The 72,089-nt window shown below is 31.1% G+C and overlaps 2 protein-coding genes across 8 annotated transcripts in view; one reads left to right on the top strand and one right to left on the bottom strand.

Annotated features, from left to right (window-relative positions):
* The first annotated feature begins 24,366 nt into the window (after positions 1-24,366).
* On the top strand, positions 24,367-62,027 carry LOC143042713 (uncharacterized). Of its 7 annotated transcripts, XM_076215143.1 has the most exons (9): positions 24,367-25,559; positions 26,353-26,396; positions 28,338-28,406; positions 49,019-49,801; positions 53,661-54,974; positions 57,268-57,409; positions 58,789-58,890; positions 59,427-59,600; positions 60,248-62,027. In XM_076215143.1, the coding sequence occupies exons 1-9, from the start codon at positions 24,429-24,431 to the stop codon at positions 60,503-60,505; spliced, it is 4,017 nt and encodes a 1,338-aa protein (XP_076071258.1). In that variant the 5' UTR covers positions 24,367-24,428; the 3' UTR covers positions 60,506-62,027. The 7 variants fall into 7 exon arrangements, with proteins under 7 accessions (XP_076071258.1, XP_076071259.1, XP_076071260.1 ...); XM_076215144.1 differs by lacking the exon at positions 28,338-28,406; XM_076215145.1 differs by lacking the exons at positions 24,367-25,559; positions 26,353-26,396; positions 28,338-28,406 and adding an exon at positions 32,943-33,222.
* A 2,165-nt stretch (positions 62,028-64,192) lies between these two features.
* LOC143043614 (acid-sensing ion channel 2-like) overlaps positions 64,193-72,089 on the bottom strand; it is a 23,831-nt gene continuing 15,934 nt past the window's right edge. Inside the window, exons 4-8 of the mRNA XM_076215841.1 lie at positions 71,134-71,314; positions 70,235-70,291; positions 69,065-69,215; positions 68,074-68,165; positions 64,193-65,009 (exon numbers count right to left, since the gene is read on the bottom strand). Of these exons, the coding sequence (XP_076071956.1) occupies positions 64,840-65,009; positions 68,074-68,165; positions 69,065-69,215; positions 70,235-70,291; positions 71,134-71,314 (651 nt within the window). The 3' untranslated portion in view covers positions 64,193-64,839. The remainder of the gene's footprint in view (positions 65,010-68,073; positions 68,166-69,064; positions 69,216-70,234; positions 70,292-71,133; positions 71,315-72,089) is intronic.

The raw sequence follows: 72,089 nt of genomic DNA, 5'->3' as shown, positions 1-72,089 counted from the left end.
ACTTCATAAAATATTTATTCTAACAAAGTAAATACAATTGATACAATTTTTTATTACTTTGATATTATACTGTTTTATCCAATTAAAAGCGTAACCCTCTCCAAATATATAATTAAAAGATGTTTTGTCCTTGTTTGGTAAAATTTCAACTTTCTATTTTGTATGAATAGAACCTTGATCTAATGTGTCAACACAGTTAAAAAAAATACAAATCTTGAGTTTGATTTCTGAGGTCTACTTTTGATAATAATGTTTACCGAACTTTTAATTGATGTACGATTGCTTTCTACCGGGTAGTACTGGGACATTCTAGTAAATAGAGTATGCCTATGTTAAAACTAAAATAACAGAAAGAGATTGAAAGGCTCAAGAAGACTTTGTTAACCTAATCTGAATGTAAAATATTGTACGGACAGTCTGGAGACAGGGTTTGTTTGATGAGTTTATCATTTAATGTTGAAAAAGGCTTAGGCCTTTCAGAATCGGGAACTTTTCATTATGTGTGCATATGAAGTTCATTTGAGGATACATTTTGTTACTAGAATGTCTATTTACAATCAGCTCAGTACATTTACTATCTTTTGATGGGATAACTTATCTTCTATTTACAAGGGTTATTTCCCCTTAAAAGGTTCTGAGTAGATGGATTTAAAAAGGCTTTTCATGCTTAATTTATAAACGAACTATGAATAAATAGTTTTCATTTGTTGGCATGTAATTGATTGATAAAGATAATTTTATAATGGCACATAATTTTAGAAGTATTTTTGCATTTCTTGGTTTGTATTGTAAATTAGGTCACAGCTACTAAAAAAAATCACATTCATTTCAATATGAGAGTTATCTGAAAAGATTGTTTAAACAACAATTTGTAATGTTACCATGATCAAATGCAATGATTTCTTGAAACAGCAATTAGCATTGAGTTTCTGTCATTGAAATAAACCAAGATTAGAGAGCACAATGTTAATTCTTTTACCACTTTTGGATAAGTTTTTCAACTTAAATGCAACGATTACTTGAAACAGCAATTAGCATTGGGTTTCTGTCATTGAAATAAACCAAGATTAGAGAGCACAATGTTAATTCTTTTACCACTTTTGGACTATGATACGGGAATAGGAGAGAAAAAGACTCTTCACTTCATTCATTATATTCGACCTAGAGATAATAATCTTTGTAATTTCTAGTAGATAATTACAGGGTAATTAAGTAATAAGTTCTTCCTGTTTTATTGACTTTCACCTGATTTGTACCTATCTAACCTTAAACCACAATCATGATGTAACAAGCTAGGTAATTACTTTCTGTCTTTTAAAGTGACCAATCAGATTTGTTGTTACAACAGGTATCTTCAAGACATTTTTACCTGTATTAAGTCATTTGTGTAAGATGTATTGTAGAAATTCTTATGTCAACTGTTTGAATGTGTGTTGTATGGATTGGAATTAAATATTGATGACGATTTCGTACTTTTATTATCAAGGATTTAACAGGTTGAAATAAACACAGAAATATAAATAGGTAGGAAATAAAATTTTATATTATTTATTATTTAAGATAAATATTTTGACAGGTGGAGAAGGATTTTATTTATTTAAATTTTTTCAGGTCAAATGTACAAAAATGTGCATATTTCTACCTCCATAAGGTGGTTTCTTTAAGTTATATAAGCTTATCCTAATTTCATTGCAATACACTGAATTATATTGGCACATCCATATTTCTTATACCTACAACCACCAAGCAATATTTTAAGAAAATTGGTTCATTAAATTACATTTACAACAAGTGTTTCTGTTGTTTGTTTTTGGTTCAAAAAAAGTATGTTTACGTCCGTAAGCATAATTACAAAATTCTAAATTGTACATACATTAGTAAATTTTGACTTTTTTTCTTTATAAAATATAGATTTTATGTCTTTAGTACAAGAAAAATATTAAAAAATGTATATCATTTTTAATGTCATACTGACCTGAAATGGAATTAAAAAAAAAATAACAAAAAATAACAAAATTTTATTGTGGTGAAAATACCAGATCAATAATCCTTAGATAATAAATCAGGTTCATTTCAAAGTTAGACCTAAGAAAATATTGACTCAAGGTCATGTCTATACTATGTATACCTTCATTTCAATGTTACAAGGTCTAAATCTGTCATAATACTAATGGACAACATTGACTTTTAGAGGATTTTATAATCCAATTCTGTTAATCTATTCTGCTATGGAGGAATTTATTTAATTGTTAAACAGAGAGGTGTTAAATTTGACATACTGATTACTCAAGTTGAGCTTATAAATGTTGACTGTCCCTCTGGTATCTTTCGCCCCCTCTTTCATACCATGCTGTGTGTTACTCAGTATAAACATGCATACTATGACAAAAGGCTGTTAACTGAAATATAGGATCTTTGTGGTAGTCCGTAGATATTCTAAACTTAGAAATTTCTAAATCGTTGAATTTTGTATGTTGTTTGACTTTTGACCTTTTCTTTTTTTTGTCGTGGTGTTGTCAGGTTATTTTTCGACTAATGAATACAAAGATAGTAAATAATCGTAATAAGCTGTATTAAGTGTTAAGACCTTTTCAACTGGTTGACATTGCACTACTTAGTTTTATGGACATGTTTCTATAAATGTATTACAATGGAGACTAAACAGAAGTACATGTATATCTTCCCCTTTAAGTGTTTAGACCTTTTCAACTGATCGACATTGTCCTACTTCATTTTATGGACCTATTTCAGAGAATGTATTGAAACAGAGACTATATTATAAACAGCTAAAGTATATCTTCCCGTTATAAATTAAACTCAATCGAGCTTATCTTTGAAAATACATTAGTTTATAGAATCTTTATAATACAGGCTGCATTCCCAGACATATGAGTGATCTAAAAACTCAAACTACAAATATCATGACAAAAACCACAAATACCCGGTTTATTTTCTTCCTACGTGTGATTGAAAGTTCAACAAAACCTGTTTACATAATACGACTAAAGTTTATCGTTAGGCTAATTTAAATGAAACTTTAAAATTCTTAACAAATGACATTTATTTCCAACTGATAAAATAGTAAATGTGTTCCTTTGAGTTTTTATATGTTGTAAAAATTACCTTTAAGTTTTTAATTTCTAATTTTCCGGCTTTAAACTTTTAGAAAAGTTGAAATTATATTATTTTAGATTTATTTCAAATACTTTTATTACCCAGAAAAATTAAACATAAAAAGTAGACAAATGGACACTAATGTATTTAATATTTTGATGGACGAATAAATGTTAATTTTTCAGATTTTAAACCTCGATAACCTGTCGTTTTTCTACATTTCTTTTCATGTCACTAAAAAAATTATAGCTTATTTTTTAAATATTATTAATTGATTGAATAACTTTCGTTAATCAAGATTTTTCATCAGATGTAATGGTCGATAAACTGAAATTTAGCGATTTTAAAAAAGATGAGTTTTGAATAATGATCAAAAGATCATTTTCTATAATGGACCATTAAATCTTTAGGATTGACCAATTAAAAAAAATTGGTGCCCAAATACTATGCAGATACTAGAAACCAGAAAAAGATATTATTTGCCTACGTCCAATGTATACATGTAGTATGCATTCTTTAAAAAAGAGAAAGGCAGTAAAACAAATTAACAAGTTTGAAGATTTTTTTTACTTTTTTTTCAACTGAATAATTTGCATGTTTAAGAAATGGTTTCTGTATTTAAAAAAAGAAAGATGGGTAGTTGCTGAAAAATTGTCTTTTTTTCAATGCAAAAAAACAATCAAATTTCAGATCTGTGATGGGGCATCCTACATGTATATCAATGTCATTAATGTTTGTGTTTTTTTGTACAATAGTTGAAATAATGTCCAAAGTAATGTACAGTATGAGTTACACTTGCTTAGCAGTTTTACATGACTTATCTTTATGATTTTACACCTTGTAATTAACCTGAAGAAATAACGTCTTCCAGTCCCCCTATCATTAATTTGAATTCCATCTTTTCATAATTGATAACTATCAGAAAAAATATTGTCAGATTAAAGTGAAAAATTGGTGTAGTGAATATCAACAAGTGCTCTAGGCCAATCAGATACAGGGCCAAGGTGACAAAAAGATCTGTGTGTCAGGACCTGGTCCCTTTGTTTTGTCACATGTTGTTGTAAGGGGCACAAATTACCTCTGGTTAGACATAAATTATCTTATCAAAATTAAATACTTTATATTTGTACTGGTTCTGACAGTGAAAAATTCACATTGATAACAAAGGGGACACAAACATAAGGGCAGATACTAACTTATGGACTGTCTTTGTGGAATGGACTGACACATGGTGTCTTGTAGTAAAACCTACATGTATATTCTTAGCAGTGTGGATGATTTTTAAACAAATAAAACTTCAATGTTAAACCAGCCTGAGGAATTTCATTGGCAAGCTGTCTTTGTCATTTCTCAGTTTGTAGAACATGTACATGTTTTGATATAAATTTATATGAGTATTAGCATGTTTAGGGCTGTGTTTATTTATGTAACACATTGCCTATTTTTCAGTGGTAATTAGTTTCTAAAAACGTAGTATCTATTGATATGATAAAATATGTATTCTGATACAGTATCTGTCCAACAAATTCAAATCTAGTGTTAAAGCCCATTTTGCACATTATCATTCCATATTTTAGTATTTGCCTTAACAATCTATATGAAATATGTTAAATATGATATCCAGTAAATAACACAAGATAATCCCTTTCTAATGTTACCCTATATGTATCAAAGTTATTAGTACCTATCTCACACCTTGCCAGCCAATATCTCATATATTTATACTTATACCTTTATTATTTGACAAACAAATGTGTGACCTTAGTGCATCACCAGTGTTATTTATTCAACAACAAACCAAAAATGGTTTGTGTGTCAAAAAGTTTCATTAATTTTAATGCAGCATGAAAGGTATTTAATAAACTATCAAAATTTCACACCTTATGAAAAATGACCTCACAATTATTTTGTCAAGCGAGATGATAATGGGTATCATCCTTATTGAATGAAAAATGGGAGAGTTATTCTCAACATGTTATTAACCAAATATATCGTGTCAGCTGCTAACCTAGTATTTGTCAATAGATTCTTAAATAAGGATAGAATGTACTGATAATTGTGTGAGCTTTCAAATTCTTAAGATATTTCATTTTTGCACCTTTATATTAGATTTGAAAAAAAAGTCAGAATGCAATTTTTATGCTTCAGCAGCTTAAAGTGGCTCATGTGTAACATTGTCTGACTTTGTGATTTTGGCTTCTTAAAAGTTGCCCAGACTTATTTAAGCATGGTCTGTAAGTATTGATTTGATTTCTGGTCAAAAGCAGTGCAAAATTGGGATTTGTGTTTTTGAACTGGATGAGTTGTTGCTCTTGGATGGTTGTTTTTCAAATGTATTGATGGTTTTGCCAATGCTGTAACAATTCTGGAAATTTTTGTTACATATTTAATGTAAGAGACACACATACATGTAAGAGGAGTCAAATAAAGGCTCCATGATTTTTTTCAAACTTGTAAAAATAACACATAAAAAGAGATTGATGTAAATGCAAAGTAAGGAAACATAAAGATAAGAATGTGGTATGAAGACAACTCTTAACCTCATAGACCATATGACGTAGAAGTAAGCAACTTCAAGTCACCATTAGGCATTCAACAATGAGCTTTAACCCATACCTCATACATATTATAACTAACCAGAGTCTGATCTCATGTAGACTAATCATTGAGTTTGTGGTTCGAGGGCCCTCATGGGGTTTTTGATTATGTGATTACTTGGCCGTTTTTTTAATGATTATTTGATTATTAAGCCAAATATTTCATGATTATTTGATTACCTAGGACTGTATTTTTAGTTTATGATTATTTGATTACTAAAGATAAGCAAATATTTAATGATTATGTGATTATATTGGCAAAAAAATGGTGATTATGTGATTACTAGGACCTCCCCATGAGGGGCCTCTGGTTCATAAAAACCATTAATATGGATTGTCTACCTCAGAGACTAGAAATTTTTTAACAACAACAAAAAAGATTTTTTCAGGTCAGAAAATATCAAATATTCCATGGAACAAATAGAACATAAAATCAAATCTATGTAAACAAATAGATACCAAATAAAGTTCAACAAGGATTAAGACGTTTCGAGACAAAACAATTTCTTAATAGATCAATGGAATTTCGTTAAATATTTTATTTGGGTTTTACTTCAAATTTATTTTGAAGTTTGGACGTTTAAATTGCAGGATTAACCTGGCTGATTATAAATGTGACAAACTTATTTTTGAATGATTAAATGATAAGTATTTAATAGTGACATTTCCTACACACAGGAATGTAACGAGTGGCATCTCTTTGTAGACTACCTCTGTTGACATCAATGGCGGATGTTCACGTTATTTACAGGAAAAACATGAAATCATTAACTGATTACCATAAACGTCCAAATTGTACATCCTGTCATGTTTATAAACCACAAGAATTACCACTTGGTTCCGATTGTAGAAGTTTTTTGTTCCTTGGCAGTCGCTTCCCTTTGTTTGACCAATTGAAAAAGATGTGTCCTGTAGAATTGTTTGTTCCTTGACAGTAATGTCTCTTTGTTTGACTAAGTTTAAAGGATGTCTTGTTATAATTAATATTTATATGACCTTGCATGTCTCTCTGTTACAAAAATACTTACAAGGGAAAAACATCAACGTAGCTTATGGACCTGAGACATTTTATATATAACTATAAAGAGATCATTGTCTGAGATATGACTGCAGATGAGACAACTAACCACCAGAGACCAAAGAATATGGGTGTTCTAAGGAACTATAGGTTACCATACAGCCATCAATAATGAGCAAGACCTATACTGTATTGGAAGCTTAAGAAACGGCCCTTATATTAAGCATAAAAACCAATGAAACACTAATGAAGGAATGTATCTCCCCATTGCAAAGCTCTGATTCCTTTCACCTATTTGGCTATACTTTTTGGACCTTTTGGATTATAGCTCTTCATCTTTTATATATAAGCTTTGGATTTTAAATATTTTGGCCACGAGCATCACTGAAGAGACATGTATTGTCGAAATGGGCATCTGGTGCAAGAAAACTGGTACCGTTAATTTTATTAAACCATTAAAACCACATATTCTTTGCTATAACAAGAACCAAAAGAACAAAATATGACTATAGCCAGTGACAAACGATTGAATTATATGTTTTATTTGGTAAACTAAGATTAAATGTTCATCATATTTTCAAGTGTTTATTGATAAATTAAGGCCAGGCCTATAGCCAGGAATTTTATAGGGGCTAGTACTGTTACATGGACTCGAGAAGCGAATCATATTCAACTTAAACATTAACAATACAAACAGAATGTTTACTTTAACAGTTATTATTTGTTTTCAAGGGGGTTGGGGGTTGGGGGTGGGGGGTCGTAAGAACCTCTTAAAACCCCTGGCTTCCTGTGTGAAGGCTGACATATTCTTGGAGGGCTTATGTACTCAATAGACCACTGGTTATAAGCAACCACTGACCAAACATCTGGATGATTGGAAAACTATATCATATATATAGAGATGACATGTCTATGATCACTATCCCAATTAGTCCAATCAGGCTCAATGAATAACCAATGAATAGCAAACCAGCCAGTTATAAAATTTAATTAGTTATAAATTCATTTAAATAAATTCATGGTTGGTGTAAATAATTATATGTTTGACAAATTTTGACAGCAGTTTAAATTTACCACATGGTTTATTAAGGGCTTATTAAAATGGGTAAACACAAATTGTTGTTAAAATTAAAATGATTGGCAATTTGAGTGTGAAAATTAAAAACAATGATGGTTTATATTGGTGACTTATACCACAAAATCGGTAACAGAAGTTCTTGCATGTCTGTAAATGATCAATGTATAGAATCTGATTATCGGCTCAGATAACTACTCTAATATCAAATGTTAAAAGTTCACCCACAAATTTGTTTATTTGATATTTCTGCGGTAGGGAATCAGAAAATGAAAATGTTAGTTATCTTTTGAAATTTATTTTCAAATGTTTTGTTTTTAAAGAATTTTAAAAGTAACCAAGTTTAAGAGATTATTGATTGTTTCTTATAGGTTTTACTGTATTTTATTTCATATTTCATAATTCAAAATGTAATATATTCATTATTTCTGCAATATGCAAACTGAATATGAAAAATAGTTATCATTTTAATGGTTTTAAAAAAAAAAATAAGTAGCAGAGTTTCAAAGATTGCATAATCGATTGTTTTTTGGGGCTTTTATTTCTTAGGTTTTACAGTATATTTGTTTCATATTTCATAATTCATAATGTATTATATTATATAGTTATGTTTCGAAAATTTTTTAAATGACTAGATAATAGATTTGCATTACAATTATTAAAATTGCTGTTTATGAATGCAATAGTTTTGAGTTAAGACATAAATCTTTATATAATCTAAGTTCCAGATCACTTGTGTGTTTTTATGAATCATATTCAGTCTATGTAAGTTAAGAATCATGTGAACAAGAAAATCATGTCATAATTGTCTCCCCTTAATGACCTTAAAACCAAAGAAGACATGCAAATATGTATGAATAATGACAAAAAATTGGTCTATATGTACATGCGAAATTGTGCATCCATCATTTTATACTAGACAATGAAATATTTGAAACATCTTACACAAAATTTGATGGTTATATTTTCTTGTATAATCATGAAATTTTCTTCAAAAAAATTAACCACTATGACTTTGCTTAATTTTTACAATGTAATTAGTATGCCTTTTAGTTTAAGAACAAATGCCTCTCTTAAAAAAAATAATGTCTTTTTGAATTTAGGGACTTTTATTTGATGTCCCTTCTGGAAGTTAATGACAAAAACATTGTTGAACAAACTATATATAACCGCACCCGCAACCGCACCCGCTCCTACTACGATAACCATCCAAGAGAAAAACTTAGCCCACTTTAGAACCTTACGGAAATTGAACATTAAATTCATCCGCAGCATACCTAAGTACACAAAGTCAAAGTAATTCGGAATACCAGGCATTTTACTTAAAGAAAAAGGGAAGGAACCAGAACCAGGATGAACCACATAAACCACAAACCTAATTTACAAAGAAAAGCCTGATCCACGGACATTTTATTATCAAAGTTAATTTTTATGAACATATCTACCAAGATTTACAATTCCCAAAATTGCGGCAATCATACACTTCACCCTTTACTACTTCAATGGAAGCAGTACCTCCCTCGGAGCGAAGCCAGTTGAATTGGTACGGGATGGCCAATGGGGTGTTGTCCTATTTGGAAATGAACTGACATTTTATAAACCACTATGAGGACCTCTACACAGACGTGCAAGAATAGCAGCTAACCACATCGTTAATAACTTTATTGACTAACTTTCACTTTTAACTATACTAGATTCTTATTTTAATTTCACTTTCACTTTCTATTTATATATGAACCTCAATCACAATGACTACGGAACATACCAGTCAAGATAAACATTTGTTTTTATTTCTATTTTTAACTTCTATTCTTGCTACATTATGAACACTATTTTACATTTTCACTTTCACTTTTATTCTTTTACGTCATAATTAATACAACCGCATTATATACACTTTATGAACATGTAAACTCTGTAATATTGTCCTGATGATGCCGCATTAGCGGCGAAACATGTCGACTCAATAAAACTATCACCTTGCGGTAACCCAGATGTTGTTGTCTCTACATATTATATTTCCATGAGGTTTTAAGACAACCGCAGCATACTTCGGTATCCATCTTGGTTACTCTACCAGCTTTTCCGTTAGAAGGTGTTGGTTCACTCGTCACAAACTATATATAAGTTTTATTGTTTTTTGGTATTTTATAGGGGAAACAAAATGGTAGATTTTTGCAAGGTGAGCCAATCAGATTCTTTGTAGCCTCAGCCTTGATCTTGTCTTTTCTAGTCCATCAATACATGTACATGTACCTTACCCAGTGTTACCTATGTCTTTTCTTTTCTGGTCCATCAATACATGTACATATAAATCTGTGTCTAGGTTTTTTTCTGGTCCATAAATACATGTATTTCAATTACTATAGAAACTGTTAACGCTACTTCAACTTACTGTTCTGTAGTCGGGTGGTGACCCTTGAATATGAATTGAGTTTGCCTAGTAAAGTAATAACTTTGCTTAGAGGGGAAGCGATGTCTGGGACTGTCCACACCAGACACCTGGACTATATGTTTTAGATTTATCTACTGAATTGGTCTATTTTCTCTTATGTTATATCAACAAATTTTGAGTAGGGAATGTTTTTGTATGTAGTAATAAAACTACTTCTTATAAAGACAACAAACAAATCACAAAACAGACAGCTGTTTGGCCTACAGGTAAATACGACAGGTTAAAACCAGGTAGATTAGTAACTGTATACCTGTCTTAATTAGACTGCAGGTTCAGTAGAATATTTGTGGAATTTAGTTGATGTGTTGGATGTCATTTAGATCCATTAGTGATCAGGATTTTAGACTGATTTATTAGGTTACCAGTTATTGTTAAACAAACCTTGCTGCCTAGTAAACCAAGAATAGTCAAACTTGGACGAGTTTTATAAAATTTTGTAAAAGAAAAGCGAAGTGGATTTAAATGCTGATAGCTAACTGTTACTTTTGTTATATACTAGAATATGTTTTTCAAGAGCCTTGAAGTATTTTCTGGACTTTAGTTTTGAGAGATTTTAACATACAATATCAAGTATTCGGTAAGTTGTAGAAAGTAAAAGAATTAAACAAGTACATTGAAGTAACTTAAATTTCTTGTAATAGAAGTCCATTTTAATTTTGGCAATTTTTAGGTAAACATGTCAGTAAATTAGAATTTTTAAAAGGTTGAAAATAAGAATTCAAATATTTATGTAAAGTTTTCCGATTTAATCTAACGAACCTTGATGAAATCTACGGCCATTATTTCTTTTCTTCTTCAATCTACACAGTACATTCCTTGTATTAGTTGTAAGCCAGTTAGATTTATTTACTTAACATATATTTATTAAGTTAATTTATTTATTTAATAAATTACCAAAGCATACAAAAAATTTAATTTTGACTCCATGGATAACCTGATCTTTTGTTAGGTCAAATTGATATATGTAAGTTTATATGTATATCAAATTGTGGTTTGTGGTCATTTAAGTTTCATATGTGATTTTATCTACAGATATTTTATGTCACAATACTCTTGGTAACAGGTCAGTTAACTCATAAGATTTATTTTGTACACAGTTTTCTCAATGTGACTTTTATCATCATTTTTTTGTAGCCCTGGACAAAAAGGTTATTGTTCTAAATGTTTTCTTTTCTTAATTGCGCTTTCAATTAATTGATTCAGACTTTAAAATCTCATCTGACTGCAATTTCTTTGAAAACATTATTTATAAATTGAATTGTCAAAATTGTGAAATTTAAGGTCATAAAAATCGATTGGAATCTTAAGAATGCAAAATGGACACAGTTGGGCTCTATGTTTTATTTTCTTGTACCCTTTGAATAGGTCATACTTCTGACATAAAAATGCCCTTCAAAGAGAATTATAAATTGGATGTCGAATAAATGCATTTTATTAACAAGCACATTTAAGGATTAGGTCATTTAATATGTGCCAATAGCCATGACTTATTTCATGTTCTTTGTACTAATAGCCAGTGCTGCTGGTTATCAGAGACAAGTTATAAGAGGTGTAATAAAAGAATTAACCTTAAGAAGTTATGGAGAGTTAACTGTTAATCTGGTCTGACCACAAAGTGTACAATATACTCAGCCAATACACAAAATTTTCTTTATGGCTTAGACTTAAAGATTAGCACTCTATCCTTTCTTAAATATTGAAATATACAAAATTTATTTCTGGTTTAAGATGGATTAACTTTTACAATGACCATTTTTGTTGTATTTTGTTTTGTGTGATGGAGGTATAAAAGTATAAGATATTGATAGGATAGAGATGGCCAATGCAGGGGTTGGGAAATTCAAAATTTTGTGAGTCCCAGTGTAACGCTCTCCGATTATTAAATGTTGTATTGGTTGAGAAAAAGAAACTCTTATTTCATGTATTTGGGACTTGTACAATTTTACGTTCTTAATTCACTGGTCTCAGAAAAATCACTTTTCATTATTTATTTTGTGCAACTTTTCAACAGTTAAAAAACTGAAACTGCAAATCTGTGTGTTAATAATTACGTGCTATCTGAAAAATCAGATCTTGTATGATATTTTGGGAATATTTGGAAAAAGAAACTTCTGTGTGTCTCTTTGCACTCTCTGGAAATTTTTTTTTTAAATAAGTTGAGGTAAAGAACCTTTTTGGTCCCTTAATTGATATTAAAAAAAAATCTCATTTAATATTTTATACAAATTTGAAGAAAAAAAAAGGAGTAAAAATTTGTTCTGCATAAAACTACAAGCTGTATATATTATTTTGTTTTTCTTTGTCAAGTTTGATCATTTTAATTGTTGCCCATGGTGTTCTGTTAATGGCCAGATAACTCTTGTAAAAAGTCATTTGGAAATAACTTAGAGAAAATGCAAGTTTTTTTAAATGAATTTTTACACAGGTTAAAATTCAGTTAGCTAAATGATTAGGCATCAAGTATTATGTATCAAAACAATCCTATAAAACCAATTAAAGTGACCGTCTGCTGTGAATCACTTACTTACTGAGCCTAAAAGATCTCATGTTAAATACTCCGCTTCTATACTCATTCATATATGAAAATTTGAGACATTATGAATTTACAAATGCACAAATGTTGCAACACATTGCAATGACTAGAATGCATTAATTGGAAATTAAATTCAGGTGCAGCTAGCAATAAAACGCTTATCACCTCTTGATGCAAGATAGTATTTCGAACTATAAAGGACCGTTTAACTTTGAGAAGACAATTGCTAAACAGATTAACATTTTTGAAGATTGTTAATAGTACAGTTTATTGCATGTGACATATTGTTACTCTGATATTGAATGATTTTTTACGCTGCATCGTTTTCTAAATGGGACCATTAATGTATGTTGGTCATGCATACAAACAAAAAAAGTTTGAAAATGTATGTTCCTAATCGGTTTATACAGGTGCTTTTTATAGAGATTATGTTTATTGTGAGATCAAAGGTTTGTGTCTTTTTTTTAACCTTTTAAAGTGCTTGTATATTGAGAATCAAAGGACTGCGTCTTTTTTCTAACCTTTTAAGATCTTTTTGAAAAAATCCTTGTATTTTGCGAATACACTGCATTTAAAACTTGTAAAGAGTTTAGCTTGAGTTGTTCCTGGCATTTGGATATGTTATCTGAGTTTGAGACCAGCATTTTAACATAATTGCTGAGTTAGCAGCTTGCATATATATGATATAAGAATGTTGAGGTCACAGTTTGGTTATATTCATGACTCTTATTGTTCAAAAGGTCAATCATCTTTTATTCAATAATAACATTCACTTAATTATGTAAATTTTATTTAGACATCATAATTAGTTATTCATTACTATTTTCATGAATTGTTTACCTGTCTGATCGCTGAATCGCACCTTTACAATGATTGGTCAACAAATCGTCCACTGTTGAAGGTCACACATTGATGTAACTCTACCCCCTTTAATATGTACTTTATAAAATGATGAAAGGTCAGAGGTTAGACACATTCTTCTGTTGTGTGATAGGTGACAATTGGGTAAAAATTCCTTGAATGGAAGAGTGGTATTTTGGCAGGTGCTCGACTAATTGACCTCTTGATTTTAAACACTGATGGACTATGGCTTAATTATAGTGTCCTGCCACTGTTAGAACAGTTTGTTTTTTTAAATGATCCAATATATTATTTTTGATTTTGAAGCAAATTGTTTAATGATTTTGAAGCGTAGAGTTTTAATGATTTCAAACTGTTATTCATTGATTGGTGGACCGATATATTTGATATAGAAAAATGTGACATTTTAACAAAACCGACATGAAAGACATGTTTTGGTGTTACTTGGTTGCAGAGCCTATTGGGTAAGTTATGATTTTTGTAAAAAGCAAAAAAAAAACCGCTGCTTAATTTATTTCTCACTGTGAAACACAATTCATGCATTATTGTTTTTTTGGGGTTCATTTTAACATTTTTGAAATCAGAATAAAAACTTAATTTGGGGAAAAAAAAGCAAATACAGGGTTACAATTGGCTTAACTCTGTCGGTGTTCTCAGATGGAGATCAAAATACATGCATGCCAGTATGATCGATCTGTTACCCAGATAGGCTGGATCCCATCAATGTTTGTAAAGTTTGACACATACATGGTTACAGTGGCCTTAACTCTGTCGGTGTTCTCAGATGGAGAATACAATACATGCATGCCAGTATGATCTGTTACCCAGATAGACTGGATCCTTAGATAACCAATCACGGCAGGTGTACAGTTTAAAATCTTAGGTTGCAGAGCTGGTTACAACCAAAATCAAACACACCATCAAAACACAAGATAAATGTTTTCAAAACAAGCCTAGTCATTGTTTGTGAATTGTTTAAAATTTTATCTTCAGATTATTTGTGTAATTTAATTTAAGATTATTGGAAGACATTTTGAAAAGATCAATTAGCCAAAATTTTGATTTTACTAAGATACACACCTCCGAACAAAAGCCGTGCAGTTTGTTTCTTATAGAAGATTAAACTTGACGATATTATGGTGCAACAAATATTTAATCTGTAAAACTTTTTGTTTTTTTGACACCCGCTAGTTGCATAATCTAAAACTTATGTTTCAGGCCTATATAAGAGGTTGTATTATTTAGTATTGTAATTATTTCAAAGGAATTGGAGCAATTTTATCTAGTGTTTATAAATATGTTATCACTTTACCGAAATCAATATATTAAAAATTCTATAATTCTTTGTTTGTTTAGAATGTATCTGAATATTAATCTTTATTTTGCTCAGACCATTGAGCTTGCCCCAGAAATTTAGTGTTTAAATCTATTATACTTGGCTACTCCATATTTATACTTTTTGATCTTATAACATTTTATAACATGCTTTTAAATCGTAAAAATTGTTCAAGAGGTCAAAAGAGTTATTTATTTAATTTTCTATTCAACGATTGGTTTAGATGGTTTAGAAGGTCGGAATCGGCATAAAAAGTTAAGCTGCCAATTTCACCGAACATAAAATAATGAACATTTAATAGCATTCACCTTTATGATGCGAGAGTGTTCAGTCAAAAATGATATTAATTTGGATTATTGCCTTTGTTGGCGAGTGATAATTTGTTCAGATTGAAGGCTGATATGGAATATTTGGCGGAGATTTGACTATAGGTGACATCTCTATAAATATTTATTCAGCATATGGACGGTTAATTGACTAGCCTATGTTGTATGTATTATTGACGATAAATCTATGTATTGATGGTGTCAAATCTGCAAGCTGTTGTTCTCAGGTAAAACTCGTTACATGCGAGACCAAAGAAATACACAGGTCAGCAAAATATTATTACTTTTTTTTCTTATACATCAGTAACTTAATTATTGGAAAAATTAATTTTATATCGCTCAGGAATTTGTCATTCATTTTCTGCTTAGATTAGGGTACAGCAAGATCAGCATAAATAAGGTCATGGCGTATATTGCAAAACTTTTAGTTTCATAAAAAAACTGATCAAAACTTTTTTTACCATTAATACATAGCAGTACTAATATATATTATTGTTTCCTAAATTGTATTTAAATTTTGATGATATCTTGTCCAATTCTAATTTTATTGACCGACATACTTAATTCAAAATTGATCTGTTTAATAAATGTATGGGTCCTGTTGATTGTCTTTTACGTCTTTTTTGCCTTCGTCATTGTCATTTTAATTTTGACTTACAGAACTAGAAAATATCTTTGATTCTTTCACCGATCTCTTTTTTTTACCAAAAAAGGGGTAATTTTAATAACTAGTTGCTTCAAAGAATTCCTGGATGATTGTGATCTATTTCTTTGTTAAATGTTTTCTGACTTTATTTCGTATATGTTTATATATAAATACTGTCTAATACGTCTACTTCAACAATCCATTAAGAGACTTTAACATTCCTTAAATTTAGTTTTATTTCATTATAACAAATAATAATCTAAAAATTATTTGTTTGTTGATATTTCATAGAATTTTTAATTGCCACTGACAAAACTGAGAATGTTAAACATACTGTTATTAAATTTGGCATGTAGCTGAAAATTAGATATTTCTCTACAAACCTTCTGTTGGTTATTTTTAGCAAGCATTTTTATAATTGCCAAGTTTTAAGAAGTATAAAAGCAAGACAAATACCTTTTAATAAATGCCCTTAACAATAAGCTTGAAGGAACATACAGAGTTATCTTGGTGCAACAGGATTATAGCCTTAAGACTCAACAATTAATTAAAAACTAATAAACTCTTCTTATAATATGGTTTATTCTTTATGCCATTTAGAAATTGGGGGAGGGGAGTTCATTGAGTACAAGGAAAAATCATGAGGCTGTATTCACTTAACGGGAAATGACAGTTATTATCGGAAAATGTTATATTTTAATAATTCATAACAACAGAAATGACATTATGTACTTTTTAATTTGAGTTCAAAGTTGATTCATATTAAAATTTAATCAATGTAGCAAATCATTTTGAAGTTAAAATTCAATATGTAGTAATACTCCTACAAAAATTTCCGCAAGTACATTAAAATCAAGGTCTTTTGTCATCTATTTGGTGGTTGTTTGGTAATTAATTCTTTATTTCTGGAGTGATATGCATAAATAATAGAATTAGGGTGTTTTCTACATTAGCGAATGCATTTACCTTTTATTCATTGCATTCATTTTGATGTTCATATATATATATGCAATTCTTTTTCAAAGAGGACATGGGAGTTTTTGCTTTGCGTTTACATCATTTAGTCTATGGTGAATTAGTCTCTTTGGCAGTCATCTGATGATGGAAGTTTCTTAAGGCTTTGACTGGCTATACAGCCCTAAATTTGCATGGTCGGTTTGGAATAATACCACAGCTTTTTATATTTACTAAACTATATTGAAATTCTCTTGTACTGGTAAAAATTACTCAAAAGATACCAGATTTTGTTATACAATGTACTGAAGTATGCAGACATGCATTTAATCGACATAAAGGTGACATGCCTATTTTCTCTTTGTTGTTATAGTTAAACAACAAAAAGGATGAATATATCCATGTTAAGATTTTGTAAGCTTAACAAAAAAAAATCTGTTTATAAATATAAAACAAGACATCATGGTTACCATTGAGGTTTATAACATTTTAGCTTCTTTGAGGCCTGTTTTGGGATAAATTTGAAAACACAGAAAAGGTCATCATATCTCAGTGAACCAACCATCTAAAAACAGCATTTAATAGCTGGCTATGTTGTATGGGCTTTGCTCATTGTTGAAAGCCATACAGTGATCTACAGATGTTAATTTCTGTGTCATTTGAATTGGTCTCTTTTGAAGATTGGTCTCATTGAAAATCATACCACATCTTCTTTTTTATATGTAGGAGATTTATTGACCCTTGTAATGTTCAGGCAACTCACGGTACCATAATCACAGCTCTTTATTGACATGTTTTTTTGTATAACATCACACTCATAATATAAAGACTAGAAAATGTAATATGGGACCAAAGAAGAGCGTTGTTTAAACATAGAAATCTCGAGAGGATATACATTAAGTCGTAATAGTCCATTATACAAATGGATGTTTTTACTTGGGTTTACCATTGTATGCCTAAGAATGTCCACAAAAAATGCAAACACTGTGTCAAGATTTAGAAAATATTTCAAATTGAGTAATATCAAGTAGAAATGTGATTATCTAGTGTCATTATATATAGGTCTTTGATTTAATCAGGTTTAAGTTGATTTCAAAATATTTAGTTGTATATATTTTAAAAGGTACTTTGACATAATTGTGACTTTGAAATGGATAAGACTTAAGGGTGTTACTTCACACAGGTGTTCTTGAGACGATATACTGTATAACCTTGTATAAAGTTGATTCTTCAAGTGTATGTAAAGTTGTCTTATACTCTGAGCAACGATCTAATACACTAAATCTGTTGGATGGAGTTAGATGGATAGTTAATGTGTCATTGGTAATTATACTACATGCATTTCCTTATTTACTGTGGAATCATTATTTTTCGTTGGATACCAATTTTTGAGGATTTCGTGGGTACATGGGAACCATGAATTTAAATGTTCAACAATTACAAATTTTCCATCGACTTGTATACTGATCGACTTTAGCAAAACCACGAAATTAAATATCTATGAAAGTGTAAGTTTTCTTTATCCACAGAAATTGGAAACCATGAATATAAATGAATCCACAGTACACTAAATCAGGATGGAGTTAGGTGGATTATAGTTAATGTCTCATTGGTAATCATACGTAACATTCATCTCCTTTGACATTTTGACATTTTCTTAGATATAATTGTGTTTGAATATAATGATGTAGAATAAAATGTCATAATCTGGTTTTTGACAGGTTTCAGTTCAATTTGTTGAAACAATATCTGGTGAGGCATGTGAACTGATGCTCAATTATCAAGTTGCTGCATCTATTTTACAGGTGGGATTGTTTTCATGTATGTTCTATGTAAACACCTGAGGGTATCCGAAAGTATAAGACATAAATTAGGTGTTAATAAGTTCAGTCAGTCAGACATTTGTTTGTTTGAATTATTTGTGACACCTGAATTAATTGGGTAACAGATGGATAGAAATATTTCTTACAAATTATGACATTATTGGATGAATTTTGGTTGATTTATTGAATTTTTGGACCAGAGAGAGCAAAATTTTGATTCCAACAAATACTTGTTAATCTTTGGGGGATCTGTTCTTTTGTATAACGGTTGACTTTTGATATCGGGAACCTAGATATTAAGTCTTTTCATATTTGATATAACAAGATTACTGTTTGACTCCTGTAAGGAACAATAAATTAGCAAACATTGAAACACCTGTATAAGTTATATATAAAAGAAATGTGCATAGCTATAAAATCTCCTTTGTCAGGGTTTTATATGGACCAGAATAAACAAATTTCTGAAAGATAACACTTGTGCTGCTATGTGTTTGGTACAGAAATTTTTCTTGAATATATATATTAAAACACCTCAATATATTAACTTCTGCCAGCATCCATGAATAAAGATGAAATAAAACTTTCGCGGCCAGTTAAAAAAAGATTAGTTATTGAAATTTTTAATCTTTTAAATTTTACATCACAGTAATATAAATAGAATAAATGTTCTCATTAAAGTATGTACGCGTCCCTGGCATAAAGTATACTGTTTGCATGCAAGGACATTTTACAGCTAGCAATTAATGTTCCTTGATAAAAATTTCAAATCATATATGGATTTTATTGTTTGTCATTCTTTTTAAAAGTGTTTGCAACGTTTTTGACAAAGTACATACAAAAATACCAGGGACATTTGGTCTCCTTGTCTAATACCTTTATTAATAAATTTGTATATATCTGTCACAACCTACGTAGATATTATACATGTCTACCATGTAACATTATGTAATACTTGTTTTGGTGTTTTTTTCACTGTCACTTTATCTTTGATATGGATCTAATGATCAGGAGCGTAAGAATTTCTGAATTAAACACGTTTGAAGTGAGCAATTGAAAGGTTAGTTTGAATAGTCTTTTCAAGGTTTTTATAAGTTTTATGTTGTTTTGGATGCATAAAATGATTTTGAGATAAAACCTGACACTCCTAAATAAATTTAGATTGGTGTGGTTCGATCATAATTGTTTCTCTTCTCTTGTTTTTATCTAGATAATACTGTTGGTTTTCTTGTTTGAATTGTTTAACAATAGTCATTTTAAGGTTCTTTTCAGCTTGCTGTTTGGTCTGTGAGCCATCAGGGTCTGTGTTGAAGGCCATACTTTGACCTATAATTGACAACTTTTTTTCATTTAGTGACCAACTGGATGGAGAGTTTTCTTATTCAGGCACTCAATTTTTCTATCACATCTTTTATCCAATCTATAATGTCAATAAATTTGTAGTTGCAGTTAACAGTGTATCATTTGCTTACTGTTAAGATAATTCAAGCTTCAGTTTCCATCTTAGCTAAGAGATTAGAGATTAGAGATTGCAATGTTAAATTCTGATTTGCATACATTTTGCCATAGGAAATGTTTGATAAAGGTTTTTTTTTGTTAAGAATGTAGTATTTTTTGTGTAAATTGTAGTTGGTGCCTAAAGCTTGTTGTAAAATGCATGTCATGTGAGTGCAGAATGATGTATTCTGTACAATTGTTAGTACAAAATTCAGATATTATTTACATATTTATATTAAATTAAATGTTATTATCCATTTTTCATATATTATTCATCAAAGGGAGTTATACTAGTATTTTATTCAAATGTCAACAAGTTATGAAATTGTAATTTTCTATCCATATCTTGATCATATTTGTAGATATAATTATTTATTTGGCTGCTGTATTATACAGTGTTTACCTGAGGCATCCTAAGGATTATAATGATGATTTAAATTATTACCCCTGTGCAATTCTGGTGATATCAACTGACAGAAATATGATAAAAAGTTTATTCGTAAAAATGTTATAGTACATTTGAATTGTTAACCTTGAAGTTGAAATGACCTAAGTTCTCTCAATTTTTTCATTTATAAAGATTCAAATATTAAAATATGTGTGTATACCCTAATTATTAAAATCCTGCATTTGGAAAAGTTCATAGTTGTAATTTAAAAGTACTTTTACTTTAAGCCGTTTATGGCAGTAATAACGTCTCGTTCCTTGTTATATCTGTGGTTTTGTCGTTAGATAAACATGAAAAATACAAAGGAAGACTTTTCATGAAACATGCACCTGTAATATTTTACTTATAAAAGACGTATTACATCAGATTCTTTTAATAATTTTTGTTTAATATTTACACTTTATTAAATGACAAATTACAATTTTTTCGGTCTGGTAATTTCTACATGGTTATTAGAATTAAATGCATGTCAGATCAAGTATGCGAGCCATAATTAAGTGATCCATAATTATTAATTAGACAATTAATGACAAAATGACATGCATATGCATCTGATTAGATGCGATTCAAACAAATTAAAACTTTACATGGGTTCTTTTCAAGGACATGGTGTAACAGTTCTGTTGTAACGAGATTACGTAATATGAAAATGACAGCATACCTTTGATTCTATAGAAAATATGTACATTGTTATGAGTTTCCTAGGAAACACGCAGAAAACATCCGTGAAAGGCTGCATCTTAACATACAAATAAGTTGTTGTTTAAAGATTTTTAAGTGCCGACGAGTGTTTTATATGCATGTGTAGGAGAAGGACACTTCTTAAGTTGTTAAAACTAGTGAACTTGACTCAATAGCTATTGAAAAATTGATCAAAGCTTTCATATTATGAAAATAACCCCAACTGATATAAATGTCCATTGCAACATAATAATTTTATAGTGCACATAAAAAATAGGTAATAGGCGTTTCATTTCATGGACGTATGTACTTGATTTTGTCAATTTTACAAGTTATTTGTTATATTAAGATATTTAAAGAAAACATTTTGACATTTTGAAATTTATTAGATAGTAATGCAATTTAAATTAAATTTTGTCTTTTCTTTTTCAGTGGTTCAAGACCTAGGCGTTATGATAAACCTCCTTCAGTAAGTTCATCAACAGAAGGTAGTATACAGCCATATCACACCCCAGAAAGTAGAGAATTGAGAGAGGGCGCCACTGTACAGTCATACCAAACCCAGGAAAGTAGAGAATTGAGAGAGGGTGCCACTGTACAGTCATATAAAACCCAAGAAAGTAGAGAATTGAGAGAGGGCGCCACTGTACAGAATGAAAATAGGGATAATCAGCTACCAATGGAGCAAGCAACAACCCCCACAACAAAGCAGGTGAAAGAATGGCCAACGATGGCGGATTTGTCTCAAAAACAAATATTACCTAACAAATATGATGGTAACCAAGGTTACTTCAACCCTCATCTGTCTCCATCTAAATCTTCTCCGAGTCTCGACAAGGAGGAACCACATCATCCGAAAACTGGAAATTACACGTCACCTTTAATAAATAAATCTAGTCCGAATATCCATGACGACGTTAAAAAATCAACACCATCATCAACATCATCATCATCTTCATCGTATTCAGCAAATCAAAAATGGTTTTCACCAAATGCCTACCAAAAACAGTCGCCTAGACAATATCATAGTAGTAGTAACTTTTATCAATCGTCACCGCAATTCACCAAACATAATCCAAATGACTATCAAAACTTACAAGATATACAGCAAAGCATTAACCAACCTAATGTGATGTCATATACACTTCCCCCGCCAGTAGAAAAGGAGGAAAGTGACCCAGAACTTCAAGGGCTGACGAAAGGGGATTATCGTCCCTTGTGTTCTCCACCTGCTCCACCAACCAGAGATATATCAAGTTTAAAATATGTGCCATTAAGTAACCAAAGTCATGCTAAATATCCATCGTGGCCAGTAACGCAACCGAGTGCTGATATAGAAAGTGGCGAGCCTATAAATGCTCCACTTAGTTTGTTAAATGAACACAATGCAAATCAAAATAATGTTAGAGCATTAAAGGACAGGAATAGTCCAAATTCTGAACGAAAAGCTAGTGACAGAAATGCAAGTGACCCTGGGTTCAAAAAACCTATTCCTTTTGCTGTCTTTCTGAAAAGACCAGATGAAAGACACCAGCAATATGGAAGTCATGTTAAAAGTGATAAAAAAGACACTGATTCTAAAATGAACGACTTTTTTGAGAGTCTACCAGGATATCAGCAACCAATCTTTGACCAAGATGGTCATCGATTTGGGGATGAAAAATATAATGTGTCCCCCCCAGAACGTGAGAGTGACGGGAGATATCCATCACAAAGGGTGTCAAATAAAACAGCAGATAACAGATACACCCCTCAATACAGAGGCTACCAGGAGTCTCCCAATTCTTCTAGGATAGCAAGAGACTCGGGATCAAATCCATTACTTAGTCCAGATAAGGACTCTAAACAACCATCATTCAGTGACTTGAGGTACTCAGATAAATCTTTGTTACATGTAACACCAGACAACAAATTTACAGACAGTAGTACAAGTCCTATGCAAAGTCCTAAGGATTCCAAACTTCCGCATGGATCTAAGGATAATTATCCGGACAATGTTCAAACTAGCATATATGATCCGAAAAACAATAGTTATCTTGTGAAGAAAACTATGGTGTGTTATACAACAGGAACACAGACAGAATTCAATTCACCGAAAAAGAAGTCGCCTTCATCCCCAGGATATAATATGCATTTTCCATTTGATAAATCAAACCAAGCAATTCAGACTTCTCCGGAAAACACGAACAAGGATGACGATTTTGTTCATATGCGTAAACGTTCTCGTGATAAACATGAGGAAAGTTACGAATCTCGACCTAGACCAAAGAGCACTAGTGAAAAGGATAAAATTTTACTAAAAAGTATAAATTCAGAACTTGATTCAACAGATCAGCATTCTGCACCGTTCATGAGAAAACTTGCACGTGATTTATTGGCTAATCAGACCCAGGAACATAAAAGACGATCAACAAGTTCAAGTGGTGGTAGTGGATTACGTAGTCCAAGCTCTGACTATTCTCATTATTTTGGTGAACTTAGAGAATCAGGATCTTATAGTAGTGTTATAATTCATGATGATTTGTCTGAAGCTGAAAGTGCCACATCTCCTAAACCTGATGGGACCTACGATATTGAAAAACAACATTTACATCAGTTTGAAAAGTTGAAAAGTCCAAGACGTAGTCTTGATCCGTCAATGTTTTCACAGAAATTTAGTAGTACCCGTGGATTACAAAACTCTCGGTACGGATCGGAAGCACAATTGGTGAATCAGAGTCACAAAGATCATACCTCAAGTATGATCAATTTACCCAGATCAGCAAGAGAAGATTCACGACCTAAATTTTCTAGACCGAGTACCGATTCATCCACGCCATCACATAAGACAGGAAGTTCTACTGATACCTTTTCATCAACTAGTACCCATTATAGTTATGATGCTTCTCCTGGCCCTTATGTTCCAGGAATACCGGGACCAGCACATCATACAGCTAGAAGGGAATCAAATGATTCAGTTTTCGTTGATGAAAAGTCTCCATTTGAGAAAAAGGGAGATAATTTCAAATCTGAAAATAACAATGATAAAAAATCAAAAACTACTGCTTGGGTAGGTAGGACACAGTCTATGAAAAAGGCTTATGGGGTATATGATGAAACACATAGCTTGATTCATAAGAGACAAGAAAGTGAAGTCTCGTCAAGTTCTAGTGAAAATCATCAATTTATTCATAGTCGGTCACAGTCTGATTCAAACTATTTGCCGATGAATGAAATAAGAGCAAAACAAAATAGTGATAAAATGCTTGGTGCAATTAACGAAGAAACATCTGAAGCAAGATGGCAAGATGCTCTTAGGAAATCAAAGTCACGAGAAATTTCATATGAACAAAATTATAGTGAACTTGATGTTAAAAGGCATGTGAACGAAAAATTACGTGAGTATCAAAATAAAACTGAATTGGAAAGAACAAACTTAAAAAGAACTTCATCAGAACAGTTTAGGCCAATGAAAGAAAGAATGGCAAATAATAAGACACATTCAGAATCTAAACTTGATGAACCTAAACAACAATTATTACCCAACAAAGATCTGGACATGCGTCAATCTAAAGTAACAAACCCTAGAGAGAAACTTTCGCAATCACCATCTCATTCTCAGACTGATTTACGCAGTCCTTCAAGTTCTGATTCGTCTAGAAGAAGCAGTGATCGACTGCCTTCTCCTTCTAGTTCTCGTTTAGATTTACGATCTGACTCCAACAGTGGTAGCGATAAGAAATCGCCTTCTCCGTCATCATCACGTGCCGATTTAGTTGGTTCCAGAGATGATCTGAAACGTGCTCAGAAAAATGCTCTACAAAATTTTATGCTTACAAAAACGGGTAGATTACCGTCAGATGAAGAAGAAAATCTCCAACAACTTCAAAATAATGGAAATGTACAATCCCAACCTGATCGTCCAACTAGGTTGTCTGTCACTGAATCTTTTCGTAAGAAATATGCAGAGGGTGATAAGTTAAGAAGGTCGAGGTCAATATCGTCAACCGACAGTGGGAATTACACCGAGATGAGACCACCTATGCGTCCACAGCCAACTGAATGGTCGAGAGTGAGGTCCCAAACAGCGAGACGACCACAGTCTATTGGTTCTGATTCTGGTTCTAGTTTGGTTGATCCCTATGCTGTAACACCAGTGATTTCGTCTTCTTTTGACCACCAAAGAAGTGATTCATTAGAATCGCCTAGGGTAGAACAGGTACGGTTTATTTCAAAGGAAAATAGTCATTCTACATTAATTTTATATAATGAGAAGTTTCTTAGTTAAAAGAACCCTATAACAAGCATACTTCTTTGGGTATGAATATAGATGTAAGAAGATGTGTTATGAGTACCAATGAGACAACTGCCAAAAGTCACAATTTGTAAAAGTAAATCATCATAGGTCAAAGTACGATCTTCAACACAAAGCCTTGGCTGAAAAATAGGTACAAAAGTAAGAACAAAACAAATGAAAAAAATTAAAATGTTTTGAAGCACTTATCTGAACAGAACATAAACAACAACGAATTGCAAGATTAATATTAATGGAGAGAAGTGTGCAGTTGTAAATAAAACATAAGACTTTAATATTCTGGTTAAGCCTTATAGGAATATGGATACTAAAATTTTATTTTGATTCAATATTTTTAAAGAATATAACATAACATAAACACAAAAATACAACACACAACATGCAGACAACAGCACAGGCATATTTAAATACATGCAAAGCATTACTAAAATACATATATAAACATGTCAAAACTAAAGCACAACTAAAACTAAGCACAAATAAAAATAGAGCACACATGCAAGTCTTGATTTATAAGCTACTCTTATTAATGTTCTGTCTTCTGAGTGAAACATTTACCATGATTAGAGACTGTATGAAATTTTACCACATAGGAATATATATTTTTATCAACGTGAAATTTCAATTAATTGTGTTTACTTTTGAAATTGCTGACCAAAGGGAGATAACTGTATATTTGTATGTGGTATATTTACAGATGACTAAAGATTTACAGTCAAGTGGAGATACAACACCACAGAGGTAGGTCAAACAGAATTAGATTATTTTATTTTCAGTCTCGAGTTAGAAAGTGAGAATGCAAGAAAATTATTTGCAGAAGATTTTTGAAGTTTTTCCTGGTTTCTTAATCTTTTTTAATATTTTGTTTTGGAACTAGTTGGACACACCTACATAAGTGTGATTTTTCTGAATTTCTTCCCTTAAATCAATTTGGAAAATTGATTTTCATATATTGCATTACATGGAGGTTCTACAAAGAGGAAATTCTCTCAAGGCTGTCCTGAGGGGGGATAGGACCTTTATCGGGACTCCGGGATCAGGTGTTTTTAAGCTCGGGATTTCGGGATTGACCCTTTCGGGATCCGGGAATTCTTTCTTTGAATTTCGGGAGCTCGGGATGTCGTGTTTTTAAGCCCGAGATTTCGGGATCAGGACCCCTCCTACCCTCCCTCTGTCCTGGCTTCCAGTGTCAGGCATTGCATTGCACTTCTGAGTGAGTTCCAAATAGATTTGCTGACCTCTAATTTTTAAAGTGATAAATTTTTGGACATTGCTTTGATTGATAAACATATAACTGCTTCAGTTCTACTGCTACAAAAGTTATATTTGTATGCTGCTCAGACTTTTATTTTCTCCAGAAATTGAAAATAATTAGTTTAAAGTAGTATATTTTAGATTAATTTCTATTCTTTTACATCGATCTTCATTAGATTGACATCTTTGGAAGTTTTGTTACATTGTAAATATTTCATTACCAAACAACATTTAGATTTTTTAGAGATTACTAGAGTAAAAATAAAATCTGTGTAAAATGTGATACTTTTTTGTGTATAATTCACTGGAAGAAAGTAGTTAAGCCAGCAGATATGGTTTAAAGTTAATTCAGTCAAATCGGTGAATGTCCTTCCAAATGCTAACAGAAAACATAGAAAATATATGGTGCTTCAAAAATATTTTTTTGTTTACCGGGTAAGGTCAAAACTTGACTTTATAGATGTGCACAAACTGGTTTAAAGTTAATTCTATCAAATCAGTGAATGTCCTTTCAAACACTAACAGAAAACATAGAAAATATATAATACCTCAAATAAATTTGTTGTTTTAGGTCAAAACTTGACTTTATAGATGTGCACACACAATCCCGTAAAGGTTATTATCAAGTTTTAATCTCTTCCATAAATTTGATGAACACTTGAACTGACCATAAGTGACACACATCCTTCTAATAAACACTCCAAAAATTTGTAACTTTTACGTGTCATTTTGTGAAATTTATTAAAAGCGTGCATTTATGCAAGTTGATTAAGTATTTAAAGTAATCATGTTTAAAGAAGGTCCTCTTGTTTCTTGATGTAAGTATTTTCATGATAGGATAGGAAAAAAATTCACATGAATATGTTGTTTGTTTTATACAAGTGTATAAGTACTTGAGTTGAGATGGGCGATAAGTTGTCCTGTCGTCACCTTTGTTAAAAGGTTAAGTTGTTTTTAAGCATTTAGATGGCGTTGACATGCAGATATCACTTATAGAAAGACCTTAAAATTCTTTGTGTTTACTGTGGCTTTTTCTTAGAATAAATAACGATACATGCTAAAATTTGTTGTCATGGGTAAAATTTTAAATGTAAAATGTTGTTTACTGTTAATTCTCATATTTTTATTGGTTCCAATTTTTTAGGGTTTAGTAAAACTTGCATTTTCTTGGATATTACAATTGTAGGTTTTCACCGTTTTCTGTATATAAGACTACAGAATTTTTTTAATTTGTAAAACATTTTTATTCATGATTTACCTGTACTCCCACGAATATTCGTAATTATTATATATATAATATATACATATATATATTTCAACCAAGAAACTTTACTTTATTGGGTGTTTATATTGTATAATTATATATTTTCTAAAATGCTTACCTTAGATAAATTTGCTGCAATTTTATGATTAAATTGTCTAATTTAGACATTCTAGACATTCTATAAGACCAAGGAAACATGTCCCGATAATAATTCAGTCACCACGTTACTCCGGGTATGTACACGAAAATGTTTGTAACATTTTTCCTTAACATAAGACCTGTGGTGGACTAACTGTATTTTGTTACATTAATGAATAGTAATCAGTTGTTTATTTTGCTTTCTTAACTTCTAGTAGGTGGTTGCTAATTTATAAAAAAATATATATAATCAAGGGGAGATAACTTAAAATTTAATCCTGGTTGGTTTGGTTTTGTGGCATGTGTAACATAATGATATGATATTAGGATTTCTGTTTTTGTTACATTAATGAATAGTAATCAGTTGTTTTATTTTGCTTTCAAAACTTCTAGTAGGTGGTTGCTAATTTTAAGAAAAATATATACTTAAGGGGAGATAACTCAAATTTTAATCTTGGTTTGTTTGGTTTTTGCTGCATGTATAATATTCAGATTTCTATTTAGAAATAAAGAATTATTTTATAATATTCAGATTCCTATTTAGACTGGATTTATTGTGCGCCTGTTTTAGTAAATTGGTAGATATAATTGATTGTGGTGGAAATGAAATTATACATGTTATAGAAAAAGAAAGTGCCAGCATGTAAAAATGTGTTCAGCATTGAGAAACATCTTATTCTGTGACAATAAAGCTTTGCATTGATATAAGCCTTTTGTAAGGGCTTTTTAAAGTATACACTTTGTGGATCTTTTAATAACTGTACTTTTACAACTCATAAATAGGGCTTTGATCTATATTGTAGTTTCACAAGTATTTGTAAATTATATAATATTTTTTTTACTTCATCAGTTCATCCTAAAATTAAATTTTTATTACCATAAATTTAACTATCCTTTGTTTGAAATGATGAGATTTGTATTTAAATTGTTTTTTTAAGATTTAATGAGTCACATCCTCATAAAAAAATACATTTCGACTTTGACTTTTGGTCTTTAGGTCACTGAACTGACCATTTTAAGGATGTTGACCACAAACTTTATACATTTGTCTTGATTTTAATGATATTATCATAAAATCAGAAATGTGAAATTTTAAATTGAATTTCAGTGTTATTATTTATTCTCTGTCTGGCATTCCATTAACTAATTAAGATAAATGTCATTAAAAGATGATATTGGTATCAGTAGTGAAACATTCTTAGACTTTAAGCCATGCTCATGTTCAGGTAAGATGTTTGTCTGGAATATTGTTTCAATGATAAAATCTGTGTTTTATTGTTGTGATTTTGGATAGTTTAATTACAAAAAAACTTTTATCAGAGAAACTTGCCTTCTCAAACCAGTAAACCTGTGTAAACTGAAGCTATTTATTAAATCTGTATGTTGGAGCCAAATATAAAAAAGAAGATGTGGTATGATTGCCAATGAGACAACTATTCACAAAAGACCCCAAAATGACACAGACATTAACAAATATAGATCACCGTACGGCCTTCAACAATGAGCAACAAACAACAAACACTTGTTTTATGTTCAAATGTTTACAATGATGCTATATGGCTACTGTAAATCAGTTGCAGAACCTAAATTAAACTTTGAAAAACCTTCCCACTAATAATCTTATCAGTTTGTTTAAAACTGTATGCTTTATGTTTTCTTGGCATATGAAAATAATGTTTTGGTTCTTTGGGTCTCTGACAGAATTCATTCATGTCTTGTAATGCAAATAAGAAACTATATTTTAATGGAATTAATATCACAAGATTAACCTTGGCATAATAGATTAAAACTCACATTATAATTTGCATTTTTTTAAATACATGTATTATGTTTTACTATAACATGTACTGGAATCATATTTGCACAATTTTCGGTCACCAAGATTCACAATTCATGAATTATAAATGCACATATTAAATTCGGATCAGCAATATTTAACATGTTTAAAGCATAAACATTATGTAAAACATTAATAATTAATTCAAATTGAAATAACACTTAACATGTTGATATTGTAATGAAAGCACGTAAAATAATACCAAAAGTAATAGCAGTTGCATAAACCAAATTTTCTTTTTTTAATCAAAAATAAAAAAAGGTGAACAATTTTTGCCTAGCTTGCCTTCTGTGGATACACCAGACTTTTTTTTTACAAAAAATAAAAAAAGACGAATAATTTATGTTCTGATGCTAAAAGAATGTGTATTTAGTGTAGTATGGAAAGTCTAATGTGCATAAATCAGATTTTTTTTGTGCAAAAACTAAAAACAGGTGAATAGTTTCTGCTCGTATGTTAAAAGAATGTGTATTTAGTGTAGTGATCCTGTTGTATATAAATATATATGGTATAAATATGACATAGTATATAGATGGAATGTAGATACCAGGTGTACATCTTCACCTGGTAATTAATTCAGGTGTAAAATGTGAGGTCTTGTAAAGGGCTGGAACAATGGAATGTGTAAAACAATAGGTAAAACAAATAAGTCATTAATAAAACCTGAATTTCTCTCTTCTTAACGGAACATTTGCAATCCTTAACAAATCTGTCCTTTTTGATCTTCTTAACCTTAATTGGGAATTTACCATTTGTATGCAATTGTTTCTGTAAGGTATATTTCATTGAAGAAGAATATTTTTCATGAACTCTTTAATTCAGTAGGGGTTCTAGAACTCTGCACACAATCTTAAAGGAATATTAGTATTTTGTTGTACTTGGTTTAATTGTCACCCACAACACTACCAAAAGTCCACAGTTTTACACCTTATCACTGGCTTATTTCAGGTATTTCAGATGCAATAGATATACCCTATAATTCACAGATCAAAATCTCACAGATCAAAATCTGTGTTGCAAAAGCAATTAAATATATAACTTGAGACTGAAAGATAGCAAAAACAACTGTGTCAATGGTAATCAGGAGCACAAATCATATTGAATATGCCATAGTGGTAACAAGTTGATTAAAACATCCATCTTTGACACTGTGCAGCATATGGTAATTTTTAATGCAAAATTTCTGACCAAATTCCCTTCATGACAAATCCCATTGCAATTCGTACTTCATTCTTAATCTATTTTAATTAGTAGCATATTTAGATGGATATCATTATTTAAGTATAGATATTAAAAGATTGTTGATGGCTGATTTTATCATTGTAAGGTTTATCTATTGTTCTTAACTGAGTATGTTCAAAACATGTCAAAATAAAGCTGTCATTATATATACAGTAGTTAACCTATATATATATTTATGGCCTGTGAAATCTATAAAGGGACTGAATACAATCAAATTGTTTAAATTCTTCATTATGGGCCTTAAGAATGTCTTATAGATTTAACTATTTAAATTTCTAACAGTATGTTTTAAAGGTACATTGCAGCTTATAATTTACATGTTTAAAAAATAATTTTGATATTAGCTTGGTTTCAGAAGTCAGTTAAAAAACTGAACCCTTACATTAAGGATTTATTATGGAGAATGAATGTCAGATAGGATTGTTGTCATCTATCATTTCACTCTTAAAATGGTGGAAAACAGTAATTTAACTTTCTGGATGTGCCTCAATTTCCCAATTAAGTCAGGAGCCTGTGATTCAGTGAATGTGGTTTGGTTTGTCAAACTGTCAATCATATTTGTTTTTCATTTATTGTTTAGTAAACAAATCAGGTTTTTGAGTGCTCTCATTTGAATTGTTTTATATTTGTCAATGTGGGCCCTTTTATTAGCTTGCTATGTGGCATGGGCTTTGCTCATTGTTGAAGGCAGAATGGTGACCTATAGTTGTTAATTTCGATGACATTTGGTCTATGGTGTACATGTAGAGTTGTAACTTTGGCAATTATACCACATCTTCTTTTTCATCTTTATATGCATATGATAATTGGTGTTTTTTGGTGAATGAAAAATGTGCAGTTGACATCATAGTATAGCTTATATGTATTGATTGATCAAACTAGCAAATAGTTTTGGCCTCGTAATACCATATAACGCTATGAATTATTATAAAATTTGTATTATTTTCTGCAACATATGGTTAGATCCCATTTAAGGTTATAATTTATACATGATATTACAGAAAATGAAAATCAGCCCATGAAAATCAATAGATTATTTCTGTAATATCAACTAACTAAATATGTTGTATCACTTTCCCTATAAATACCACAATGGATTGTGAGGGGCTTAAAGAAAAAGAGATTTTTACTTATCCATTAAATAAACTTTGATCTATTTGTATATACTATTGTTACATATACAATCATAACTTCTATGTAACATTCTTTTATGATACCTGGGGACATTATATTTTGGGTCCATAATACGATATTGGTTTGCACATTTTAAAAGATCCTCGATCAAACCTCGACCTTTTCGTTATCGGATTATTTTCAAATTTATCAAAAGTGGGTGTTGCACATTAAAATAAATGGAATGCAAGAAAAAAAAATTACTTTTGATCCTGGTAGCATTATTGTGAATTGATATTATCCATAAATATATACGTGCCCTTAGGGAGCCTCTTAACTTGTCATTAACTATGTGAGGTAAGGTGCCATGTTCAGCCAGGTATGATGTTGATGTTTGGTCAAAGTTAGTATTCATTCATCAATCTAGTAGTAGTCCTCTTAATTAAGACTGTTAGTCTCCGTTACAACGTTTACTTTCGTCATCATGAAGTCCATCCTTGTCCGGGGAAGAGATTTTACGAGTAAACAGTAAACAATGATTGATTAAAATGCACTTATGGTGAATTGTTGTGGATTTTGTGTTTTCGTTGGAAGTATGTCCCGGATAGGGAGGGATTAACAATGGAATTTCCTGTTTATATAGTGGATGGGGATAATTATTTGGATCGGAGGAATTTACCGTTGAATACAGTCGTTCCTAAAGGTCACGATGGATGGAGGTCAGTATATCAGATGATATCAGATAAACATGAATTGTTGTATCAATATTATTTGTCCCACATATGGTAATACAAACAAAATTGATAATTTACATATGTTTGCTAAATATATTTTGTTTTTATATAACAAACTTTCTTTTGTTGGTAAATGAATAACAATTTTACGTTCTATGAATCAGCTGTTGTTTGACAAAATATTTAGCTTTGATTTGCCAAATATTGTTCTATATTTGTAAAGTATATGTGAAAATTTTGAATTAAATAACAATATTTTGATCAGACTTTTGCTTTGCATGTTAAGGCGATTTTTTTCCAAATTGACCAACATTCCAAACAATTTTTTTAGAACCCGATGGCAGGTTTTTGGGGGGAGGATGCTATAAGTTTTATTATTCAGTTGTATTCAACATCCGATACAACTTCAGTATACGGTCTTCCATCTTAACACTCTGGATGTACCTCCTATTGAAAGCTGTCATAAGTCCATTATTAATATGCCTAACCAAGAATACTATTCGTCACCACATTCTGTTGATGTCTGTCTGTCTGTCTGTCTATAATTGTGTTCCTTTATATTTGTCAGAATTCTATAAATCAGATAGTAAATCGAGGAGATTTCACCAATATTATACAACACAGGTTATTTTTAATCTTCAACTTATTTATAAAGATTTTGGGATTGAATGTTATACATGGGTTACCACTGGTCACTCACATGTCCAATACTTATTTCAGGAACTAGTGTAAGAACTTCCCAGAAAGGTGATAAAGTTCAAAGTTGACACATTTATGTGTTGTACATCTTGTCAGAGTTTATACTTTTTGTGTATTACTTTCCCCAGAAGCTAGATATGTTAAATAAAATTATATAAAAAGTGCTGTAAAACTTGACATGAGTGACAGTCTAAAAACCAGGTTAAATTTACTAATTTTGTGTAGTTGCTAAAAGTTTCCCAAACACTTACTAAAAATGAACTAAGGATTTTGATTTAACTTTGAGGATGCTATGTGGTTGCCCCTGTCAGTGTGCAGTTTGAACCATGGTTAGAACCATGGTTAACCATGGTCAACCATGGTTGTATGACCATGGTTGACCATGGTTTGACAAAATTGTTAATTGGCCGACCATGGTTAACCATGGTTTTAATGACCATGGTTGACCATTGTTAGAACCATGGTCAACCATGGTAGGAACCATGGTCAACCGTGGTTACAACCATGGTCAACCGTGGTTCGAACCATGGTCAACCGTGGTCCCAACCATGGTCAACCGTGGTTCCAACCATGGTCAACCATGGTTATTTATGAGTCAACCATGGTCAACCATCTCCATTAAACCATGGTTGGCCATTTTACATTCTTGTCAAATCAATCTTCAATTATCTTGAAACAGTTAGTCTACTTGTTATGGAGCCTGTATACTTCTCTTCCTTTTTGTGTCAGGACTACCAACAAATGCTAAATTGCATAAAACTCTTTAAAGCTACCCTTGCAGAAATGTTCATCCATAAAATGCAAAGCAGTTTCCACCTGCAAGAACATAAAATTTTCCACAAAGAATCAATTGTTCTTGATAAATTTGTATACAATAACAGATTTTAAGGATCAAAAATGTTTTTATCTTCTTTTGCAAATTTTCAATAATAAAAACACCCAACAAAATAAACATTATGAACATGTTTTTGTTTAAACAAATAATTGTAACCCCCTCCCCCTTTTTTTTTGGTTTACCTTTCAAACAAAAGAATGATTGTGTAAATTATTTTACCATTGACAAAATTTTCATATTGTACAGTTTTATCAGTTACACCTGGAATTAAAAACAATTAAATATAAAATTTATGTTGATACGGATAACTGACACTGACAAAAAAATTTAAAGACCCATTTCAGGTGGCATGTGTTCAATTAATGAAAGCCAAATCAAATACTGTAACAATTTTTACATCTTTTAAACAAAAAATCAAACAGATTTCCTGTGAATGTACTTATCTGATAACAAATCTTCTTTACGTGACAACACTGGACATCAAATCCTTCACTTGATTTTTAAAGCGCGAAATAACTTTACTGAGATCACGTGACGTTTGTTCCAAGTCATTTAAATGTTTCGCACTGAGTGAATCATTGTTAACGGTTGGTGATAATAATTGATCATGACGTCGCATGTGGTTCCGGTTGGGGAATAAACATAAACAATAAAGACTAAAGATATCACTCTGAAATGTTTTCAAGTTCTTAAAATATGCCGTATAATGATAAAGAAAGGCAGATTTATGAACTTGGAGAGAAAGTCAGAAATTACGTCTTTGGAAGAAAGAAATACATCGTTAAATGACAGCGTACAACTGTTAAAAAACAAGGAATACTGATCGAAAGTAAGTTCCAACTTCCAGTTTGTAAGTCCCAAATTTGACCCGACTGTAACTAGCATTCTCTGCCACTATAGCTTTACTGCTCAGTTTATGTGTGTTTTAAAATGTATAGAGAATATATTGTTATTGAAATAATCATGAAAGGTCACAATTTACCTCTTGGGAAGAAAGAAATTAAAAATTGTCAATAACATTGTACCACTGAAAAAACGAGCACGATTTTTTAATATTGAAAGTCTCAAAGTAATTTACAATTTGTTATAAATTCCCATGGGTATAATCCAGATCAATATTTATTCACCATGGTCCAGGTTGTCAAGTTGACCATGGTCAGGTGCAAGACCATGGTTGTCAAATTGACCATGGTTGATTAGACCATGGTCAACCATGGTCAGATGTTTACCATGGTCACAAACGTGGAAAACCATGGTTAACCATGGTTAAATAGAGCATGGTCAACCATGGTCAGATGTTGACCATGGTTACAATCATGGTTAACCATGGTTAACCATGGTTTTCAGCACAGTCAACCATGGTTTGACCATGGTTATCAATGGTTAGCGATGGTAACCATGGTCAACCATGGTTGCATTTTGACAGGGGTAGTGATCGTTTAATTTTAATTTCAATCAAGGATTTGTATAGTAAGATATTACTACACAAATCCTTGTTTCAATTAACAACAAAAAAATCTGACTTGAAATGTTCAAGTTATATGTTCTTTTTAGACATAGTTTTCTAAAAATTGCTTCTTAAAAAAAACAACTTTGGTGTCTTCACAGCCAAATTCACTGTTGATCATATGTTACGATAAACAATAAATTGATAGATTTACGATTTACGTTTTATAAATAGTAAACATGTAATTATCAAAACCATGACTTTAATAAATAAATAAATAAATAAATAAGGAAAATCATACTCATGAGTATGACAATAAAAATGTAACTGTTTCAAGATTAGGATTATTAGGATTAAAAAATAAACAATAAAATACCAGAGTCCAGTTCAGTGAGGATTTGTCAAGTGTCAGAGGGTTAGGTGGTAATCAGTAGTAATCCTAAACCACTCAAAAGTCATTGAATTTCAATGGTCACAAATTTAACACTTGATTAACTGATTAAATGGAATTTTAATCTTGATTTAATTTGGTGGAAATTAAAGTCAGCTAAATTTTGAAGACTTAATAGTGTATGAGATAGTATATTACTCATGCTTAAATGAAGGATAATTTATTCATTATAAAGTTCAAGATTGGAAAAGTTATTTTATAGTTGATGATTGAATTGCATTCTCAATCAGCACCAATGCTGTGATTGCATTGCAATCTTTACAGCCAGCTGCTATCTGGTTCATGAATTCTAAATTGGGATATTCCATATGCATGCAAGTTATTTTGACAAGTTGGAAACAATTATCTGTCTGTCTACAAAATGTTTAGAAACTTAATGGCTTGAAAAATAAATGCATATTTTTGGCAGCAAAAATGTGTGTTGCAAATTAGCTGCAGAAGGCCAAAAGGTTAACTTATAGATCAGTTCTGTCAGGTGCAGAAGACAAAAACAGATGAAAGGATATTTATGTTAAAACCAAGTAAAAGGAAATAGCATCTTCACAAGCAAGTATCCTGTTAACCTCATCTTTAGAATCATTGGCAGCTTTGATCGCTTCATGCATAATTGTTTTACTGTCTACTGGAGAAGCATTATTACTAAGATTCAGCAAAACTTTGCAGTGTGTGAATTTTAGCTAGGTCAAAGAATGATACTAAGGCAAGCGTGATAGGTGGAAAGTGGTGGCTTAGAGGGCTCTTCAGCAGCTTATGTGAAATTTTTGTTTTTAAGTGGTATATTTCCTGTAAGGATCTATCTTTAGCAACAATTGTTTAAGATTGTAAACATCTGAAACTTTATTGTGGTCAGTTTGTCCTGTCTAGAGGAGTGCAGTAGCCAGGCCCTGTCTCTCCTTTAATGATTTCTGTATTTGTTTTATAGGACCTATAGTGGGACCGCATACTTTTAATTTATGAATGACAATTATCTTGTGGGAAAGACTTCATTCACAAAGTAGAATTTTTGTACATTATACAGCATAAGTTAGCTGAACATCCTTCTGGGAAAGCAGGATAATATTAAATTGTTAAATATGGATTTAATGTCTTATGTTCCACACAATGGAATGAGAACAAGGTATGTTGATATAGCATGGTAGAATTATATGTTAAAAAGATTCTTATTTTAAAAGATTTCTAAGGTTTGGTTGATGTGGTAGTAGAAGCTCATTGGTGTCTTACATCGTGATGCTGGTTCATGCTGGTTTATGCTGGTTTAAGCTGGTTTAATATTCATCCCAAAGTTTCAGGTTTTACTGTTGACTCTTTTTATGCAAATGAGTTCTATTCAAGTTTTTGGTAGGGTTCATGCTACTCAATCTAGTTTCTGTATAGTTTGAAGTGTGTAATTTTGTTGTTATTTTTCCTTTTGGCCATGATGTCCGAGTTTAATTGGGCCCTTCTGGCAGTCTCATTAGTTTTGGCATGGCCTTGATCTTGCCTAGTTCAGACACAGTCCTAGATCAGCCCCTGTCTAGAATGTTAAAGTTGTGTCCATATAATACCCTGATATACATTGTATGATTTGTTAGGCGTAAACATGAGATAAGATTGATACAATGTATAAGGACATGTTTCGACTAATAAGACAGTTTTCTTTTTATACATTGATGTCTTTTAGTCATAGTTATTTCAATACAACTAGGTTTTTTGGGCTCATTTATAAAATCTCTGAAATCTAGAGGATAAAAGTGACATCGAATTACAGTATTTTGAACAATACACAAGGAAAATGATATAATTCTAAACTATTTACCTAGTATTTGTATTGTATACAATATATTATCATAAAATAAATTTTGTTGATGGAATTTATGAGATAAATAGGTAATAGGACAAGGGAATAGATCTGGAGGGCAAATACTGTCAATATTTCTACAACTCAGCTTTAAAAACCACACACCTAGTGACTACCGTATGTATGTTATGGCCAGTGGAAAAGAAAATTAACCAATTCCTGTTTCTTAATACCTTCTTCAGTATAATTGTATAAAAGGCTTTCCATTGCTGAATTTGGTGTTTCAGGATAAGTATATATCCTGATACAGAAGTCAGAACATTTTACTTGCGTCTTTTATTCCGAAGGAGTTGGTTGATGGAGTGACTGATAGGATCTGTTGTATTGGCTTCAAACTTTGAGAGGTCCCCCTTTTAAGTTAAGACTCAACTTTGAGAGATACTGACCTTTTGAGTTGGGGCTAAACTTTGAAGATACCCGGCTAAACTTTTAATTATTTCTGCTTAGCACTTCCTACATATTTCATCATTGAAATCTCTCTTTCTTATGGTCTCTTTCATTTGAAAGCAAAACCCATGATTGTGTAGGACAGCATTATACCCCCTCTGGCAAGGCTTTCCTGATTGAGCAGGTCTTTTGACTTTGATGGATATTAATTTCATCATTTGACTCCATCTTGTTTCCCTGGGCCACAGTTACAATTATTGGTGAACATAAATGTACCATTAAATATGGTGCCAGGATTTCTTTTTTTTTTTATGGAAATATGATATTTAAATCAATATTAAATTGGTTTATTTACCTTGATTCAATTCTCAGGTAAAATTCTGTCATCAGCAGCTGACGGAAATATTTCAGGAATTTTGAAATCAATGATTATCAATAATGGTAAATTGGGTGCACCAGAGGGTAACCGAATGACACTGTCTCTTGAGATGTCATTTGAGTTGGTCTAAATTGCTGTTGTACTGTAAATGATTTTGAATGAATATAAAATTTGACTTCTGTATTACTTCTGAAAGAACTGGGAAGGATTAGTCTGAAATAGAAGTATTATGACCTATATAATTTAGTAATATTTACAAATGATAATATCAATAATGTATAATAATTCAGTATTCATCTTTTAAAGTCAATTAAGGAAACAGATAATAAATGGCCACTTGTGGTCAGTATCTGGTCATCAGAAGTATATATATATATACAACCTGATTCACATAAGTTATAAGGAAACATTTGTGGTCAGTTAAGAAGTTAAGGAGGAAATCAACAAGGTGACAGTTTTACCTGAGGACAGGTGACACATTAAAGATCATCTGGCGATAAAAAAATATTTACAGATACAGAAGTGAAAAATTATTATTTTATAAGTCATAAAGATTACAAGATTTTTGTTCAATTATGATATGATTTAATGGGAAGTAGCGAAAACGTGAGTTTTTGTTTAGTTTATTGTTTTGGCATGCTGAAATATGAGGATCTTAATTGTGTTTTTTTGAAATTGTAAAATTAACCATAGGCACATGCTTTTTCAGGATCCTGTTTATTTTTAAATTGTAAAATTAGATTTGGCATGTTTATCTGGTACACATGATGTAGACATAAATTTATAGCTTTTCATGAAGCAGATCCTGAATAAAACACAGCAGTTTCAGGATCATATCATTCTTCCACCGGGCCCCACGAGTCCTTCCCTCCTAAAAAAAAATCCCCCAAAATACAGAAGATTTTTTTTTCAATTTTGACGTCAAACACGCTATAAGATCCATCATTTTTATGCTTATTTTATATTTTGAACAATGACATAGATATATATATGTCAATAATTACATGTACATGTATTCTTAACAGTACATGTATTGCACTGAGTGATCAATTTCTGACAGATGGACAGTTTGTAAACAATAGGAATGATATATGAACATGTGAAAGTAAAATTGTACCATTTTTGGGAGTGGGACTTCATATTTAACTACTTTAATTATAATGTCCTTATTTCTTCTTTGAAACCCTTCAAGTTAATGATGAGAAAGTTTTTTTTATTAACAAACAAAATATGATGCGACTGGTTTTAGGAGGTCCTTATGTGGGATTCGGGTTTTCCCCGTTTGAATGATTTTACACTAGTCATTTTTTGGGGCCCTTTATAGGTTGCTGTTCTGGTGTGTGGCTTTTGAAGACTATACTCTGACCTATAATGGTTTACTTTTACAAATTGTGACTTGGATGGAGAGAGTCTGTGTTGTTGGCACTCATACCACATCTTCTTATATCTAATATGTGGTGTGCACTTCAGCCAAGTAGTTATATAATACATGTAGCTAAATTCTCAATTGGGGTATATCAGATAACTTGACTTTGATTGTACACAGTAACAAGTATCTTCTTCTCATTCTTGTCATGTCTAAAAAAAAAACAAAAAAACTAGACAGATCTTTAGACCAATGACAATCAATATGGATGTTCACTGTATATACTTGTTGTATATTTATAGATTGATTTACTTTGATGTTAAGTATAAATATGTTTTTGATATCATTTCCTTTTAGGTCATATAAAATCAGAAATAAACATGATTTGTTATGACATCACTTTACAACATGTTTTTCCCACTGTGTTGTGTTTGTTGTTTAAAGGATCCATATTAGACTGTGCTGTATAACCAGCTGCATTCATTATGTGCTTTCCCATTAAGTCAGGATTGTTATTCAGTTGATGTGGTTTAGTTGTTGTAAATCAAGTTGTTTTTGCTTTGATTGTTTTGTACATGCGGTTCAATAAGGCTGTTAATTTTTTCCTGTTTGAATTGTTTTACATTTGTCATGTCAGTACCTTTGTCATGTCAGTACCTTTGTAATGTCAGTACCTTTGTAATGTCAGTACCTTTCGTAGGTAATGCTTTATGATAATGCAATCTGGGTTTTGCTCATTGTTGATTTGGCAATCATACATCTTCTTATATTCATATTTATTGAAATTGATCAATCTTGAACTTCATATTTTTGAATTAAGTCAATCTTGAACTTCATATTTTTAAATTGAGTCAATCTTGATCTTCTTCATTGATTGGGATAGCAATGCAAAAATTTATGATTAATAAGTCATTTATTTACGGTTTTAATTTTTCTGTCCACTTGCCAGACACTAATGGACTTTAAATATAAATCTTTGTAAAGCATTCTTGATCTACTACTATATGCTACATTTTTGAGGTTGAACCAGATCTTGGATACATTTTTCCATATTTTCTTATGATAAATATATATATACCTTGACCTAAACTGTCATTGATAATTGAGAATTATTAAAATAAAACAGAGGGTTTAATATTTACATGATGATTAATAGAAGAATACACTATATACCTACCTGAGTCATGCTAATGAATATTTAATGATTTTTACCTATATTGATTAGTTTACACATTATGTTTTGTTCAATGGAAATAATGGAGTGAAATTAACGATTTTTGAAATTGATATATTTTAAATTATTATCTGGCAAATTTGTATCTGTATTTGAATGATATTTCTAAGGGTCTAATTGACCATTGCTTTTTCAATGAATATGTATTTTTGGCTTTTAATATTATGAAGGATATTCCAGTACCAGTGTTTTCTGTTGGAAGGTTTGTTTTTATTTAATTACAATAATTTATTCAGTATGGAGCCAATGAGACTGTCTGATGTTTTTCACAAAACTTTAGGGCTGCATGCAGTGGGTGCTTATGAAATAGAATAATTACTCTTAACTTATGCTATTTTTGCTGTACAAATGTTAATTTGAAATTTCAATTGTGAACCTCTTCATCGTAGAAATATATGAGATATCAGAGATTCTCTCTAATGAAACGCATTGCACTGTTATATCTGTAGATTATTCTTTTTGCACTATTTGACATTTCAATCCATGTTTCTTTGTCTCATTGCTGTGTCTTGGTTTTAACTAACCATAGGTTTAATATTTTGGTCCTCAGATTAAGGTTGGAACAACAGTATACTACTGAACTGTTTGGTCATGGTGTAAACGGGTACAACTTTGACATTAAGTCCTTAGTTTTGAGTTCATTGGGACAGTATGGGTACAAAATTAATCTGATCTGGTACATAAAAGTACAATAATAAGCTACTTGGACATATGTGTACAAAATTAAGCTACTGGGACGTAGTGGTACGATAATTAAGCCTCTGGAGTGTTTTATTTAAAAATATTGCTTAAACGTCTTTACCCTAGAGATCTTCACGTTGCTGAGGTCTGCAGGTTTACGTATTGAAATAACGTAGGTGCAAACTTAAATCCTCGGATCACGAAACAAAAAAGTAACTAAGTGCAAAAAACAAAAGTAAATTCTATATATTGGACTGTGATATAATATTACTTTGATTAGGCCAAATAAAAAAGATGTGTGTTTCCTAGTACCCTACTTTTTTAAGCTAAAAAATAGCCTACCCTAAAGTTTTTTTTGTCATTTGTCAAAATCAGAATGTCTTTCTCATAGGCTCAATGTAAAAAAAAAAGATAAAATAAAAATAAAAACCTATCCACCTATCATATGTTTTTCAAAGACGTAATAGGAAACAAACATATTATGTTTTTGGCCTTATAGTAGATTCCTTGAGTGTGGGCAGTCAAATAAAGCCTTTATAATCCTCTCAATTAGTTCGATATAATTACCTTTCATTCATTTATAATAACTTCAAAGGAACATAATAACCTTACTACCTTTTGTTGTAATTTAAGTTCTAATGTATACAATAAATATTATTAAACAACTTTTTGAGATGTCTCCTAGTTTAAAAAGATGACACATGTATGAGAACTTGGGCCCTGTCCAAAACTGTTGATATCAATTGATCTGGTTCTTAAACAGGGAACATTTAAAAGATATTTGTACCATGAGGTGGATTGTAGTTTTATGTTGTCTTATGAAGTCATAGCTATACCACAGTTAGAATTACAAACTTGTGTTTAATAGAATGATTTAATTGATATAAGATTTTGGAATAGTAACATTGTTTTGATTTGAATTATTTACATGATGTTGGACATGGCTTATCAAAGGACTTATCATTTGGGGTGAGTTCAGATTTTTAATATCTCTGAAAAAGTTTGATTAAATTAAAGAAGCTGTTTCTGTCCTATTATTTTTATAGTTCACAAATTGGATCATGGAGGTTAAATATCCTAGAAAATTGTTCCCCTATCAACTGTGATTAATCAGTTTTAATTCTGGGCTCTAAGGTTGGCATCTTCGCTAGCCAAGGGTGACGATCCACTTCCCTCCTCTTCATAGAATGGGAGTGGATCATAACCCTTAATGACTTGGAAAGATGTTAGGTCGAACGCTACTTATTTAGTGTCATCTATATATAGGATAAGTGCATGTTTTTAGGATAAGTGAACTTAAGTATCTATAGTCTTTCAGATGCAGCAGACATGCTTATAATCTTGGTATATTTTTTTAATGTTTGTGAGATAAGAAATACCTGTTGTTTGTCAACATAGGAATGTTTATCAAGTCTTTGAAGGTTGATACATGTAGCCTTCAGGGTACAGAGATGGAATACACAAAAAGTACATAATACTTGTACGTACTTACAAGTTCCTTGATTTTATTTCCTTCATAAAAAAATATTTAAAAGTAATTTCTGAATTCTTCATCCAGTTAAATTTGTACATTATCTTCAGTTTCTTATTTTCCTTCCTGCTTTAAGGAAATTAGCTTCAATTTTTCAATTTTCATACTGTGTTTCTCAGGGAAATATATCTATACAAGACAAATTAACTTCTTATCTTGATAAAAAGATATTATTTATCAAAGAGGAATTTCGTAGGAAGAACTTCATCAGTTTTCTGCCCCTGTTGATATAGTAAAAAAAAATTGAAAGGAATAGAAATAATTACCTGGGGTTTACCAGTTTTTGTGTCTAGTGGTTTCGAAAATCAAATTGTTCTTTCAATTGCAGTTATTTAACATAGGGAATTGAATTTTAGTAGCACAAGAAAAAATATGAGCTTGCAAAATTTTAAATTATTTTTGCATCTTTCCATCTTTGCATATTTTATAAGCTTGCAAAATTTTTGTGTTAAAAGTTTATGGCCCTTAGGTTGTGAAGATGTTTGAACAGGACAAAAATTTACATTCACTAGAAGATTTTAAATAGATAATCTATCAAAATTCCAAAGCCTAATTACTTTGTATTAATGTTGAAATCCAAACCCTCTAGCCACTTTATGGCTTTTTAATACACAAATCCAAATTTAAAATCTGAACATTCACCTTAAATATTCAGAAGGATTTTAATTCAATATTTTGAAATGTATAAACCTTAGCCTTAGTAATTTAAAAACAAAACAAAAGAAAAAATACTAAAAATATGTATGAAATAAAAACTAACAAATTTATAAATGAATTATTTTAATTGTTCTAAAATATTATGTTTATTTGTCAAAATTAGTTAATTGAATTAAATAAAATTGGTTGAAATTTTAAACTTGTAAAAGATATTACATAACATATAGGTTTACCAGAAAATAAAGGTGTTAAAATTAGAGGTCTAAATATAGATTGTTAATTGTAAAATTCTTAATTATAACTAAGTAATGTAAAAAGGTAGGATAATTTAAACTGTTTATATCAGGTGTTATATTTATTTAGAGATTTCTCTTTGAAGTTCCAAAGAGTGATATAAACACAGACAAAAACAGATCTAAACAATAGCAATCTTTGCCATGGGCCAGGTTTTTACATTCCTTGCTGGATTTTTGATTTTATAAATTAATCTTTCTTTTGACCTTTGACTGACCTGAAGTAACTTAAGCCACTGGGTCTGTCCTTATCCTTATGCCTTATTTAATTTCGAATATGCAGAAATAAATATAAATGTGCTGGACTGAAAGATTGATTAGATTAAAAGATGATTTTTGAAGTGGCTGGAAAAACTACATGCATGTTCATTTCAAAAGATGAATGGACCTAGTCTTTTTAATCTGAAGTGAAATGGACATTAAAGAATTTTGATATGTGAAGAATGCAAAAAATGGTTTTTGCAGATGCATAGTTTTAACTTGTGATTTTCTGCTGGTTTGCTTTGCTGGTCAGTTTTTCTGACCAATGATTGATATTATCCAGTGTATAGAAACAGGATGCTCTCTTGTACCAAGCTCATCAGTTCATTGAAGCTGAAGTAATAAAAGGAAGAATATTTACTATGATTTTCTGCTCACTTACTGTCCAGTTTATCTGACCAGTGATTGAAACTATTCCAGTGTATAGTAACAGCTAGGATACTCTCTTGGACAAATCTCATCAGTTCAATGATCCTGCAGTATTAAGGAAGAATATTTGCTATGATTTTCTGTTCATTTAATGTCTAGATTTTCTGACCAGTGGTCAGTGATTGATATAGTTCCAGTACTTTTTATGGGATACTCTCTTGGACCAATGTAACAGGTCAGTTCAATGATGCTGCAGTATTAATATTAGGAAGAATATTTGCTATGATTTTCTGTTCATTTACTGTCTAGATTTAGTTCCAGTACTTTTTAAAGGATACTCTCTTTGACCAATGTGGTCAATTCATTGATGCTGCAGTAATATGGAAAACTATTTACATACAGAATAACTATTTGGATTTAACTTCAGGGGAAATAACTCTGATTATCAACACCTTTGACCATTATCTAATCATCATCATTCATGATCAGTACTGAAACAAAAGTGTTACTCACTATTGGTAAACTGTATTTATCAATTTCCCAGGAGCATTTGGAGATACTTAATGACCACAATTTATATAAATTGGTGGACAGACAAAGTCAATATTTATAGAAAGGAAATTTATTGTCTGAACTGCTAAGGAATCAGAATTTTGTGGTCAGGAACAGTGAGTATTAGGGGGTAGAGAATTTTTGTGGTTAATAGAAATGGTGTCACTAGATTAGCAATGTTTATGCAAGGATTAAGTTAACTAGGTGACAATTTATCAGGTATTTTAGGGGGAGGGAATTAGTTTTATCTCTTGATTATCCTTATGTAAGAATACCACAAATATTTAAAATTCCATTTTTTAAGTGATATACATTTTTCCTTTTATAGATCAGGATTTATCTTGTTATAGTTCATATAAACTTTTAGTATGAAATTTGAGTAAAATATTGTTGATTTTAACAAGTTTTAATGTGCTCAGTGTGGTGTACTTTAATATTTCTACTTGATATATGACTTTCAAAAAATTGTCTTTTCACAACAAACAGTTTGAAATATGTTCTCTCAAATCTCTACCTACAAAACAACTTGTTGAAGGCCGTACGGTGACCTATAGTTGTTAATGTCTGTGTCACTTTGGTCTTTTGTGAATAGTTGTCTCATTGGCAATCATACCACATCTTCTTTTTTATGTGTATGCAGGACAAAAAAAAATATTTAAAAATCAAACTATGTATATAAATCAGTAGAAATTTAACAGGTAAAAAATGTAAAATAAAGGACATAAATAAAAACAAATAAGACTGAATTCTTATACAATGAAATCACAATGATATATTTGATATTGTCTGTGTATGTGTCAATGTCTATTTAATAGTGTGAAGTAGTTCGTTATCTGGTACTTTTGTGACTTGTTAATGAGGGGTTTCTGAGTTTGGTATGTTAAGGTTGTAAATGATTAGAAATATATCTTGGTTAACGTTTTTTTTATTGTCTGAGTTATTTATAAACATTATCAAGTTGACATGTGATGTTCCTTTGGATTCTTGCTTTTTATTAAAAAAAAATTATGAATTTGAAATTTATGATAAACGCAGTTGAAAACATAAATCACTAAAATATGTAAATAAGTTGCTTGAAGAAATGCAAGATTTTAAAAATCTTATGAATTTGATTTATTAGATTTTATTTGATGTGCATAAATAATATATGTTATTTGCTTCTGGAATCTGTGCAACAGGAAAATCTAGGGTAAAATCAGTTTAATTAAGTGCAGACTTCCGCACTTCTATTAAGAGCAAGTTCATGAGAATGAAACTGGGGGAAAATATATTTGAACACTTATTTCCTTCATTTTACATATGATTGAATTGACTGTTAGAACTTTGGAAACTGAATTTGTGTTGCTGCATAGTGATGAAATAATTTGATTCTGTTGTTGTGTTGTTTAAAATATACTTATGTTATAATTGGATCTGATATGCCTTCTATAACTTTAAGGGCCATTTTTCTCATATTTTTATTTAAAATGAGGGGGGATAGGAGGGGTCATGATCCCGAAATCCCGGGCTTAAAAACACGAAATCCTGAGGTCCTGAATTTAAATAAATAAAAATCCTGAATCTCGAAATTCGAAATAAAGAATTCCCAGATCCCGAAGGGGTAAATCGCGAAATCCCGAGCTTAAAAACACCCGATCCCGGAGTCCTAATAAAGGTCCTATCCCCCCTCTAAAATGTTCCCCTTTAGTAACCTTTTGAAGAAATATTATATGGCTGTTGTCTGCTCTTTGGTCGGGTTGTTGTCTCTTTGACAAATTATTCCCCATTTTCATTCCCAATTTTATTCAATTTGGGATGTAACAGAAAACTGTCACATGTTTTAATTTTGTTTACTTATCAAAACAAAAAGTTATGTAATATCTGTGACATAATATGTTGACCTTATTTATTTAAAATTGTCACAATAATTGACAAAAACCTTAAACTTTCATTGTGGTTTGTTGTTTGTGTTTTAAAAAAAAGCATGATTCAAACTTTCATGAAAATGGTAAATATTTCATAAGTGATCGAAGCAAGGAAAAAGTAGATACAACTCATGTTGTGGTTTGTTCCTTTTTGTGATTTAAAAAAGTCCAAATTGGAACTGCCATGAAAATGGTAAATATTTCATAAGTGATCGAAGCAAGGAAAAAGTAGATTAAACTCTCATTGTGGTTTGTTCCTTTTTGTGATTTAAAAAAGTCCAAATTGGAACTGGCATGAAAATGGTAAATATTTTATATTAAAAGACAGGAAAAGGTAGATAAAATTCTTATTGATTTGATGACAATATGACTCAGCAATTGCTCAAATAAGGAGAAATTATCAGGAAAAATTAATCTGTGGAGGATGCAAATATTGAGTCATCTCAGACAGCTAAATATTGCTAATTTAACACTTGTTGGTTTTTCTATTAGTATTGAGAGGACTTGTTAAAGAGCTGTGAATCTCACAGATTGAGTCACTTTTTTAGAGTTTTACCATGGATTTATATTCTGTAAGAAAAAGGAGATATCAATTTATCCTTATATTAGTTTGTGGAATAATAATATTTTGTTTTTCGTTATTGTTCGTGAAGAAAGCAATTTGAGAGAAATTGCCTTTATTTGTTTTGAAAAATGTTCAGGTGCAGACATATTTGTTTTCTGTGAACTGACAGAAAACATTTTCATTTCAACAGATATGTTGATGTTGAATTTTAGTTTAAACTTGTTTTCTTTTCAACAAAAATATTTATCTTTGATTTGATTCTATTTTGAAATTTGTTTTGTTTTGAAAAGAAGATTGAGATTGTATTTTAATTTTGATTTTTTTTCTTTTCAGCCCACGAATGGGTTCTTCAAACATTTACCAGAACTTGATGCCGGAGCATCCTGGTTACAGAAAACCACCTCCACCTCCGCCTCCATCAGAGGAAGATAAACCTCCAGAATTACCTCCAAGGAATTATCGTCAAAACATTTCACAGTCAGACTCGCAGCTAAGGCAACAACGGTATAATCTACCACCAGCGGAAGAATCTCATGAACAATATGCAGAACAATTACGCAAATTCTCTCGTCGATATTCAGAACAACAATCAGCAGCATCGATGGTGTATCTATCCTCTAAAACTCAGACTCATATTACACAGTCTTTTCCAAAACCAGAGGTGAAGTCTTTAGAGGCAACGTCACCGATAACATCACATTCACCTCCATCTTCAATCTCGGCGGAAAGTCTGAAAATGTCAACTTCCCAGTTTGTTCCGCAGCAACAGCAGCCATCTTATTCAGCAAGTTTTACGCAGCCAACATCGCAAACGAAAAATGTGTCGCCTTCGTCATCTCACCATCAAAGTCCGTCATCGTCAAGTTTTGACATCAGTAATGAGAAATTGAATGACAGTCGACACCTTCAGCCAAGCCCAAGACAGAGTCCACCAATGTCAAGGAATAGACAGCCTAGTCCACAACAACATAGTCCTCCACCATCTGTATTGAGACAGATCAGTTCACCGGACCCACCACCTCCACCAACACCAATGAAGGAGGGGGAAGAATTTAACCAGGAGTTACCTCCCCCTCCTCCTGAAATATTGGATAGTTCGGAGACCAAACCTGATGGGTAAGTCTTCAATTAAAAACTAAATTTTGTGTTTTAATTTTTAAAGTCTGACATTTAATATATTTATATACTTGGTCATCCAGCCGTAGACCGTTGAATTTTTGAAATGTGAATCTGTTGAATACTTTAAATTCACAAATTATTGCAAAGATGTTATAAATGCAAAAAATGCAACAGAATCAAGTTTTCAAATTAAACCCTAGATTCTTATACAGTAGTGATTTTCCTTCATAAAATTTTTGCAATCACATGCATCAATTGGGTTTTGCATTTTTGCCAGTCGTGACAAATGCATGAATTAATTTCGGAATTTACAGTATTCTTATGTATATTTAATCATTTGTAGAATTTAAACCCCTAATCTGTTCATGCCATGAAATATTAACTTTATTGGAAAATAATGTGTGCTAGTGACTAAGTTTTGTAGTACAAGGGAAGTAACTCAGACTAGAATTATAACAGATGTGATGTGTAATTAAACAAACCACCTCAGATAATGTTTATGGAAGATAAGATTTGTTAACTTATCTTACATTTTAGGCTATTTTTAGGTCTCTGACATTTTATTACAAAAGTTTAAATTAATGCCTGCTGTTTATTTTGGGAAAAATTGATAGTGGATTGTTCTGTTCAAATATCCTCTTTAGAAAACAGATGGGTCCAGTGATATAACACTGAAAATTAGTTATATATTTATTAAGTAGTATTTTATTTAATTATAACTGAAAGGTGTAAATAGATATATTAATTACAATTTGTTTTCACTTCTGCTGAGCCTTCTGTGTGCTCTCTTTTCTATTATTAAAGTAAAACAAAAAATCTATTATTCAAGTTTTAAAAATACTTACTCTGTTACCTGATTTTTTACTATTTTTGATCTTTTAAAAAAAAAAAAAATATTCTATCAATGACTTTAATAATTGTTTTGTTTTATATTTTTCTTTTATAAATAAATCCTAGAAAGTGAATACACATATCATAACAGGGTGTAATTTAAATCTACTTTAAAAGTTGGTATTTACATGTCTATGCATTCATAATGTAGAAGTAATTGTCCATGATATGGGTGAAGGCCAGGGCACCTGATTTACTTTGATAAGAGGCTTAATTAACTAAGACACACATATAATGATACACATCCCCCTTTTATCTACATAATGAGATATAATTACGGGCAGATGGTTTATACTACACAACAATTATAGCATAAATAATTTACACCTGGTTTTGTGACATAGTTAATTTGATGCTGCTATTCAAAAATGGTTAGTGGATCATGTCATAAATTTCAATCTCTGCAATAATATGATTCGAACAAAGAAAATCTGCAGGATTGTTAGAATGGAAAAAGTCTGATGGGATTTGTTGGCATCCAAAACAGATGCAATTTTCTTTGGAATTTATGCACATTGCTTTCAAAAGAAACAAAAACAATAATATAAATATCCCAACAGGTGCTTGCATTGCAATCTATGAAATGGACATTGCCTGTCACTCTAGTAAAATGAAACTTACATCACAACAGGTGCTGGAAATATTATTTATGTTTATATAAAATGGACATTGACTCTGGAGAGAGAAAATAAACAAGAGATAAGGCTTAGAGAAAATTACTAAATCTTTTATAATGGTCAGAGTGCATGATAACATCAAAGAAGTGTTTGACATAATGAGTTGAGCGAATGTTCTGGTGGAGTTTTATATTGACCTGGATTTTACTGATACCAGTAATTTTACTAAAGTTCATCTCATACTAGTTAAAACATCTGGTTCTTAGTGAAGAATTTGAGATTCTTTTTGAAGTGGCTTGAGTTACTTAGTATGATGCTATTTATTATTTTGTTGGTAACTTTTCCGAATTTAAAAAAAGTGTCATGTGCTGAAAGAAAGTGATAATTTTAGCAAATTTTTAAGTTGAGATAAGAAATGGTAACTTTCTTCGGATTTTAAAAAAGTGTCATGCCATGAAAGAAGTGATAATTTTAGCATATTTTTAAGTTGAGATTAGAAGGTGTTTATCGTATGACTAAGAGACTGTAAGCTGATGCTTTAGTACTACAGATTCATGGTGATAAATTGTTACGTCAACAGAATTTAGCATTAAAAGGTCATTTATAGAATTTTGAGGCATGTAAATGTGGAATTTATTACTAGATTTAGAGGTTACAAGAGCTTCATCATTAAATTCCGATAAATTTGAACTCTGATCTTGATTTTATAGTTTTGTATGTTAGTATTTGTTGAAATTTTCATTGTGGAAGACAGATAAATCGAATGACCTATATGTTTTTATGATTCAGGGATTTCTCTCGGATAGGACAACAACAAAAATCTTTACTTAAGTTATTGGTAAAGGTGTTGCATACATTTACCCTACCAGATGTGACTCATATTTATTAATAATCTGTGTTCGGCACATTTGATCAATGTAACATCAGGGTCTTTCAGGTAAACGGAAAAGGATTATTGTGCATAAAAACTGCATCAATAAATATCGAATTAATTCTTAAACAGGTGAAGGAAGTTTAGATCAGTCTGTGATCACAGAGGTGTAACATTTGACTTTGTGAAGAAGGTCCAGCAACGTAAATCATGTATATACGTCTGCAAATATGTAGTGTATTGGTCAAGACAAGATTTTAATGGAATTTTTACATATATTGGCCTGAGGGATTTAGATTTTGTCCTTGATAGGTAAATAGTGATTGGTCGACATGGATGACTGTATTATTGGGGTACAGTAATAATCAAATATCATCCCGCCAATTTGTAGGAAGAAGGTGATTTGTACAATTTTTCGTGTTCGGATTTCGATGTGAAATAGTTCGATAGTAAATTAACTTGATTTTCAATGGATTATTAAACGGATTGATATATTGTATTCTGTTCTATAACCTGGCAATGGTTATGTATGCCAGGTATCAACGATGGGGTTTGAAGTAAGTTGTTTTTAAAATGGCTGTCCAATCGGAAGGCAATATCTAAAATATATATTTGAAAGATGTTTTAATCATAATTTTTAATATCTTTTGTATTTTTACTGTATCATTATACTTTTGGAAATTTTGAGGAGATTATGGGAACTGTTGAAAAAAAGAGTTGTCTACCTTTTGATATTTTTTTATAGTCTTCAAATTGTAGGACATTGCAATATTTATTGGGTATTACATATAAGACAAGAAAATGAAATGCAAAAAAAGGGGGGATTATTTTTTTATAAAAAAATGTTGACTGAATTTCCATGTGTTACATGTAATGCATGTTACAGATGTACAATTTTTTTTTAGTTCAAATTTTATGCTGAGTTCAAGAAAATAAAAAAGAAAAGGGGGGATTTATTTTGGTAAAAAAGGATTGACTGAAATTGCATGTGTTACATGTTAAAGCTGTAGGTTAAGATTTTAAATGCTGCATTTCACACATTTATTTTAAATCCTTCCTACAGGCTATATTATTTTATATCAAACATTGGTTTTTAGAATGACACATTCCACATTGATTACTATATATCATAAAACATCAAACATGTTATATACATACATTATTGTATTTTATAACCCAGACATGTTTTACTGAGTAGGAACATATGTATATAAGTAAAAGATGCTCAGACAATCTTTAACTTAATTAATGAGGAATAAACAAAAAACATACATGCTTAACCGGGTTAGGGTGAAGGTTGAGTGCATACAAACTTCTATAGCTCATGCAGTTGTTTTCTTTCCTATCATATGAGAAACCTGTGGAGTTTTTTTGGTTCTGATAAATAATTTATCATTTAAAATTTTAGGAAAAAGAAAGGAGGATTAAATACATGTTTGATAAAATCAGATGATTTTATAAATATTTTCTTTTTTAGATTTTCTGATGACTCTTACTTGGCGCACAAAAGTAAAGGAGACACTCGTCAAATAGGAACATACAAAAGATCCTCAACGACAGGAGATGTTAGCAAACTGCCATCTGAAACAAACAATAATAAAGTGGAAATTCAAAAACCACCACGTAAAAGATTACTACAACAAGCATGGCAACCACAGACTAGTCAGTCAAACATTTCAGAACAAAGCAATGAACAAAGTTCTGTTCCACGCTTCTCTGCTTCAGAGAGTTTGGTCAACCCAAATGTTGTGAAATCAGTGGCAAAACCGTTAGAAAAGAACCACATACAACAAAGACCACTGGGTAGTTCATATAGTGCAAGCGCTCTTCTTACTCCGCGACCATTTTCGTCTACGACAGGCACCTCCCAAAAAGAAACTCTCAGTCACTCTGCCGACAGGGAAGAGCGGACAACATCTGTACGAGATCAGATATTAGGTTATGAGAAAAAAGCTACACCAAGGAGACCTGATCGATTTAATTCTCCTAAACTGATACCTCGATCTCCAAGTAATATAAACAGTTCTAGGTCACATGTAGATCAAACGACTGAATCGAATGGCATTGATCCTACAAGGAGACCTAGTAATGAAAATGTACAGCAAAGTGAATTACAAAATAACTTGAGTAATAGTGTTCATGAAGGATCGTCAAGACTTTCTTTGGATAATGATCCTTCAAAATATTCCTCTCCTCGACGGACTTCTTTTCCTCCAGAGAAACATAAAGTCAATTTCATAGGAAGATATGGAAATGATGGAGATCAGGAGAGGAAAAATCTATCCCATTCAGACTTAAACGGGGATGTAAAATTACCTTTACGTTCCCAAGACAACCATCTTAGTGAATCGTTCATTTTGCCGAATAATTCAGGTGATAAAGGGCATTCGTATCGCCATAGTAACCGAAGCAGTGATCATGACACTCATAACGTTAATAAATCCCACAAGTCTTTCACGCCAAACCACGAACAACATCCTTCAGAGAGGAAAGGTTTGGTAGAAAAGGGTCATAATAGTGCTAGGGACCAAGAGTTACAAGTCTGTCACGGTCGACAAAGGTCACAGGAGGAGCTAGAATGTGATAAGAAAGTGTCTGAAATCGTCAAAAAGGATGAGTCTTTGAAAGAGGTGCTAAAAGTAGATAATAAAGGTCGAATGGACTTTATGAATGGACTGTTTCCATTGGACGAGCCAGTTCGTCTCCCTCACTCACCCCATCATTCCCCTCAATCTTCCAGCGTCAATGAGGAGAAGAATGACAGAAGGATGGAGGAACAAAAGTCACCATTGTAAGTTTCTTATAATTTGTCAACACTGCTTGCATTCAGTCTAATATTAATCCTTGAAAATATTAAAATTAAATCTACAGAAAATTTCCTTACAAACAAAATTTTAATGTAAAACATCATCACTCCAGATATACAATGATATAGGGTAGATACTCTTGGGCTTAAATATTATATAAGACTTTGCAGGAACAAACCTCTGAATAAGATGATAGTCAGATAGATAAAACAAATAATGATTCAAATAGTAGATAGATCATTGGAACCATCATTTTTTTCATGATACAAGATTGCTTTGAAATTAAGCTTATTTGTGACGTTTGAATTCAGCTTTTCAGTTTTTACACAAAAGAATCATTCTTTAAAGATTTTTTTTTGGGGGGGGGAGAGGGGGGGATAACCCTGATAATGAAATATTTGATCATGTACCTCCTGAATGAAAATGCTGTTACGCTAACAGTGTCTTGTCTTTGTCAAAAAGGATTTAATTTCGTCACAATCAGACTTACAAATCTTTGTGTATCTGTCCATTTCACAAGTCCCCAAATTAATTAAAGTGAAAAATTGACCACATTAAGAGGTAAAAGCATTTATAGGCAGTTTATATACTAATTTAATGATGGACAAGATTGTACCAACATATAAGTACACAATTAACCTCAATACTATAATGGAAATGTACCGTATAAAAGGTGAAATTGGTCATCAGATAGATTAATGGTCAGATTTATAATATTTACATGTATTTATGGTTTTAGCACTAAATTAGGTGGACTTAAACCATTACACATGATCAAACACATTGTAAACAATCGTCAACCATTGTAAACTTGTTTATGGGAGGCAAACTAAGGCAAACACAAAATTTCTTTTCAAATTTTTTTTTGCTCTGCAAATTTCAAAATTTGTCAAATATTTAAATTTTGGAAGCCCTTACATTCATTTTTTTCGTTTGCATTTAACCTGTAATTTTACAAATTTTTTTAGGTAAATAATATTTGGACATATTTGTGTATTGTAAATACCTGACGGTCATTAGGTACAAGTACAATACAAGAGGATTATCTACCCATTCAGTGACCATTAAATACCCCATCTCTTGTGTTTTATCTGTCCATCAAGCATTCCTTACATTGTCTTTGTGTGTTCACTAGGGAAGGGACGTTATTTTGTTTTTTGTTTTTTATTTTGTGATAAGTTCAGTTTGTGGTATGTATTCAGTTATTTATCTCAAATGTTTATTTTAATTCAATTTTGCAAAAATTTCCTAAACATGTAAAACATGTAAAAGTTTGCATAAGATACAAAAATGTTATAATGTTTGAATTTGAAAAGTTAGGACTTTAATACTGTTTCATGAATTTATTCTCATTAGATTTCTGAAGTTTAGAGTTGTTTGAAAATATGTAAAGATATGTATCTCATTTTCCCTAATACTTTTCAAAATTACACAAACAGTACAAAAAGGGGAGATAATTGTTTATTTTTACACTCAGTATGATGTTTGGTTTGGCAGTAGTTGGTGATTGCATTGCAATGATCAATTATGATACTAGGGTATTGTTTATTTGTAAATAAGTCTGCCTTTAGACACAAGATTGATTGGTTAGAATGACTTGGGATCTTGTTGCTCTTAATGCAAGGACGTTGAGGGAGACTTGTTGACTTTTTAAGAGAATAGGTTGTTCAGTGGCGGATCCAGAACTTTTCCTAAGGGGGGGCCCGCTGACTGACCTAAGAGGGGGCCCGCTCCAGTCATGCTTCAATGATTCCCTATATAATCAACCAAATTTTTCCCACGAAAGGGGGGGCCCAGGCCCCCCAGGACCCCCCCCCCCCCCCCCTGAATCCGCCTATGTTGTTGGTCATAATCATAAGCAGTGATTTCAAACTTTTTATTGCAGCAAAGTCATTATTTTCACTTGAAATACGTTTTGCATTATAAACTTCTATCAATTGGTAAATGAAAATGTAAAAGATTTGTACAAAAACTTTTAAGATTTTTCATGATTCATTTAAATAACATTTTACATTTTAGTGATTTTCTTGATTCTTAATTCACGTCACATTTTCACAATAATAAAACATTATTTCTGACTTTATAGTTCTGGATATACGTGACTTCTAAACATGCTTAAGACTTACATTTTAATTATCACAGAAATTCCTGACAATTTTATGACTTGCATTTTAATCATCATAGAAATTCCTGTTTTTTTTACATGTACTATTAAACAAGATTCTTACTAGTTGATTTGATTAATTATGTCATTAATGAGCCTTATATAATTTTCAGAGATACATCAGCTTTACCAGCCGATTATTTTAAGTCTTCGCCGAAAGCTAAGATTGAGATGGATATGAGAGGTAAAAGTGACGAGTTTAACCAGGAAATGTCTAAGGAGATTGGAGATCCTGATACACTCATCAAAACTAAGGTAATGCATTGCTCTTTGACTTATTCCTTATTTGGCCTTTTTTTAGCGTCACTGTCAATTGACTGTTGAGTGTTTAGTAGACAAAACATGCAAATTCTGGCTTAAAAAGTTTTAATCCTGGAGTAGACAAAACTTATGATAAAGATTGATCGTTAGTCATGAACAATTCAGTATTCAATAAATCTTAGTCGTAAGTTTTTTTGTGAAACCGACTCTAATGGTATCTAAGATGAGTTTCTGTTCACTTCAAAGATATGGTGTGATAAAAATGAGACAGATATCATCGAGAGTTCAAATGAATTAGATGTCAGCTACTAAAGATAATTGTACAGCCGTCGACAATGAGAAAAACCCGTCCTCTGTTAACTGATAAGACAAAATTTGAAACAATTCAAATATTCTTCATTTAAGGGGGCTCGCGGGTCTAAATCAATTTTTTTTATTTAATATAAGATTTCGCCAATTTTTTCTATAAATGAACTTTATCTTATACCTAATAGAAAAATAAAATAAAAAAGGGGGGTCACCGATCATTTACGCTCACAATCTGACTTCAAAAGAAGCATACATTTTTGTAAAGGTACTTTTTTTCTGTTGAATTAATAGGAGAAAAAGAGGTAATATCGAAATAAAAAACGAATTTAATTACAGAAATCGCTTAAATTTTACAATTATTTAGTTAATGTATAGCTTATTTGAAAACAATAATAAAAAATATAGGTCACCGATGAGTAAAAAAAGATATTTCAATTTTAATGACAAAAAATTGCATTTTTGCACCAAAGGGAGATAATTTGGAGCTTTTTTCATGATATAAACATTTTCAAAGTCACCTGGAGCCGAAAGAATTGATTTTTTGGAATAAATTTTGTACCACATGATAAAGTAACAACTACTAAAGGTAATAAATAAAATTTGTAATGAAAAATACAAGTTTATTTTTTTTCTGAAAATCTAATACCCGCGAGCCTCCTTAAGGGGGTAGACCTTGGTTCAGGGAGATAACTCTTTAAATCATCAGTACGTTTGTAAAAGTCAAGTTTATCAATGTATTTTAAGCATTTATCTGAAACAGATTGAAAATAATCTATGTAACCTAGAAGCTTAGAATATATTTTTGAAAATGGTGGACACAAACGTACTGATGATTTTAAGAGTTATTTCCCTTAACCGAGGTCTACCTCCTTAATGTAATGACAATTTATAATAATTGGCCCGAAAAGATGGACCCAGTTTATTATGATTTTTAATGTCACACCACTCACTTTACTTGTTTAGAATCTCTAAAAATGTTTCAACATTTTTTATTAAGTACATTTTTGACCATGTTAATTGATGCAATAAATACATGACATACATATATTTAATATGTTTTACAGGAGGAACTTGTAAGAAGTATACAGAAGAAAGTAGAAAAGTTGAAAGAAGAAAAATCAGAATTACAGAAAGAAACAGATGAAATTGATGAAGTTGGTCAGAAGGTTTGTATTTTTTATTCTTTTATTTTCATAATCTGTATTTGTTGTTTAAGTGACACAATTGCACACAAATCATGGTATTTTAAAAAAAAAAATATTCATACTTTTTACTGAAAAACAACTCGATGTATGTCTATACATGGTGATAGCAAAATACCAATATCATAATTGCATTGGCAAATCCTAAAGAATTTCTTAAACACATCAATTTATATTATATCATAGAAGTAGGGGCTACATTGCATTCACATGTTTGTTCAACAAATATTTCCACATTTTACCAGTACTACTAAACAGAATGACTTCATATATTTGGTCAGGACCTTTGCAATGATGACTAATATATGATCAGTTTCCAGATTTGAGAGACATCTGAAGTTTTTCAATACTTTGAATTACTAGGGGTATATGCTTCAGCAAGACAACACATGCAAATTCTTGGTTCATTTCCCTTTCTCTTGTTTCCATTATAAATGTATTGACATAAATTGGTACTTTTTTTCATGAGACAAAACTAACCTACGTTTATATTTTTACAGTTAGTGGAAGTCGTACAACAGAAAGGTCGTACACAACAAGAGAAAGACAAGTTTAGCTCCTACATCACAGACATGGAGAAGATCATCAAGTTACTCCTTAAACTTTCTGGTTTACTGGCAAGGGCAGAGAATGCTCTGCAAAGTCTCCCAGATAATTCTAGTCCAAGTATAAAGGTGAGTTTTTATTTTCACTTGCTTTTCAAAAAATCGTTCAAGTCTTACGAGCGAATGTTTAATTTTATACTGTAAATTCAGAAATTTTTGCAATGTTTTTATTGTTGAAATGGAAAGTTTTTTGCAAAAATTTTGACATTATTTTTATGCAACATTTCCAAAATTAACAATAATTAGTGATGCATTTGTTTCTTATTGGTCAATATTAAAATTACACAAAAATTTATGGAGTAATAGTACTCACAAGAAGAATACTGAACAAGTGGTAGAAATTGTAAGGGGAGATAATTTCAAAATAAAAAATCTAGTTATTTCCCTTTTATTATTTAAGTTGAAAACAAAATTATGAAGTTTTTTAGTCATAAATAGGAAAGAGGGTTAATAAATAAAATAATTTTGAATGAAAGAAAAAGTTGATTTAATATTTCCATTATTATTAAATAAAGCCCCAGATTGCAAGTAAGATATAGTAACTTGTCTGCCGTGATGATTTGACAGATATTTGAGAAACTAAAGAAGGCCAATGGCCAAAACATCATTACTATAATGATGTAGTATATGTTTCCCATTGATGTTTTTACTCATTAAATAAAAGAAACAAAATACATGTGAGTTTAAATTCTAAATTTTGCTCTTTATATTTACAGAAGTTAGCAGTTGATAAAAGAGACAGATTACGAGATCAACATGAAGAAGCCAAATCCTTAAAAGAAGACATAGATAAACGCAGTGCTCAGGTTTCCATTTTTCTTCAGGACTGTTTGACAGGTGCAGAATATGAAGACTATAAATATTTCGTTCAAATGAAATCAAAACTGACAATAGAAATGCAGGAATTCGAAGACAAAATTACTCTGGGTCAAGAACAAATATTAGGTTTGAAACGGAACATTCCCGATAAATGATATGTTGTTACATACTTGTATATTTATAGAGCAATATGTGATAATGTGTATGCTGTGTATTTGTGTATGAGTGTGTTTATATGTGAGAGTGTATTGTGAACACAGTATTGAATGTCTGTAGTTTTTTGTTGATTATAAATTATTAAGATTTGTTTTCATACATACTGATGATTTTAGTGCATTTTATACATTTATTTTTGTCATTTCAATTCAGAACATTTTATTTGAGTCAAACAATGTTTTAATGTGCTTTACTGTGTTATTTAATAAACAAACCGTACATGTTGTTTTCAACCAAGAAAGTATATTTGCAAAATATAAAGATATAGTTACATACATTATGAAAACATCTGTAAAAAATACATTTTTGATCAAAATTGCATGCTTTTAATGTTTCTTTCAATTTTTTTTTTCCCATTTAAATTTCAGAGTAAATCAATAGTTTTAATTAAATTGCAAAAAAAAATCCATTTTTGTCATTCATATCATGGCAGATAGGGTGCCTGAAAAAAAATGATACCTTTATTTTGTTTAATTTGCAAATGAAACATTATTTTCATTCATTTTATGGCAGATATAAATTTTCAGCAAACATTTTTTTCACATTATTGTTGGTTTCGATACATTGTTTGAAACTAACACTATATATTATTTCAGTTTGAAATCCTGACAAGCAATTTTTATTTATTATTAGATGATCTCATCAGATTAAGCTAAACTTTAATTTGCAAGACTTTTATTAGTTTTCACAAAATTTTAAGATTTTGTAAGAGAAGGAATGTTTAAAAGATTGCAATTCTTCCTATGGTATGCTGAAATTTTTAAAACGTAATACATTGGAAAAACTCAATGTTTTAGAATGTGATATATATGGGGAATTTTATGAAAGGAAAAAAGCTAAATGTGTCCACATGATATCAATAATACATAATTCCAAATTTATATTTTCATATAAGCAAAAAGAAAGTATATTTTTGTAAATAATGTACATAAAATCAAGTATATTCAATTGTATATGGACTATTTCACACCTCGGTTCAGGGGACATAACTCTAAACTTATAGTTTGTTTGATTTTCAGTTATTTTGAAGAAATGATAAGCATTAGATGTGTTTATCTTAATAAACGATATTGTACTTAAAGATTTTTTAAGCTTTTGCAATATCATTAAACTAAGAATCAGTTGACCTTGATATAACAACGGTCAATTTGTTATGATGTGAATTTTTAAAATATTTCAATATTTAGTTTAGTTACTTTGTTTTTCCTCCAAACAACCTTCTGCATCATGGTAATACAATTTTTAAAACTATACAATTATAGTTTTGAATAGGATTTGCATGCTAAATATGAAAATCAAACATACTATGATTTTTATTTTGTTGTAATTTATTTATATGTTTTGGTGCCTTGTTGTAGATTCAACAAGAATATATGTCAAAAATGTATGTTTCATCACTCATCCAAGTCATAAACATAAATGTTTTAAATGAAAAAAATAAAACATTTAATGTTATTTTAATCTGTTTTGTTTTCTCTTTTGAAAATTAATGTAGTAATATAAAATATGGAGATGTGGTATGATTGGACAACTATCCAATAGAGCCAGAACAAATCAAATTTAATCAACTTTAGGTCATCTAATTGCCTTCAACAAGAAAATCTTGTAGTGTAAAGTAATTTACGAAAGGCCTGACAAAAAAATTCAAAGAACAAAAACAGCCTGATTTATGACAAAACAGTACCGGAAAAAACAAATATAACAAGACTGCAACCAAGGACAGCTACTGAACTACTGACTAATAGGGCAGGTTAGTATAGAATGAGGCAGGGTAAAATAGATTTGTGAGTTCTTAATCCTCCCCAAACCTTGGACAGTAGTATAACATCCCAACATAAAACAAAATGTATAAATCAGTTGAAAATACAGGACTTCAGATAGCACAATGCAAACAAAACAAAATAGAGACTCTATTAAAGTACAGAGAACTCACAGTTACTGACAGCTTGTTATAAGTCAATAACAATAATAAATTATGTTCTCCAAGTTTAAAGATCATTCCACAGCTTAGACCACAGCATCCTTGCTTCTGATTTGTTTAGTCTGCACTTAGTACACAATACTTACAGGAGCATAAATAAAGATCGGTGAATATGAGGAATACAAATTTGTTTACTAATTAGCTGACATCAGAAGTAGTTCTGTTATTTTTGCTTGGCAGGCCAAAGGGCTATGTGACCTTTTGTCATCACTTTGTGTCTGTCCTTGAAATTTTCTTTTAAATGATCGTCTCTTTTTTCAAATTCTTTATTACCCAAGTTCACACCTAAGAAGTAGTTCTGTTGTTTTATTTTAACCTGTTCAAAGGGCTATTTGACCTTTTCATCCATTGTGTGTGTCATTTTTGTTGAAAAAGGGAGAAATAGCGATCCTACATTCCTTCGTCGTCCGCAAATATTCAAAGTTTTTAAAATTTTAAGAACTTTCTTAAACTATCCTGGATATTTACCAAACTTGGACAGAAGCTTGATTGACTTGGGTAGAATCGACTTTGGGCCGGATCGACTTGGAGGCCTGATCAATTTATGAAAACCACTTGTAAGATTCCTTAATTTAGACTTGACAAATTGTTATGCTTTCACTATACTCATACAATGTATACTTATTTTATTGCATGACCCATGTTATAAATACATTATACAAATTGGTTCTTGGAAGAAATCTTCTTATCTTTGCATTCATTGCATGTTATATATCGTATTTTTATCGCACGATTTCATTGTTGTAGTCTTATGTACCATGGAATGCTCTTCTCTGTTTAAGCGGGAAACTGGAAACATACTGACCTATTGTTCTGTGTCTTACTTTTGGCATAAAAAAAAATCCTGATTTTTCACTGAAAGATTGACTAAAAGGAATATCGTTTGTAGCAGTCATATTTGTGTTTTGTTCATTATTTTGTACATACATTAGAAAGTTATTTGTTTTACATTGTCATTTCGGTGACTTTAATAGCTGACTATGTGGCATGGGTTTTACTCATTATTGAAGGCCTCACAGTGATTATAGTTGTTAATTAATGTGTCATATTTGGTTTCTTGTAGAGAGTTGTCTTATTTGCAATCATACCACATTATTTTCAAATAAAAGACAAACAATTCATTTTTTGAACGAAATATTCCGATAGTTTTAATTTAGGATTATTTACCTGCTTAGTCTAGTAAAAGTATGACGACCTTGTGTTTTGAATACTAATAAAGTCCTTATAAAAGACACAGTGGTAAATACTGTCAGCTTTGGTACAAAATTGTGTATGAAAATTGATTTGAATAGAAAACCAATGATATAGTGTAGCCTTCCACTATGAGACAAAATAAGTATATGCACAACAAGAAAACACAAAAAAAAAGGAAAGCAACAGCGCTTTTATTGCTGTTTTTCATCTCAAAATCACAATTGTGCCTTCAACACGAAACACAAAACTCAACAAAAGACTATTTTCTACTTATTATAATAATGTCTTTGATTTGTTTTTACAGCACAAATTCTCAAGAAAAATAAAACAAGACACCATAATTCAAATGATTTTATACCTCTTTATTAAATTCTTTACAAATACATGATATACAAATATTTTTATATTGATCAATATTCACTCATTTTATCATAGATGTAAAGATTTAATGTATGACGAACATTTCATTTGGAGGAATGTAATAAAAAAAAAAACTTTTTTTTTCTGAAAATTGTTTTATTTGTACAAGAAGGTTTTTATCTGCGGACACTATGAAGTTGACCTTTTTCTTACGTCAATTTATTGCACATTCGTCGGCATGAACCCTCGAGCCTGTACCTTTTGTTGCTCAAGTGTGGGAGATTTACTTACTTTTAATGCTACAAGATAAAATTTCAATTCTGCAACAAGTTCATCTACATGTAAAATGAAAAGATCCTGATCAGTAAATTGATTTTGTATGTCAGTGAATTTTGTTGGTGATGGTAGATATTTACAAAAAGTATGTTATTAAAACAAAACTAAGGGCAAAATCTCTAAAGTGGAACAATTTTCTTCTTTATTTATTTGAAGCTTAGAAAATAAAAGTTGTTCTTGTAGTTGTAGATCCAAACAAAAAAAATGTCAGCAATTCCATTCAGATAAAGTTACTGAAAACAAAGGTCTTGGAAGTTCGCCTCTTTGTTCAGCCCACAGCATTCAATATAGTAAAAATATGTGTATCAATTGTCTTAAAGATTTTCGTCAAAGATCTCATCATATTTCTATACATAGATCTTTACTGCTTATACATTAATTTTCTGTTATTTCTTCTCCAAATCAATTGTATGGTGTAAGCTCATGGTCAACAAGCTTTTCCTTCTTTCTAAAGGCAGAGCAACAACATTTCCTGACTATAACGATGACAGCCAGAATAACAAATTCTAACAATTCGGATACGGTCAATAAACTGGCACCAAGAAATATCCCCATCTGTCCTCCTAGGATCCCTGTAAATAAATGACAACAATGAGCAAAATGTTAAACTGTTAAACAATCTTTTGCTACGCACATCTATTTCTTTTTTGTCGAAAGATTTATTTGCACTTTTGCACACGATTGATTCCTGTATTCTGTACATGTGTTGCAAGAGATCAAATGAATGTCCCCTGAAGCAGGTGCTAGGAGATGTAGGAACACAATAAAATTCGCTTTTTGAAAAGAGAATATTTTTCTGTCTTTTTTAGTTGCATAATGTTTTGTTATACATCTATCCACATGACCAGAGACATATATACACATGTGTATATATGTCTCTGACATGACCAAGTACAACAGTTGATAAGCATGACTCACTAGAGTACAAACTGTTTATTGATATTTTAATTTTAAAAAAATCAACAAAATATATTATACTTTTAGTTCAGCATTCTATTGAATGTGAACGTAGGTGTATATATGACTGGAACATCGGTGAACAGTTGATATTTGAACGCTAATATTGCTCTTATTCCCGAATAATAGATTGGAATCTACGCAATCGGCAATCCTCCGGTTAATCCGCTATTCTCCTTCTACACAGAATCGGCCGAGTTGTGGCGAATAGGTATCTGAATTCAACCTCGGTATTTGGTAGGGTTCGTGTTGCTCAGACTATATAGTTGGGTTTGTCAGAGACATATATACACATATGTCTCTGGGTTTGTGCACTGTTTTTTTTGTCTTTTTTAGCTATGACGTTGTAATCTTCTTATGTATTTGAGTGTCCTTTTGGCATCTTCAGCTCTGTTAGTTTAAACATATTTTATTGTTCAAAACAAAAAGCCTCTGTGGCACAGTGCTACCCTTCGTACAGAAGAAACACGTTTTAATAAGGTATAGGAGATCACTTATTTTTAAAATGTTTTTATATTTTTGCTTGATATATTGTACTTAAATTGAAAAAATGGGAGGAAATCGATATATTATTTTTTTTTGAAGAATCCATGCAGGACTGATTCATTTTGCAGAAGAAATGTAAACATTTCCACAAAATCCCCATTGCCATTGTCCTGTCCTGTTCTGTTCTGTTCTGTTCTGTTCTGTTCTGTTCTGTTCTGTTCTGTTCTGTGTTGTTTTGTTTTTGTTTTTCATTCAGTAGAATTTTTAATTAACCATATAAAAACAATCTTCTATAAGTCAAATCCCGAAAGTCATTTCGACTTTCTTTTCAAAGATAATACTACAGAAATAAGTAATTATAATGATCAATCATAGTATTGAAAACACATTGTAATAGTAAAAACCATGTGACATTTGTTTTGCATTGTCCGTTATGATTTTCTTATAGTAGTACTTATACATTTGGATTTAAGTAACATTTGATATCAGGATCAGATACATTTTCTGAAAGCTTCCTTGTCTTTATGCAGACAATATTAGAAAATGTTATAATAGTAAAAAGAAAGTGACTTAACGAAGAGGATCACTACGGAAAGTTATCCGGTGTGATCAACTTAAAGTATTACAATCTTCTTAACTTTCTATAGATAGATGTTTTCCTAAAAATCAAGCATTAATACAAAAATCATTAACTATTGTATTTAATGATGGATCTATTTCACAGATTTAGAAAGAATACCATGTTGTTAATGGACAAATATAGAAAGTTGCCGTTGTAAATGGGCGTTTTTCAATAAAAACGTATTTTCTTGTCCTATCCACTTTAAAAAAAAAAAAGATGTTTGATCTTTGCAAGTAATTTTTTGTGCAGTCAGTACATTGAATTAGATTTAACATTTTTAAGCAAAGAAACAGTTTATTTTTAGAGGGATTGATAAGATATTGACTTCTGAATGGTCCAAAACAACCAAAATGGCATGTCCCTAGACCGCCTGTTCAACATTCATACTCTAAAATATCGTAAAAAAAATGAATACTTTACATAAGTTCTTTAATAATTCAAAAGTATGTTCAGAGCCAACATATTTTAATAAACACATTTCAATATAGGTTTTTTAATTTCAGAAGGTGTGTCCCTCACAAAATGTCCACTACGAAACGAAGTCATTAAAATTTGCCAATAAACAGTTTTATAAAATCAATGTAAATTTTGTTTGCAAGAGATATATACATTAGGGTCTTAATACAAAAGAAGTGATGCTTTTATAACGGCAATTAAATTGTTGGTAAGAAAAATTGAGCACATCAAATGGACCAGAGTGATACCGTATTTTTAATAATGTCCCCTACGAAACGGGTCAAATCTCCTTCAGTATCTGGTTTTAAAATTATGAAAAAAATATCAGTGTACAGCTTGATAAATGCTTTGATGAATACAATCAGTCTTGTTACTATTGCAGTATAGGGATTGTGGGGAAAAATAAAACATGCGAATACGTCCCTTACGAAACGGTCCTCTACGAAACAAGTATGGGAGAAAAACGTTTCGTAGTGGACACTACCACTACCATGGAGTCTTTTTTTTAATCTTTTTTCAATTATATTCGTGCAAAACAAATAACAAGGGTTAGTTTCATGTAATTTTTATTATGTTTTTACTAACATATAATAGGGTTGATGTCAACTACGAAACTTTTTGTCCACTACGAAACGGTTTTGTCCACTACGAAACGCATCAAAATGTCCACTACGTAACACGAGTTGAACCTTCATATGTGAAGTACTGTCTAATCTTTATCGATAAAAATGGTTTTCCAATTCAGAAAAAAAAAAAATGATATTTTTCTAGTATTTAAAGTAAACAAACTGGAATGTCTATAGGAAACATTTAAAATTGCAAAAAATATGTGTGTTAAGAAGAAATTTCGTAGGGGACATAAGTCCCCTACGACACAGTACACAAATTATGAAAATAATATCATTTTAAAGAATATTTAAGATTGCACTTTTTGTTTACAAACAGGTCTATTATAGAGGTGTTCAAAATAACTCTTGAAATTAAATTTTAGACAAGTTGATTTTCCATTTTTTTTAGGTCTGAAATTTACGCTTTTATTGAAAAACGCCCAAATACCAAATAAGTACACATAGTTTCACATGATTGACCACGTGACATTATATTTCTATGCTCACCCACTATATCTTCTGGATTGTACTCTGGGATAGACTCCACAAACAAATAACTTAGCGAATCGTAATATAATCTTGCCTCCAAGATCGTGTTCCTGCAAAAAGATATTATGAGACATTCTAATCAGAATGATTGAAAAAAAAATAATATCAAAAAGTAAAATCACAAGAATACTAAACTGATAAAAATTCAAAAAGTATAGTCCCCAATAAAATGGCACAATCAAAAGTTTAAACACATCAAACACATCAAACGTATGGAAAACAGCTGTCATATTCCTGACTTGGTACAGACATTTTCTTATGTAGAAAATGATGGATTAAACCTGGTTTTATAGATAGTCAAACCTTTCACTTGTATGATAGTCGCATTCCATTTTATCAATGACAACGATGTGTGAACAAGAAAAACAACATTATATGCGAAAATGTTAAATAGAGAGGTACAGCAGTCAACATTTTGTAATAATCTTAATCACTATAAAGCAAATCAAACAAATTCTTATGTGCACAGAGAAATCATTTGTTCAAAATATCAGTCTACATACTAGACCTTGACTAGAGGAATCATCAGGTCATTCTAAGACCAATAGACAATTTGCATGTATCACATCCGAAAAAAAACCTTCAAACAATAGAGTCTATATCAATTATGAATTGACACAGTTTTACGTGAAGGTGTCATCAGCTATCCCTTTATCCTTTTTGATAATTTTATGTTCATTGTTTAATTTAGAAACCTGGACACTTTTTGGTCAGAAAACACTGTCAAACATCAAAACATACTATCCACACTGATCTGTGTCCACACTTGTTTACGTTAGAAAAACACTTTATTTCTCATCTACATGTACGATTAAACCCGAACTAACTTTCCAACCTTATCCACCAATATTGTCTAAAAATAACTGATATCGGCGATACATATTTACATATATGGCTTGATTTGTAAGAAGCTAAACACATCATGAACTGAACGCCACCAAAAGCTTACTTGATGTCTGTGTATCCTATCTGCTGAAGTGGCGGGTAATAGACGTCTGCCGGGAACAATGCTGTCGAGATTGATTGATCAAAGGTCGTGAACTCGCACGATATCTGACATTCACATTGCTCTTTCAGTTCTCCACTTGAATCAAACTCAACTGTAAATATTTACAATAATTAAGTACACAACGAATACATATATATAAAGTAAGAGAGACAAGACACAGCATATGTTAATTTGATGGATCAATTTCCCTTTCCTCAATCTTTTTCTCTTTTGCTGTGTTTTAAATCAAAAACCGAAAACTGAAAATGACTGAAAGCCTGAAATTCAATTCGCCATGAATAATGTGAAGGTAGCAAACATATACCTGTGCATCAGGAGGACATCTGACCGGTGTCCACACTGTGTTCATGTAACTACTGCAAGTGTAGTAGTACGTATCCTTTTAAAATTAAAACTCCCAAAGTATCAAATTAAAAGAGGTATCATGCTAGTGTTACTGTATTGCTTAAATCGTTTTTCCTAAACGTGGATGAACGGATACCACAGTTTGGAATGCACGATACATTCAATTGCAGGAAGAAATAACTTTAGCTGTATTTGGCAAAATTCTTATTAATTTTTGGTCCTCAATGCTCTTCAACTTCGTACTTTATTTGGCTTTTTTAACTTTTTTTTATTCGAGCGTCACTGATGAGTCTTTTGTAGACGAAACACAAGTCTGGGGCAATTGCAAAATTTTAATCCTGGTATCTATGATGAGTTTATTTGTACCTAAAACGATAAGTTAAGGAAGTCTGTCGTAGTAAAACCTTAAGTATTTCGTATTTCAAATGACCTCCACTAGCAGTTGCAGTGGCATCGGGCCAGTGGTAAACCAGGTCAAACCTTCCTTGTCATATCCATTAATGTCACAGAATAAAACCTAATGAGATTTTAACTGGAGATGAATAACAAGACGGTAAACATAGAGAAGCAGGAATTACTTACAATGCACATACTATTGTTCGTATTGCCAAAAATTGAAAAAAGAGTGCGCAATTTTCCAAAAAGGATAATTCAATATTTTTCAGTTTAATCGCATATAACTTGTGTATTTCTAAGCAAAAAAAAACAAACAAAAACAAACAAACACCCAAACTATATAAACAATCGTGATCTGATATGACCTACCTTCATGCTGATAATAGCAAGTTGCTGTTTGGGCTGGTGTGCAAAGTGTCTCATTTCCTGAATCATATAGAATTAGTGTTAAATTCAAACTAAACTACACGATACCAATTGAAAACTTATGTGTTTTTATACATGAACAGTTTGTACACTGGAAATGTTTTTGAAAGCTATATACATACAAAGGTTTTGAAAAATTAACTCCTAAGTTTCATTTAACCAGAACTGATTTAAAATTTTATCTTATGTAATCATAACATTTGGAAAGTCGTTAACAAAGATAACTAGTAAACAGGAAATGCTACTTAGTAACCAAAAAGCTGGGAAAGCTTCAATTGGGAATTTTATATCCCAGATAATTTCATAAACAAACAGGTATTTTGAATTAAAATGCTTGATACACCGACAAATCTTACAAATTCAACAAAAAAGAAAAGAAAAACACAATTGTGAAATACTAGTACTAAATATGTATATAACTAATAATTATAAAGTAATGGAATGAATATATGTCTAAAGTTTTCAATTGCCGTAGTTCTGTTTTAAGTGAAGCTGCAAATCTTTTGAACGATGAGAGGACACACATAAAGTCAGGAACCTGATTTTCAGTGGTTGTGGTTTCTTAATGAGGTTAATAGGTGTTTCTCGTTTCTGTTTTTTTTTTATATATATATAAATTAGACCATTGGTTTTCCTGGTTTGAATGGTTTAACACTAGTTATTTTTTTGGCTCTTTATATAGCTTCCATTTCGATGTGAGCCAAGGCCCCGTTTTGAAGACCGTACTTTGACCTATAATTTTGTTTACTTTTACACACTGTGACCTGGATGAAGAGTTGTTTCATTGACACTCATAACACATCTTCTTAAATCTATATCTTCCTACATTAAGCGTAACTTGCCTGGATCAGTAACCGCTCTGCATCCACATTTCTCTACAATATAGTTCCTACGACACTCTAACAGACATCCGGCTCGACTGTAGTATGGGTAATATTTCAATGGATTTACATAATCAGCAGAGTTGACATCCACACAATACTGATCACCTCCAGCCTTGTACGGGGCAGGTAAGTATTTGTACTGTAAAACGTAAAATCAGAAAAATATTGAAATATTGAACTCCGAGGAAAATTCAAAACGGAAAATCCCTAATCAAATGGCAAAATCAAAGCTCAAACAAATCAAACGAATGGAGAACAACTTTCATATTGTTGGTAAAGGCATTTTCTCAAGTAGAAAATGGTGGTTTAAACCTTGTTTTAAAGCTAGATAAACCTCTCACTTGTATGGCAGTCGCATCAAACTCCATTATATTGACAACGATGTGAGAAAAAAATGACACAAATAGGGGTATAACAGCAACACGAACCCCACCAAAAACTGGAGGTGATCTCGTGTGCTCTTGAAGGGTAAGCAGATCTTGCTCTACATGAAGCACCATTAAAGAATCAGCAACATTAAACCTGTGTAACGTGGTACTTTAAGAGCAACAAACAACCAAATTAATAGATATTAATGTTAACTAGGCACTTATTCTCGACTAGAGTCTAGTATCCATTTAACTTTTGAATGTCACTTATTTAAGAAATAAATACTCCATAAAGAGTTATCACAAATTGTTACTGCTTATAACAAAGCACACTGATCTGTTATACAACACCCGTAATTCGATTCGCATTAACTGATTCGAATTAGTTTAATTCGCATTCGTAACGTTTTATGTCCAAACGTTAATTCTAAATCGAATTGCAATGCGCGTCAAAATCGCTAAAGTACTGTCCGAACGCCGTTAACTTTTAATTCGTATTTACAAAAACGCATTTCTAATGGGAATTGGATAATGCGATTTAGCCAA

The sequence above is a fragment of the Mytilus galloprovincialis genome, chromosome 8, assembly GCF_965363235.1.
Source record: "Mytilus galloprovincialis chromosome 8, xbMytGall1.hap1.1, whole genome shotgun sequence".
Taxonomy (NCBI): Eukaryota; Metazoa; Mollusca; class Bivalvia; order Mytilida; family Mytilidae; genus Mytilus; species Mytilus galloprovincialis.
The sequence above is the reverse complement of the archived record's forward strand: the minus strand, read 5'-3'. Positions and strand labels throughout refer to the sequence as shown.

Coding starts and splice junctions, on each gene's coding strand:
- LOC143042713 (XM_076215143.1), top strand. CDS start 24,429: ATGAAAAAGGCTTATGGGGTATATGATGAAACACATAGCTTGATTCAT. Junction 28,407..49,018: donor CAGTCACCACGTTACTCCGG/GTATGTACACGA, acceptor TTTTCTTTTCAG/CCCACGAATGGGTTCTTCAA. Junction 57,410..58,788: donor ATACACTCATCAAAACTAAG/GTAATGCATTGC, acceptor TATGTTTTACAG/GAGGAACTTGTAAGAAGTAT.